Raw genomic sequence first — 72,089 nt, forward strand, 5'->3', positions numbered from 1 at the left:
AAATTTGTCTGTGGAGCCCATGGCTGCGGAGTCCTATCATTAATGTTACTTTTTTTCAAAAGGCAAAGCGAAATGCAAAGTGAGGGCATAAGGCATTTATGGTAATTATGAGCATCTACCATCTTTCATCTATCTTTGTTACTAACAAATAATATATAATATAAATAGATGCAATACCTCCCTCTGTCTTCTATTCAGGACAGTGGTGTGGCAAACATGGCAGGTGGCGGTAACGGAAGGAAACAGGTTTCCAGCCACGAGAGGAAGAATGAGGTCAATTTTAACGTTTATTTCATCATACCCGACCCATGAGTTGGTTTTGCAATTTATAAGTGATAGTAAAAAAAAATGAATTTATAATCTTTCTCATTCTTCTTTCTAATTTTTTGTTGGGTTAAATTAGAGTTTATTATGATGCAATAAAGGTAGGAAAAAGTGGAAGGTACGGGCGCAAAAAATTGGGGGTGAAGAAGATGCTAGCGTGGGCTTGGAGGATTATAATTTTGAAGAACATGAAAGGGGATACAGAAACTCCTGTTACTAAGTAACATATGATGATGTGTCGTGATTTCTTTCTGCTTTGAATTTCGATTGCCATATGTACTCCCTGTGTATATGTATAATATCTTTTTATCATGTAATATCTTCAAAATGTTTTACTTAAACCATTAATAAAATAAATTATGCATAGAAAGTCTCTATTTTTCGGTTAATATAAGTGGATATCGTTTATTTGTCTATGTGATTAATATAAAAATATAATTTTGTTAATAAAAAATAATAATTAATTTTTATTGTTCTTATTAAAAAATATTGATTAATATATGAAAGCTACGTTGGCACGCGGAAGTGGTTAGATTTCTGAGATCAATGCGTATTTGAAAAGTCTTATAAATTAAAGTTTAATATTTGTCAAATGTGTTGGGGTGTGACAGTAAATTTGGGGGAGTATGGGTGTTAAAAGAAATAGGGTTCTGACCCAAAGAAAACGAATACAAAACGGATTGAATTTATTAACAACAAAAACAGGATGTAACAATAAAATCTTCTCATTATTTTTTTTTTTAAAAGCTGGGACAAATATTTTTTTTTTGCATTTTATTTTTATTGTTATTTATTTTTTCACTTAACACAAGTAATTTTCTATATTTTTAATTATTTTATTTTATTTATTTATTTATTTTAAGAAATTTAATTTTTAATTAATAATATTTTTTTTGAAGATTTTTTATTTCAATCCCTATTCACAAAATTACTTAAATATCTATTTTCTAGATTTCTCTTAACGTAATTCACTTCGACGAAATTGAATGTTAACCGTTACAAAGACTAAAAGTGTATTATTACAAAGCCAAATCGGAAAGCAAAATCTATTGAAGAAAATGATGTAATCTAATTTTATTTAGTTATTTAATATATAATAAGGTGAAAAACTTGAAGATACAAGAAAGAAAGCACGAAGAAGCCCCCTAAATCTTTCTCTTTTTTTTTTAGAAGATGGGTCAAACAAAATGTGCCTAGTTTTTTTGTTTATATCTTTTTTTCTTCTTCTTTTTCTTTCATTTTTTTAAATTTATTATTACTATTATTATTATTTATCTAATTATTTAAAAATAATAATTTTCTAAATTGTTTTAATTTAATTTATAATTTTTTAAAAATATATATTTCAATTCTTCTTTTAAAAATTATTTAAACACACCTAGTTTTTAGATTTTTTTTTCTCTAAAACTAAAATTCATTTACCTAGAAGAAATGGGGTATTATTAATTAAAATTTTACAAATGTATTATTATAATGATATTTTTTTTTGTAAAATAAAAAATCACAAGTTACAATTAATTAAATTTTCATTCTGATATGTTTATTTTTAGAAAATCTCTGTAAGGAAAAAACATTGAATTTTTTAACACAATCACTACAACCCAATCGACCATGCAATAGAAATCATTGTTACTGTGAAATTTATCAATGTTGTGGAAACTAAAGATTTATCATTATAAGCAAATTGTTCAATAAAAAAATCTCAAATTGTAATCAATTAAATTTTTATTTCAATATGTTGAAGTTTAAAAACTCCTTCCAGATGAAAAATTATTAAATATGATAAGAATGAATGACATGATTTAACTCAAAAACATTCCAAAATTTTACTCAGCAAATTAAATTAATATTATTTTCAATTAATATTAATTGAATACTTTCTTATTTTATTAAATTGCACTGAATTGTAATATAAATTAAACTGGTACGTGTTTTAATTGATTTCCAAATTACATTAATTTTGATATTTTCTACTTTTTTTTATTGAGTTGTACTAATTTTGAATTAAATTGTATTAATTTTGAATCAAACGGTGATGTAGGTTAAAAAAAACATAAAATTATATAGATAAAAAAAATTGTCTTTACAAGTTCTTTCATAGACAACAAAATAAAAAAAAAATTAATAAATTTTTAAATATAACTTACATTATAAAATACAACTTAATAACACATTTTCAATCATCTTACTTACTTAAAGGTCCTGTTTGATTTCATTTTGAGAAATTATATTTACAAAAATAAAATAAAATATTTCATATATTTTTTAAAACTTAAAATATAAATTAAAAAATATATAAATATTTTATATAAACTCGTTTTGCTCAAATTTATCATGTTGTTATAGAAAAAATGTATTTATTTGAACTAATTTTGTGTGCGAATTAAATTATATAATTTAGTTTTGATAAAAATAGTTTAATTTTTATGGTATAAATAATCAATAATTTCAAGGTTAATTATGTTCATGAACTTGAATTATTAATTGCAACCCGTCAAAATCACACCCTGTTGAATTATTACATGTACGCGTTCAAAAACAAAAGAAGCACTTCTAAATATTTGGTGTTAACATCACGTTGTGACTATTATACTGATGAGTTGTTTTTGCAATGAAAGATAGGAAAAAGTGGAAGAGAGAAGAAATGGGTGGTGAAAAAGATGCTTGCGTGGGTGTGAAGGACTATAACTTTGAACAACACGACGAAGCCCGCACGACGAAGCCCGCACGACGAAGCCCGCACCTATGTTGTAATTCATTTGTTTCTCCTTTTGAATTTGGATTGCCATGTACCTTGTGTGTCTATTATTTTTATAAAATCTCATTCTTTGGATTATCAAATTCAAATCTAGAATATTCAGACCTAAAACTGCTATTTAAATTGCCTTGCACAACACCTATGTTAGAAAACAAATTTACATTTAATTTATAACAGATAAAATTCAATTTCAATGGTCTTTCAATTTCCATTGCAAAACACCATCAATTTTTTAAAATAATATAAAACATACGATAGACTGACAGTAACAAAACCAACCCTTAATAATCTTACTATATTACTATTCGTTTCAATGTATTTAAAATATTTTAATTTGTGGATGCCGGAAATTTTTAAAATAAAGAATCGGTATAATCTTTTATATTATTAACCCGTTATTTTAAGTAATGACTGTACAATTTTAATATTTTTTGTCGACAAACATCATAATTTATAACTAGATAGTAAAAATAATGTAAAATAGATTAATAGTATATTTTAGGTAAATCTTAAAAGTTAATCACTGCATACAATAACAATCTTATATTTGTATATCATTTCATGTTTTATATATTTTTAGAAAAAATGATGGATTTTGGTAATTATGAAAATTAAAAGACCATTGAAATTGAATTTTATCTGTCATCAATTTAATGTAAAAATAACTGTATTTTATTAATTGATGAATGTATCTATCTTAAGTTGACTTTTAAGAACGCTACTGAAAAAGAATGTTAGGGACACCAAGAACACATTGTTTTTGTTACTAAAAGTTCTTTTGATTTCGTTAAACTGTATGAAGACGGTAATCTAAGTAAACTTTTTGCTTATAGTCAATATCAAAGAAGATAATAAGGTTCAAGTTGTAAGAAGCTCTATAAAGTTGATTTGGTAATCGCATACGAGATCCGCACGGTGCAAGTTAATCTCCTCAGTTCAGTTCCTTAAAAGATCACATTCCTATAAAATTAGATATTATAAATTTTATTTAGGTAATCATGGCCATGACAATAAAAATTAAAAGCAGAAACAAATTACAACACACACATCATGAGTTATTATTTGAGTATAGCTGTTAATTACATGTGATGTTGAACCTGGAGTTACTTAGTAGCAGGAGCAGCTGCATCTCTCTTCATGTTCTTCAAAGTTATCTTCTTCCACACCCAGGAAAGCATCTTCTGCGCCACCCATTTATTCCGCCTGCTACTTCCACTCTTTCCTATCTTCATTGAAAAAACAACTCATATCAGTATATAGTAACTCTATAAATTAACCCAACGAATCGCCCATTACTAAAACACAGGTTTAAATGAGAGTATCAGAAACAGTGAAATAGACATTAGAACTCACCTTATTGTTCTTCGTCTCACTGTCGGAAACATGCCTCCGTCGTCCATTATACCCACCTGCCATATGTACCCACGAGGATGGTAGAGAATAGAGAGCTGTTTCAGTTAGGAATTTGAGTTATATATATATATATATATATGTATGCATACATATGTATGTGCATACGTGTATATGTATATGTACATGTAGAGTTGATTATATTTTATTAGTTGATTTATTAAAATAAATAATTAAAAAAAATTTATGAATATATTGTATGAAAGATTAATTATATAGAGACGAAAAATAATATTTTAATTAGATGAAAAGTTAAATAATTAAAAATACTAAAACTTAAGAAAAGTAATTAATAAAAAAAAATACCATAAAAAAACATAAATAAATAAAAGAGTTATTATTCTTATGTACATTGATTCTTTTCTTAATCACGTAAAAAAGACTTAAATGTTCTATAGTTAAAAATCAAATAATTTTAATTTATATTATTTAAATAATTAATTTAGGTATATTTTAGCATATTATTTTGTAGAATATTAGGACTTGATTCTTTAACTAAAGGGTTTAATTATTTTTATCTATAATTGATGTGCTTTAGATAGATAATCTAACAGTTTCGTGCTTCATGGTGGTCCTTATTTAGTGCTACAACAAAGTAAAGGGCGGCCATCTCCAAAGTTGTAACTGTTGTGGATTTACATTTTTGTTTACAAATCACTTATATCACACACCTACATTTTTTTTATATAAAATATTATATTATAAGAAAATATAATTTATTTAATTTTAGAGTAAAAATAGAAAGAAAAAAAAAGTGCCGACTTATTTCTTTCAAATTTTAATCAATTACGTCTGTTTCATCAACTGTCTATAGTAATAAAATATCAAGTTATTTAATTAAAATATTAATTAAATTATTGAATAAACAATTGATAAAAATAATTACAAAAGAGAAGAATAAATTTTGAATAGTATCAACCTATACTTTCTCGTTATTTACTTTTAAAAATGATACTTTAATATTTCATCAATTATTTACCTAGTTTTAAAGATAATAAGTCATTAACAAAAGTTATATTATAAAGAGAAAATTAAAAATTAAAAATAAATTTATAATTATAAAATAAATATAAAAGTTTAACATTCATTTAAAAACTTCCAATACTATTATTTTATTAATTTTTTATGTTATTTAATTACTGCTTTTATTATATATTTCTTTTTAAAACATACGGTTCCACTTTTCACATTGACATGAATTGATTTTCTCTGTCTACAACCTTTCACTCTATGTCTCATAGTGGCAAAAGATAATACTTTACCTAAATTATTAGTATATTAATTATGACGTAAGTGCCGCGTCTATGAAAGCAACATTATCCAGTCGCAATCCGTCCCACAAAACATCATCAGTAGGAATCCTTCCTATAAATCCTTCTTTCTTTCTCTTTTAGTATTTTTTTAATATATTAAACATACCTAAAATATTAGTATATTAATTATCATGTAACTGCAGGGTGTTTATGAAAGCAAAATGATCAGTCTCAATCCTTCCACAAACCACTTTCTCTTTTTTCTCTTTTAGTATTATTGATATATTAATCAATGGTTGAGATTTAGCAGATAAAAAAATATAAAACATGACATTTAGTTATATTTATCTTTATGATTCTTGACATATCTCTATCATTTATACAACCTTGTAGCAACTACATATAATATTATTTATCTGAAAAAAATATATTTATTTTTGTTATTATTGTTTAAATATAACATTTTATTATTATAAAATTGTAAAATAGTTGATTCCTAAATAGACAGTTATCAAAATATATTTTTCATTCTACCAACATAGTTATTATGATAACTATCTTATTCATTTAAGAAAATTATTTAGTGATTACTTAAATACATAGTTTTTAATAAATAGTATTTAATTTATAAAAATATTTTTATTGGCATTTTAAAAAGATTGGATATATGCCTCTTAATTTACATGCTCTCTAAATGATATAGCTTGACTAAAAGCAATGATGAATGTAAAAACTTTAAGGCAATGTGTTTATTAAGGAGGAAGTTATCTGTGGATGAGTTATATAAACATTAATGACATCTGAACCAACTAAAACATAAGTTAATGGATCTTTTATTTTTATATACTGTTCTACTTTCTCATTTCTATTTAATTTGAGACTTAGACTCACACTTGAATTCCCAACAATCTCCATCACACAAACGAGACAAAAAAGGTTTTGATGATAAAATGAGAAAAGAGAGAGAATTAGAAAGTGGTGTGTTGTATATGTTTGATTTGGAGTGTTATTGGTCAAATAATTATGTTCTAAGTGAGATTGAAAATTTATTTTATATTATATTAAACTAAATTTAATTAAAATTAAAATTAATTTATATTTTATATGATTAAATTTAATTAAAATTAAATTTTAATTTAATTTATATTATATTTATTTTTGTAATCTTACTTAATTTTATTTTAATAATTTATATTAATATATTGTTTTAAATATTTATAGATATTAGTTTTTAAATATTTTTTAATTGGATATATGTACAGATAACGAACAAACAGTGGATATGAATTATATTTTTCAAATCTAAGTTACGAACAGGCAAATGCTCGGACCAGTTAGCATCCGTGTCTTCATTCTGTACTTTTTCATTTCCATCTATCACAATTCACCTATCACAATTCACCTATTGTCGGGTTGTCGGGTTTGGCCACCACAAATCCTAAACAAATGAAAACATAAACAATAAACAAAGAAAGAAAATAATAACAAGACCCACAGTCATACAAATATTAAAGCAAATGTCTTAACTTAGGAATTTTAGTCTCTCTGTTAAATTCTTCAATACAAATGTTCAAATTTAGTCTTTTGATCGTTACTGTACACAGTAAACTTAAAAGATTTTACCAAAATATATTATTAGCATATTTTAAGTTATTATATTAATAGAATTGTCATCACTTAAAAAATAAACTTTTAAACGGCTAATAGTATATAAAAACTTTATGCTAGTTCTTCATTCTCAGAATTCCCAGGATTTATAAATTAAAAGATTTTAAATATTTACACAAAAAACCGCTTTGCTGAAGTTGGGAAGAAGAGAGTGGTGAGTAAACGTTAGAAATTAGAAGTGTTTCGGTTGAATTTGTTTCAATGTTGGTCGGTTTTTTTGTTTTGTTTTTTTTTTTTGAGAACGTTGTAGGATTAGTAGAAAATAAAAATAAAATATATTTTTATTTATTTGTTTGTTTATTTTTTTAAGATAAATTATTTTGGTATTGTATTTGTATGTTAAAAGAGCTAAATTGGTAAATAAAAATAAATTATAATTATATTATTTTATCTTCTGATGCATGGAATAGGACGATATTTATGTTTTTGTCAAAGTGAGTTGGTTCAGTGGTGTTGCTTTGATGTGCTATAATGTGCAGTGTGCGACCCACTTGGTGGGAAGAAAGAAAGAAGAAAGAAAAAACTATGAAATTAAATGTGGAGAGATGAATTGCAATGTAAATGGTAAACGGAGTTGTCGTATAGAAAGAGAAAACAAAGATGTGAATTATTGGTTTTGAAAAGTCAAATTAGGAGAGAAAAAGTTTTTATTAATTAAAGTAAATGAGTGCATAGTTTTTAAAGTTGAGTTTGAAGAGAGAGAATTTTCCTTTTGTTGTGAATTTCATGCAGAAAAGAATAAAAAGTTAAATTGCTTAGGTTATTTGGTTCTTTAACGTAACATCCAAAAAATACAATAAACACTATATAGTAGAATTAATTACATTTAATGATAAACAAATCCGTCTTAATTAACGAAAGTAAAGGTTTAGGCCGAACGGCCTTACGAGAAGTTAATTACAAAACCACACTCGACCTAAGCGTACCCAACTAACGGTTTACAAAGCAAAGATACATACCGAACTGTCAAATAATATAAAGGTCGCTCCAAAATCATAACAATGAAATATCTAATCTAAACATATAACCAAACGTCTACTGTTCGGCCTTCACTTCAACATCTACGAGGGTTGCTTCCTCCAAATTTTCTTCTTCCAGCGCTTCCTCAAGCAACGCCTCACCATCTGCTCACATCCACACGGATGATCATTGCATAGACAAGACGGGTGTACAAAGACGATCGACAACGCAAAGAAGAGAACACAGGGTAAGCTTATTGAATTTAATTCAAGTAAAATCATTCATTTCATAATACGTCAAACATGTCAAATATTTCACAACATATAATTAAATCAATCCCTTAACTCAATCAATTCCTGATACTAGACTGACTGTCCGGACTGTATGAATCTGTGTAGCTACAGGCGTCCTTACACCCGAGTGGTGTAGTAAGTGGGATACACTCAACAGCTGCCACTCGAGGTTAGTCCGTTCTTACGTCGCCCATGCTAACTTATGGACTAAGGACCTCCTGCCATTCCCACACATGAACTATACTCTCCTCTACGTGAAGATGAGTATCACGGAATATCAGGATGGATCAAGCCAGCATTAGCATGCCCACAGTCATACTTTACCAAATTCCACATTCAACATATATGACTCGTTCCTCCCTGGAACGCTCGTCCAAAATCCACAACCGTTTATTCATCTCATATAATGTTCATCATTCATAATCTTTCACTTTTATTTTCATTTTTTGCCTTTCAGCCCAAGTACATAAAATCACGAACGTTCAGCCCTCTTTATAACGAGGACAAAAGTGAGGAACGAGACCGAAGAATTTACCCCGTTCCAAAATAAAGTAATACCGACTACCAGATATATGGACGACCTGTATTAACACGGGTGCTCGACACGGTCGGTCGACCCAGATGGATGACTTGTATTAAGAAGGTTGCTCGACACAGATGGACAACCTGTATAAAGAAGGGTGCTTGACACGGTCGGTCGACACAGATGGACGACCTATATTAAGAAGGTTGCTCGACACAGATGGACAACCTGTATTAAGAAGGGTACTCGACACGGTCGGTCGACCCAGATGGACGACCTGTATTAAGAAGGTTGCTCGACACAGATGAACAGCCTGTATTAAGAAGGGTGCTCGACACGGTCGGTCGACACAGATGGATGACCTGTATTAACAAGGGTGCTCGACACGGTCGGTCGACACAGATGGTCGACCTGAGGTTCGGTTCGTGGAATATCAAGGTTGGTCAACTTGCCGGAAGGACCAGTTGGTAGAGTTTACATATAAGAATCCAATGCTAGTAAACGACTGAGCACGGTAGAGAACACTATTGAAGTTAGACCCACACTATTTTTCATCAAGGGATTTTTCAAGAAAAGAGTAAGGGCGCTTGGTGTAAGACCGAGCACTACTCAATACGATTGCTAGGTATAAGATCGACACTGCTCATTATGAGCTCTAAGTAGAAGACCGACACAGCTCATCCTCAACCAGAATTATTCCCAATTGAAAGTATTCCAATTCAAAGAAGTTTACTAGAACACCAAACAGTCAAGAACCGTTTAATGTCGAACGTACGTTATCATAGGGGAGTTTATATTCAAAGTTTCACTTACATTCACTCATTTCTCAGCATATATATATTTCATATTTTCAAATACTCATATCATAGTACATTTCATATTCACCATGTATCAACTCATACTTATGATCATATATCAAAATCAAATATCACAGATCATGCTTCACGCAACTCTCAGAACATCCATACAGCACAAACAAAAGCATAAGAATTAAATTTAATAAGCTTCCCTTACCTGGATCAGAAGTGAACGTCCTAACTCAAGGTGTTTGGTTCGTCCGCTAACAGTTCTCTACCCTCACAGGATCACTTAATTCTTCCAACCCGATCTAACCATAAAAACCAAGAAATACTAAGAACTTAACCCTTCATGCAACCAGGATTTGGCTTTGCATGAGACAGAAAACGTTCGACGAAGAAGAGAGACTTACCAGTATCAGAACGTTGAGGTGATCGGTTCAAAATGAAGCTCACGACACCAGGAATGGTTCTACGATTTCTGAATGTTGAACGAAGAAGAAACGGGTGAGTAGCAGTAGAGAGAAGTTGAAGGCTTTCTAGAGAGAAAGTGGAGACAATGAAAAGTTGAGTTCTGAGGAAGAAGAAGAGTGCGTGCAGAGAGTGGGAAGAAGGTTTTTCAGGAAAATTGGTTTTCTTCACAAGTCAAACGGACGTTCTCTCACACACGGACACTTGTCTTCCACTACAAATTTCAGAACATTCCCTTTGTGGCACTTGGCAGAAGTTGCAGAGTTAAGGTAGTGGGTTTTTAATGAATCAGAGAAGGTTTTCAGTGCATTAAATGTGATTTAATAGGTGGAGGCTGGTTTAATTTTTCCAATGTCTTACATTTAAGAACATAATATTATTTTCTTTTATGCTAAGTTTTTTTTAGATAGAATTAAAAATGGGTTTATAGTCCAATCATCAGGGCTCAATTGTGAGAGTTGTGAGGGGTATTAGGTTATAGCTAAGGGGATACAATCTGTAGTCACGTAAAAGGAAAAAGAAAAATTCTAGAACTCACTTCCACACATGTCTTGAGCGTTTGAGAAGAGAGTGAAGGATCTTTGGAATTGGTTTGACTATTTGTACGTCACAAAAAAGAGGACGTGAGGAAGGAACATCTTGTTAGACATCTTTAAAGTTTGTAACGTTATGTTGAGTCTTAAATCTAATATCCCATAGTGGGAATCTGTTTTGAATAAGTTGTGAAAATGTGCACGTCATATATGTATAGTATAAATGGATGCTTGTGGTATTTTTTTTTCGTAAGGATAAGGAAGAGCTAGATATACATGTGTGTGAGTATGTGTATTTCGTGCATAGTTGTGGGATAGTTGTAAGAGAATGGGAGTGAAGGGAAGGGTTAGAATAGAGTAGGAAAGAAAAACAGGGATGAAGATGAGATATAAGGAAAGGGTTGGGAATCCTGTTTGTACGTTTTTTTATTAGAACAAGGTGGATTTGAAAAAATGAAAATTTGGAAGGTTTGCATGGCATGGAAAATGTAGGAGTGTGCGTGAGAGAGGAGATGAGGAGAGGCTGGTGTGTGGGAACTGCCACACGTTGGAAGAGAAGGAGAAAGAGAATTTTGGTGGCGTAACAACTATGTTTACATGTTTACAGCGAAGTAGTAGGGTGTGGAGACTTAGGATTGGTAAATAATATATTATATAATATATTATACTATATTACATTATATCCTATGTGATTTGTGATTCTATATAATATTATATTATATAAAGTTTAGCTTTGTGATTTTTGTATGTTATATAATATTATATTATACAAAGTTTGTCAAAATCGTTATTTGATTGGTATTCTTAGAATATTATTTGTTAAAATAGGTGACTAATAATATATTTTAAAGATTTAGATAAGTGCAATATATGTTTTTATATATAAATCTTTTGGAATATAATTAAATATTATATCATAGGAAGTTAGGAGAAATTATGATAATATAATAAGAAGTTTTTTTTGGAGAATCTAACTAGAAACTGAATGAACTATAAAAGTATAAAATAAATAAAGTGAATAGTTTTAACGTTGGAAAACTTATTTATTGTTAATTAAATGGTGGTTTAGATTTTATGATGATACAGTGTATGCAACTAAATTAATTTTATCTGTGGGGATGTATTATTTTACAAGAATTTCTAGAGTTTTGTAATGTGATTGAGATAAAATGGCAATATGTGTCTGTTTGAAATAGTTTTTTGAAATAGTTTTCAGATGATGTTATGTTGTTGGGTGTGATTTTAAACTGTTGTTATATAGTTTGAACGTTGAATGACTTTGGAAGAGTGGTGAAAGTAACCCTCGTACTTGTTCGGTGAAGCTTTCTGAGGGTAGAGTGGTGGGGGTGTATACTTGCCCGATGAAGCTTCAAGAGGGTAAAAGTGTATACTCGCCCGGTGAAGTTCTAAGAGAGTGGTGGGAAGTGGTATACTTGCCTGGTGAAGCTCTAAGAGAGTGGTGGGAAGTGGGTTACTTGTCGTGACCGAGGGAGTTTGGGTGTGAATTGATTACTTTGACGAAATCATTTGTGCTTATATGCTGGTGACTTGGAATTCTGATAGTGCGAGTGTTAATGACTTGATGTGTTGACATGTGAAGATGTGTCTAGGAGTACGATGATATGTATTATTCGAAAATCTTATTCCAAGTTGATGTTTAATACTTATGTATGTTATATTATTTGTTTCTGTTAGCTCACTCTTGCATGTGTGGTTGTGGTTTACACCTGTAATGATTGTACTTGTACAGGAGTAGATGTTGTACGAGAGTAGATGTTGTACAGGTGTAGATGTTGTACAGGTGTAGATGTTGTACAGGTGTAACTAAAGCAAAGTTGAGCGGAGAGATACATGGGAGAACTATGAGATTTTAATTTCAATGCGATTGATTTTGTAATGGAATCTTATGAACGCTTTATAATTACATTTGATTTAGGAAGTTTTCTAAATTCTTTTGTAATAAATGGAAGTTTTTATTCAAACTATATTTCACAATGGTATCAGAGTTAAGTTTTAAAAAAAATTTGTACACCCGTGGCACCTCAAAATTAGGGGTGTTACATAATCCACCCTGATGGGTTGTTGACCTGCAGAAGACACTCTGACACTCAAGTCAAATATGTTTCATAAAGAGGTCTCTATTTTATTAGGATATATTCATGTTAGTCAAGCACATCAATCGTATATCTATAGGGCTTGTGGTAGCCAAGCACATTGGTTAACCATTATCGTAGTATTTTTTTAGGCAATCAAACCCAATAATAGCTGCTAATATACCTGTTAACTGTCCATAAATTACCATTAACTCCGATCGATATATTTCATATAGTACGTAAGTCCCCCAAGCCCAAGCAAGCTCTTTATTAAAAGAGGTGCGCAGGGATTATTATGAGCTTAAGAGAGGTCAATCACGTTGTATTTAGGGAGTTTATTTTCGATGCGCTTTAAGTCTTCTTTTCTCTCTAGGAGTTCTCTTTGAAACTTTTTCCTAGGTTAAGCAGTAGACGCTAGGAGTTCTTTTTGGAACTTTTTCTCTAGGGCGAGCGGCGACTGATAGGAGTTATTTTTCTAGAACTTTTTCCTATGTTGAGTAGAGGACGCTGGGAGTTCTCTTTGGAACTTTTTCTTGTGTTGAGTAGTAGACACTAGAAATTCTCTTTGGAACTTTTTCCTATGCAAGATATTTCACTTACAAAAATATATGTTAAACAAAATAAATTAAAAGCTTCAATATTTTATAATTTATTTTTAAAATAAAGAAATAATAGAACCTAACAAGGTTTCCTAGGTTGAGCAGTAGGCGCTAGGAGTTCTTTTTAGAACTTTTTCCAAGTTTGAGCAGTAAACGCTAGGAGTTCTTTTCTGAAATTTTTCCTAGGTTGAGCAGTAGACGCTAGAAGTTCTTTTTTGAACTTTTTACTATGTTTAGCCGTAGACACTAGGAGTTACTTTTTGAACTTTTTCTTAGGTATGCTAGGAGTTTTTTTTTTTGAACTTTTTCCTAGGTTGAGCAGTAGATGCTAGGAGTTCTCTAATAAGGTTGAACGTTGGTGGTCCAACTGACAAGGCAATAAAGGATTGAACCTTCCTGTACAGGATATTTTTACTGACAAAAATATGCGTTAAATTAAATACTCAATATTTTATTTTTATAATGAGAACTCATTAAAACTTGACAAGGTTGAACGTTGGTGGTCCAACTTACCAAGTTGTAAGGGATTGAACCTTCCTATGCAGGAAATGTTTACTCACAAAAATATGTGTTAAATAAAATATTCAATATTTTATTTTTAATAATGAGAAGCCATTAGAACCTGATAAGGTTGAACGTTGGTGGTCCAACTAATCAAGCGTTAAGAGATTGAACCTTTTTGTGTAGGATATTTTTACTCACAAAAATATGCGTTAATAAAATATTCAACATTTCATTTTTATAATGAAATGACATTAGAACATGATAAGGTTGAACGTTGGTAGTCCAATTGACCAAGCAATAAGGGATTGAATCTTCTTGTGCAGGATATTTTTTACTCACAAAAACATGTGTTAAATAAAATATTCAGTATTTTATTTTTATAATAAGAAGCTATTAGAACCGGGCAAGGTTGAACTTTGGTGGTTTAGCGAACCAAGCGATTGAACCTTTCTATGCATGATATTTTTACTCACAAAAATATTCGTTAAATAAAATATTCAACATTTTATTTTTATAATGAGATGACATTAGAACCTGATAAGGTTGAATGTTGGTGGTCTAATCGATCAAGCACGAAGGGATTGAACCTTTTTATACATGATATATTTACTCACAAAAATATGCGTTAATAAAATATTCAACATTTCATTTTTATAATGAGATGACATTAGAACTTAATAAGGTTGAACGTTGGTGGTCCAATTAACCAAGGATAAAGGGATTGAACCTTCTTGTATAGGATATTTTTTACTCACAAAAACATGTGTTAAATAAAATATTTAATATTTTATTTTTATAATAAGAAGCTATTAAAACGTGGTAAGGTTGAACTTTAGTGGTTTAGCCGACCAAGCGACTGAACCTTTCTATGCATAATATTTTTACTCACAAAAATATGCGTTAAATAAAATATTCAACATTCTATTTTTATAATGAGATGACATTAGAACCTGATAAGGATGAATGTTGGTGATCCAATCGACCAAGCACGAAGGGATTGAACCTTCCTATACAAGATATTTTTACTCACAAAAATATGCATTAAATAAAATATTTAACATTTTATTTTTATAATGAGAAACTATTAGAACCTGACAAGGTTGAACTTTGGTGGTCTAGCCGACCAAGCGATTGAACCTTCATGTGCATGATATTTTTCCTCACAAAAATATGCATTAAATAAAATATTCAACATTTTATTTTTATAATGAGATGACATTAGAACCTGATAAGGTTGAACGTTGGTGGTCGAATCGATCAAGTAGTAAGGGATTGAACCTTCCTATGCAGGATATTTTTACTTACAAAAATATGCATTAAATAAAATATTCAACGTTTTATTTTTATGATGAGATGATATTAGAACCTTATAAGGTTGAACGTTGGTGGTCCAATCGATCAAGTGGTAAGGGATTGAACCTTCTTTGCAGGATATTTTTACTCACAAAAATATGCGTTAAATAAAATATTCAATATTTTATTTTTATAATGAGAAGCTATTAGAACTTGACAAGGTTCAACTTTGATGGGCTAACCGACCAAGCGATTGAACCTTCCTGAAAGTTCTCAAAACAAAGACATGTCTTTAGAAATTATTATGGAATTTTTTGCTCTTGTTGCAAAACCTAGTATCCGAAGTAGCGATATCGAGACTGAACGCACGTCTGGTTACTCGTGATTTCATGGGGATGCCGCTCGGTTCCAGGATGGGTGCCAAAATGTTTCGGTTGAATTTGTCCGAGGGTCGGTCGTCCTTCCTTACTCTGCTTTCTTTTGATCGTCCAATCCTCTCAGAGAATGCAATCCACTCCGATGTGTTGTTGACCTGTAGAAGACACTATGACGCTAAGTCAAATATGTTTCATAAAGAGGTCTCTATTTTATTAGGATAAATTCATGTTATTTTACCTACATATCATATTTTTATAGGGCTTGTGGTAGCCAAACACATTAATTAACCATTACTGCAGTATATTTTTGGCAATAAAACCCAATAATACATGCTACTATATCTACTAACTAGGGCTGGGCAAAAATAACTGATCTGTACTGTACTATAGTTAACTATACTATATTATACTTAAAAAAACTGATCCACTTTTACTAAAAGTTCAGTATACTATTTTATGGTTTAGTTTTTAAAAACTGAACTTATAACAGTTTCGGTTCAGTTAACTGTGAGAACTGTATCTACTCTTTTATCTTCTCTAGTTCCCGTTCAATTGCTCCGTCTTGCTAAAAAAATGTTAATATAAATAAAAGAAACTGTTCAAATAAAAAATGAATAATGAATTTCTTAAGACAAAATATTTTTATCACAAATTTTTATATTTTTTTTATCAATAAACATATATTATTTTTTAAATTATATTATTTTAAGTAATAAAAGTAAAATATATTTTTTTTTAATTTAATTTTATTAAATGATTAAGTAATATAAATCATAAAAAAACAGACTATATAAAAAAAATAATACTTTAAATATATTATATTCTTTAACATATTATTAAATATGTAAAAATATGTTAAAAAAACTTTTAATGATATTAAAATGTGTGTAAGCGCACACACTAAAATAACTATTTATTTTAAAAATCAACTTACTTTAAAATAAATATCAATATTATTATTTTTAAGGGTTAAATATGTTTTTAGTCCCTAAACTATTGGCCGTTTCTGGTTTTCGTCCCTCTTTCAAAGTAAGGTACGATTTGGTCCTCAATCTTTAAAAAACGTTCATTTTAGTCCTCAAAATTTTGTTTTTAGTCCTCGTTTTAGTCCTCAAAACGTTCGTTTTTTCGACTAAAACGAACGTTTTTTAAAGATTGAGGACCAAATCGTACCTTACTTTGAAAGAGGGACGAAAACCAGAAACGACCAATAGTTTAGGGACTAAAAACATATTTAACCCTATTTTTAAATGATAGTATTTTACATACTAAAACTAAAATATATTTTTTAACGTTAAATTTTATTAAATAAACATATAATGAAATATCATAAAAAAATAGTAATATAGTAAAAATAATTAATATTATAGAAATATCAAATGACAAAAAAATTAACAAACGTTATTAAGAGTAATTTTTCTAGTACCATATTTTATTATATTATAATAATTAATAAATATTAGTTTAATTTTTACATAATAAAATATAAATAATAAATAATTGATTAATAAAAAAATTTTATGAGGGAACAAAATAAATATAAATAAAAAGTTATTTTAAAATAAAATAAGTAAATAAAAAGATAAAATAAATTATATACACATATAAAACAAAAAAATATAAATAAAAAATTAAAAAAATAAATATGAAAGTAAAATAATATTCATGACAAAATAAAATAAAAACAATAAAATAAAAAAAATAAATAAATAATAAAATAATTTCCATACACATATAATGATAAAAGAAATATAAATAAAATAGAAAATAATAATATCAAATAATTAAAAAGTTAATTTGTAAGACACTTATGAATAAAATAAAATAAATATTAAAATAAATTTCAATTAAAAAGAACATGTATTGTTATACTATTCAGTTTAAAAACTAGTACAATTCAGTTTAAAAACTAGTACAATTCAGTTTAAAATTATTATAATTAGTAGTTCAGTTTAGTTTATATTGTAGTTTAGTACAATTTAGTATAGTTCAGTTCAGTCCAGTTTGATAAAACAAAGGGTGTTGCTCCCTCCACCACCCCAAGTGCTCCTGCATCTCCCCACTATTTTCATTTATTCCAAAAATACTCTACACCTCCCCACTATTTTCTTTTATTCCAAAAATATTCTACACCTCCCCATTATCCTCAACAATCTTTCTCTTTCTCTCTCTGCATTATGGAACATTTATATTCTCAATAATCTTTCTCTTTCTCTCTCTGCATTAATGGAGCATTTACATGGCTCAGATTTGAACTTGTGATATATATTGCAAAATGTAAAATAACTTGAATATTATTTACATGACTCAAATAACTTGAATAAAGTATTTAATTTATTAGATAAATAATATAAAAATATTATTAAATACTTAAAATATAAAAGAAAAGTTATTTGTTAAAGATTTGTAATTTATTTAGTTATTTCGTTATTATAAAGTTAGTATATAATAATAATAATATATTATTATTTACTATTAATATTATTATGTTTATTATTTTGTATTTGCATCTAACTTTTAAGTTTATAAAGTGGAAGTGGTAGAAGCACTAATATTGAAGTTTCTCTGAATTTTATATTTTGCAATATATCACAAGTTCAAATGTGAGTCATATGAATGTTCCATTAATGTAGATAGAGAAAAATTATTGAGGATAGTGGGGAGGTGTAGGGTATTTTTGGAATAAAAGAAAATAGTGAGGATGTGTAGAATATTTTTGGAATAAAAGAAAATAGTGGGGAGGTGCAGGAGCACTTCGGGTGGTGGAGGGAGCAACACCCTAAAACAAAAAACAGTTCAGTTCAGTTTGTCTGAACTGTTTTATAGTTCAGTTCAGTTTAGACAAATTAGTTTTTAGTTCAGTACAGATTTTAGTAGTACAGTGCAGTTCAGTTCTATTTGCCCACCCCTACTACTAACTGTCCATAAATAACCATTAAGTTCGATTGGTATATTTCATATAGTACAAGAAGAGAGAGGGAGAGAGATGGAGGTTGGATTCTTAGGTTTGGGGATAATGAGCAAGGCTATGGCAACCAACTTGCTACACCATGGCTTCAAAGTCACTGTTTGGAACAGAACCCTTTCCAAGGTCTCAATACACATTCCACTAACTGTTTCAAGTTTCAGTTTTTTCTTTACTGTTACGTTTGTGTGTGTCCTTATAATGATTTGTTTCAATAATACTTGTTCATTATTATGGTTAATATGAGTTTCTGCATTTTTTTTTGTGTATTTTTAATTTGGGGTTCCGTAGCATAGTTTCCTCTCCTATGTCATTAACCATACTTCAAGTTGAACAGACAGTTATGAGCTGAGGTATTGCTCCTGGCATTTTGGAATAGAACTTAGCAAATTTATCTGTTTTCTTATAGATGATGTCAGACAAGTGACTTCAGAAAATTGCGTATTCTGATGGATTTGGCTCTTTAAAATAAGGGTTAAGTAAGTAATCTCATCTGTTGTTGAGAAAATCAACTGTTGATATTAAGGCACATCCATTTTTTGTTGTGATGGTTTGCGTAATATCAATTTTTAATTCTTTTATTGGATTCCTTAGTTTACCTTCAGACATGAGTTTCAGTTTAGATATACTTTGTAGTGAGCAAATTACAGTGTTGATTAACTATGGAGCTCTTAATATATGTGTTGACTTAGCAACTTTTGACTGTAGTGTGAAGAGCTTGTGCAACATGGTGCTTCTGTTGGAGAAGCGCCAGCTACTGTATTCAAGAAATGCAAGTATACAATTCCAAAATTTTTCTACAGACTCTTGTTGCTAAACAGAAACTTGTAAATTAAAGAGAGGTTGCATGACTTCATTTTTCATATTGCCCAGGGTATTTTGTGTGAAAATTTGTATCATTTTTGTTCTGTTTTCTATTTCATCTTCGAGGCCCCATTTTTTTAAGTATTTTATAGCCGAGAAACATTGCTCTAATCCTCCCTCTTCTCTCTCTTCCCCTGGTTTGAAATCAGAATAATGTAATTTAGTTTGCAGTTTAGTTTGTAGGGATGTCGTGCATGGCAATTTTTTATCTAATGATAAGTTTGTGATGATAGTAATTATCTGGTATTTGGCCATTCAAAATTGCCGTGTAAAGGAAGTTCTACAACAAGACATTAAAGATCTTACATGAAAAGCTTCAGATACTCTATGTTTGCAATATCCAGTTCATGAACTATGAGATTTTGATGCACGCATTCAATGCCTTGCCTTTTGCTGCTTTTATTAAGAAGGCAGAAACAAGATAATGAAGAAGGTTTAACACCATAATTAACTATTTCAAAAACAATCTCAAATTGACCATTAGGGTAACTTGTAGGATCTAGTAAAAGATAAACAGGAGAAGGAGATGAACACACAAGTCAATTGTCATGAGGAAGCACCTCTAGAAGAAAACGAGCTCTTCGGTAGTAGCCCAAACCTGCCCACATCTCATTTACTTCCTGCACAAAAATGGCAATAATCACATGGTGAGTATACAATAACGGCTTTTAGTTTTTAAATAAGTTCACACAAAGAAAACAAAATTTCAGAAAAAGAAAAAAAAAACAGAGAGAACAAAGAAATCAGAAGCAAAAATATGGTACTGCTATCTACAGTAGTCCAAAACACATAGGGTTTCAGAGGCTCCTAAATGTACGGAGTGGGTGCCTGCAGCTCATTCTGCCTTCAGAAACCTTCAACAGCCTTGCTTGCAAAACTGTAATGTAAAACTCCCTTTCTTCTCTTACGAAGCCCTAAAACATTGGCTCCAATAATAATATACAACCGAGCAACAGTAAACAAAATAAAGATCAACCATCTTGAAGCAGAGGCAACTCCACTACCATCAACTTATTTTGTCAAATTTTGGTAAAACAGATATTAACTACATCCATCACCAGCCAAGGATAATCCATCACCTAATTAACACAGACAACACCACAATCACTTTCTTCACCATCGTTCCCACCACTTTTCATAGAGCATTTTCAACCTCAAACTCCATCCTTGTACTCCACTATGTATCTATCAATCAAAACCACAACGCAACAACAAAAACCACTCATCAGCTTCCTTCACTCGCTTAAATTATAGAAAGACTCACCAATTTTCGCCACTCTGCCATTTTTCCTTTTTAATATCAAGGTTTCTGCACCTTGCCAAGGTTTCCGCACCTTATTTTTTTCTTTTTCAAGTTGAGGTTTTACAACTCACCAAGGTTTTCACACCTTATTTTTCCAGTTTCAAATCGGGTTTCTACACCACGCCAAGGTTTGCACATCTTGTTTTACCTCTTTTGAGTCGAGGTTTCTACACCTTATCAAGGTTCCACACCTTATTTTTCCTGTTTCAAGTCAGGGGTTCTAAACCTCACCAGGTTTCCAATACCTTGTTTTTCCCATTTTAAGTTCAGGTTTCTCCACCTCACAAAAGTTTCCATACCTTGTTTTTCCGGTTTTAAGTTGGGGTTTATATATATATATATATATATATATATATATATATATATATATATATATATATATATATATATATATATATAATTTTCAAACATTTGGTATAAGAATACAAGAGTTTTATGTATATCTTTCCATTTTCTTTCCTCTTCAGATCCTTTATCGCTAAAAAAATATTTTGAAATATTAGTTTTTAGATAAAGTTATGTTTTTATTAATATGATAATAATTTTAATTAATATTTTGTCAATAATTATAAATAATATTATTAATGACAATTATAAATAATATTATTAATGATAATTAGAAATAATATTATGATATTATACTGTAATTTGTCAGTTTATTTCTAAAAGAAAAAGATATGATTCTAAAAGTTAATAAAATTTCTATCCATAATTATAATCAATATCTTAAATATTATTATTTAAAACTTTTTAAAATATATTATAAAAAAAATAATTTATTTTCTTATTTTATTTATTGTTAATTAATTCATAATTAAAATAATAATAATAATATTATTATGATATTAAAATATGTGTATATAAGTCCCACGTAAAAGAAGAGAAAGAAAAAAATACAAACAAACACATAAAAATAGTAAAAGACTTAAAAACATAGAAAGAGAGGAGATGCGAATAAGTTCTCACCTAAAAAAGCTCTTTCAACAGGAAATAGTTGGAGTACCAAAATGCGACTTGATAGATAGGGAAAGGCACTCTTCTTCCTCTTGTTTATGGTGCTTTTCTGGTTGAAGGGAAGGGGAGTGCGAAAGAGGCGACAACCATCTTCGCGACCAATGGGCGTCAAAGCAGTGGCTTCTCTACGGCACTTTTTTCGCGACACTCAGTGCTTTAGCGTCTTTGCGGCGAGCTTCCGGTGGTTCAAGTGTAGCGATCTCTTTGTGGCAGTGGGTGCCATAGCGTCGATGTCTTCGTGGCGAAAGGGTTTCCTCTCCAGCGTTTTCACGACAAAGGGAGAACGCGTTTTGGCTCGAGATTTGGGGTGGTCACTTTTGATTTCTTTTCCGTATATGGGAAGCGCGAATTGGAGTTATGTTTTCGCGAATTGGGATTTAGGGTTCTCTGAAATTGAGAATCTGGGGATTTTGGGAATTTCATTCTTGTAATTTTGGGGCTGAGGACAGTGTTTACCCGTTATCCAATCCTTCATCCGTATAAAAAATTTGTGGATATTTTTTACCTCGCATATATCCGAAAATGTGCAAATATTTAAAAAAAATTATTTTATAAGTTTTTAAATGAAATATAAATTAAATTAAAAATAAATATAAATAATTAGAAAAAAAATTAAAATAAGGTTAAATATATTTTTAATCTCTAAAAGAAAAAATAATTAAAAAACGAAGTGTTGATCCAAATTTAATAAAAGCTAGCTTTGCAACTTAAGAATAAAAATTAGGATTAAATGTTTTTAATTCCTAAATTATTAAGCGAATTTGTTTTTAGTCATTCTTTTACATTTTAGTCCTCCTTCTTAGAGAAACCTTAATTTTTGGTCCTTAAAAACTAACACAGTTAAAAACCAGCTGAGCTAGCTGACGGTGTAATGCCACATAATTTTTTTTTCTGACATCACTCCTGCCATAAGCCATCTCGAACCCGTGATTAATCACTTGCTTCAATTTTTATTCTATGTTACTTTTAAACATTTTTTCTTAAAGCAAAAATATACATAATTCATCACAACCACACATTTTATGCACCTGGAAAAACCCAAACGATTTGCACGCTTCGCCGATTTCCTGCACAATCTAAGCTCTCTTTTCACAACCCAAATTGATTTTCCTTTTCACTACAAATCTCGTATCAAACTGAGATTCTAACTTTAGTCATCGAAATTGAGATTGAAATTTAGAAACCGTGAAATAGAGAGAAATTGAAGTAAACAAAGACAGTGAACACACCAGATGCGTCCTTTATTCTCTAATCTATCTTCAAATTTCAAACGGGTAAGTAAAACACCAAAATCTCTACCATTTCCCAAATTTGTATCTTTATAGAATTAAGGATCAAGTATATATGGAATTTCCAATTAAAAATTAAAACACCCTTTTGATATTTTATTCAATTTTCCTCAAAGCAGTGAGGAACATCTCACAGTAAAATAAATAAATGGGAAAAAACACAAGTACAAAATTTGCCAAAACATACATGATTAACTAACCCGAATGAGATCAACAGCTGAATAGCAATAATTGCCCATGACCAAAAGCGTGTAAGTTAAAAACTCTGATTTTTTCCAAGCCTTTTTCCGGTTTCTCCTCTACAACCAGGTAGAACAGAAAACTTGGTAAACGAAAGTTTAGAGAGAGAAAGAGAGAGAGTAAAGCAGGAAAGGGAGGGCGTGGGGTTGACGACAAGGATTCTGATGCCCTTGGGTTTGACGCGGGTGTTGGCGAAGAGGTTGTCAAGGGCGCTGAACATGACCTGCTCGGCCTCTCCCCTGGCGTGGTGTGGTGGGAGGAAGTTGCCGGTAAGGGTGGAGTGGTGGATGAACTTTTGGAAGTGGACGGTGAGGTGATTTGGGGGACGGTAGCAGGAGAAGTCGAGGAGAAGTCGAGGAGGTAGATGGAGGTAGACGACCTCTTCTCTGTCATTTCCCTCACTGCTTCTACACCCATGAACACACGTGGCACACCGTCAGCCAGCTCAGCTGGTCTTTAACGGTGTTAGTTTTTGAGGACCAAAAATTAAGGTTTTCTTAAGGAGGAGGACTAAAATTTACCTTACTTTGAAAGAAGGACTAAAATCAAATTCTCTTGATAGTTTAGGGACTAAAAACATATTTAACCCTAAAAACTATTACGCTTTATGAGATAAATTTTTATGTGGTCTTTTTTAATTGCTATACATAGCAAGATGATTCCATTTATCAGGAACATCAAAAATGGGTTGGAAAACAAAGTGTCAAGCCAAATTTAATAAAAGCCAGCTTTGCAACTTAAGAATCAAAAGCTATTGCACTTTACGAAATAAGTTTTTATGTGGTCTTTTTTAATTGTTGTACATAGCAAGACGATTTCAATTATCAGGACAAGAAAAAAGGGGTTGGAAAAGGAAGTGTCAGGCCAAATTTAATAAAAGTCAGCTTTGCAACTTAAGAATAAAAAACTATTACGCTTTACGAGATAAGTTTTTATATGGTCTTTTTTAATTGCTGCACATATCAAGATGATTCCAATTATCACCATGAGTGCATTTTTATAGGATTCAATTACTTAAAAGTTTATAAATGTTGCTTCACATTCGTAATAATATAAAAGAATAAAACTTAATTTAAATCTAAAAATAAAAATGTAATTTTAATTTTTTTAGCAGGTAAAGGTACCGTGTGTCGGGTAGTATAGTATCCATACGCGTGGGGGATTTTTTTGTCATCCCCTACTTGCAATTGGGGTTTTTCCTTGTATATTTGAGTTTACAATGAAGGATTTTTGGTTTATTGAATCTTTTGGTGTCGCGATAAGGAAGTTAGAGTTTGGATTTGGGAATTATTGGGGTTCTTGGTTTTGGAGCGTGTTGGGGTTTTACTTTGCGTTTTGATTCGCGTTTGGGATGCAGTTTGTGATTTCTTCATTGTTGATTGGTGGCACGATTTTGGCGGTTAGTGTTGAATTGGGATTTTTTATTTTGAATTCTGGTTTGTTGATGCAAATTTGTTATTTTTCAAGACTTGGTGGTTCTTAAGAGTTTGAGTTCTCCTTTAGTTGGGGAAGTGGGTCTAAGTTGGTTTGGCAAAGGGTTGTTCCTTTCCCTTGCTGCAGTGAGAGGTCACAGTGGTGACTGACGACGTGACCAGTGGACCTTGGGTTGGAGCAGTTGGGACCTAATTGGGCTTGTAGGCCAAAGTTTAGACTTTGAATGATCAATGAGCATGATAGTGGAGGATGAGTCTCATTGTTATACCTAGTAAATCCTAAAACTATCTGTCGTGCAATACGAGATAACGATTTTCTTTGGCCTTGAGTGGGAAAAGAGAGTGGTGTTCGAGTACTGAACCCTCTTTGTAGGGGGGAATGATGTTTTTCCTAGTCCTTGTGTGGTAGAAAACCAGGTCCTTTAGCCGGGATGACGGATGACTCAAGTGAACCTATAGGGAAGGCTATAAGAGCCTTGTAGGGGAGGCTATAGGTGGGTGAGGTAGGGTACACAAATGTGACTGATTCCTTCATGATGGAGTTCATGGATTTGTGATGCACATGATGTTGTTCATGATGGAGATATTTCTGATGAAGGGTTCATGATGGGGATAGTCCCGATGGAGGTACATGTGTTGATGATTCGTAGTGATGATGTGTTTGGAGACGATGCTGATAAAAATAACGTTGATGGTATAATCATGATATAGTTAATGAGGATGTTAATGATGATCATTGTGTAGAAATGATTATGTGAGTAAGGATAACATTGTAGATGATTGATTGTTATTAAGTTGTGTTTACTTGTTATGTACACATTATATTGTTATTGGTTATGATGTGGTAGCTTACCTATATTTGCTTGAACTTGTGGTTGTGTGTGCGTCTTGTAATGATCGTGTGACCCTTGGTTATACGCGAGCAGAGGATGTTACAGATGCTTCAGATACATGATAGAGATATGAGAATGAGGAACAATCTCGGTTTATTTAAAGTTTTTGAAATATAAATTTTAGAAACAAAAATAAATGGATTGCTTTTATTTTTGGTTTATTTTATTAGTTTCGGAATTTTGTAATTGAATTATATTTTCGATAAAATTAGAGCTTTGTTTTAATTATACATGTTTGAAATGTAAAAATTTTGAATTAGCATAATTTTTTTATGGTAAATTTTTTTTGAAATATCTTACTCTAAATATGATTCTTGACCTCCTAAATTAGAGCGTTACCATTTGTGTTGCGAGAGTTGCATATAACACAAAATTATCGAAATATTATTTAGACTATATTAATTATTAACTATAAATATGTTAAGAAAGAATACTCTGTGTTACCAATTATTACTCTTCGGACTTGATGTACTTGACAAGGAGTCAACAATAGTCTAATAATGAGTATTATAAAATACTATATTTTTCAATTAAGTTTCTTGTGTTTAATTTTTGAATTAAAGTGATATGATTCTTAATTGAATGATATGGTTGTGATTTTACACATGGTCCTATTTACTTTTAAAATTTTATAAGCTTATAATTTTATAACTTTATATCTATAATTTTAAAATTTTATAATTAAATTAAATAGGTTTATAGTCTCTTTGATAATTTTGGTCTTAAAACTTTAAAATAATTGGTATACAGTCATGTTAATCCAATAAATTAATATTTTTGACTTGTTGAATGTATTTTTTTACTAACGTTTATGTGAGAACATGTTTAATAGTATAAACAAGTCAAATTTGAGTATAAAACACATTTAACACATTAAACAAATTAACATAATTAATATTAAAATGATAACATTTATTTATTTTTAAAATCTTAAAATAAAAATATAATAAAATTTTGGGACAGAGCACAAATTTTAATTTTTTGTAAAAGTTTAAAAAGTAAAAATATATTAAACCTCTTATAATTTTATAATTTTGTATGTCACCAACCACGTCAATGCAGAAAACAGTCAGAGTTGTTAGATGTATTTTATTTACTGATAGGAAATTGCCTGGCATCTGAGGTCGAATACCATAAGTAATCTTTCTTTTTTTCCAATAGCATGTTAGTCACCAAATTGATATTACGAAACATATAAGAGTAACATATGTTATCGGTGAATCTTAAGTCTTCGTATTTGTGATAGGAGGTTTCTCCTCCTTTAAAATTTTTAAATTATAACATTATAAAATCATAACATTATACAAAATTAAAATACAGTTACATCACCGGTTATTAGTTATATTAACTTATTAATAAGAAAATTAAATAATAAATACTCAATTGTTTTTTTAATATTTAATAATAATTACTTAATTGAAAAGTATTAAATTTATCACAATTTTTATGTAACATCCCAAAATATAAGTATTCACAAAATAATATGATAGAACAATTATAGATTAATAAATAAAGTATTAACTTTATAGTCATCCAAAATAACCATAAAATTTAAACCTTTATATGTAAGAAGTTATCAAAATTATACACCAGAAATAAACATTCTAACTACACTAAGTGGCTGCATCCTCGCCCTCCAGAGCCTGCTCCAAAGACACCTCATCTCCCTCTACTTATACCCATAGGATGATCATTGCAAAGGAAAAACACCAAACATACAAAACACAATCACAAACAGAAGGGTAAGCTAGATATAAAAGAATTCATACAATTATACAACATAACATACTCAAGATTAAACAAGCAAGATAAACCAGTTCAAACATCCTAACATGTTATAACCTAGACTTGACCGTCCGGACTTAGAATGATTGTCGAGCTATGGCGGGTTGTGCACTTGTGGTGGCCTCAACTGCTTTGCAAAGCCATTGCTAATGGGTTTCACCCTACCACACTCACGAGGTTAGTTTGTACCATGCCTTGAGACATACTGGAAGCCCCCAAGACTAAGACCTCCTGCTACTCCTCACAACATGGTTCAATCCTCTCTTGCATTGGAGTTTCAGGATAACCCCCAAGACTGAGCTCTTGCATTCATTCTAAACAAACTTGAATCTCACCAAGAGATTCCACATTGAAACTTACTTCCATCACTTTAAAATTCACACAACTTCTCTTAGAAACATACTCATGATAGTAATCAATCATATACTGTAACATGCACTCAACATACTTCATTTAGATTAAATTAACACAAAGAAGAAAAGAGTGAATTAAACTTGAACCTTTCGCATAGCGAATCTAGAGGTTTCTCGCACAACGACCCAAACTTGTGCGAATAAACTTTCAGTGTCACCAAACCTCAACCCCCTCGCATAACGCCCCAAATCGCTATGCGAAAGTCTAGACAATGGCCCAGCCCCCCAAACACTCGCTATGCGCCACCTTTTGCTATTCGAATTAATTTGGCAGTTACCCCAGACCACCTACAGATGCTCAGTGCACTGATTCGTTGTGTGGATCATCAAACAGAGAGCAAACCCCAATAACCATTCGCACAACGCACCATCTCGCTGTGCGAATCGCTCAAACAAAGAGCAACTCGCCAAGACCACTCATTGTGCGAATCCATTCGCTCAGCGAGTCTGCATAATTCTATTGCACGAATTCTGCATAATTATGCAACCCATCTCAAGTTTACCAATTCTAACTATTTTTTCCAACTTTTAATACTCCTAAATTGTGTTATATACCCAATTAGACTTGATTAAACGTTCCTAAACCTTCCTAACATCAATATAAAGTGTTTATGGATCAATTCCTACTTCAAAACCTCTAAAATCACAACTTATGAACTCAAAATCCATTTACCACTTTTTGACACATTTTTGTCCACTTTAAGGGCTTAAGCAAGTCACATTTGACTTGCTAAAGCTGCTCCAACTAACCAATTGAGCATCTAACCACTACTTTTCATTTTCAGTACCCCACTTCCTCACCAATAACCTAAAACAATTATAGATCACTTCAATTTCAACTAAACACCTTTCTAACAGATTTTAAACCTTTCATACCCCCACTTACATATCATACAACATCCAATCATGCTTAATTACACATATCATAAATTTGCATATTACCACATTCAAGTTACACATCACATATAATTTCAGTTCAACCAACTCAATATTCACAAATTCATCATGCATATACTACAAATTTCTAATTCAAAACAAATCTAGCTTTCCTTACCTCCGAGATATACTCCCAGCTCTAGAAAAACTCCAATCGATGCTTGCACCGCAAGGTAACTCTAGGAAACCCTACAAATCACCAATCGGTGATAGAAAACGACTCTTAGAACCTAAATTGAACTAGTAAAGAAAGAGAGACCAAAATCTCATGCAAAGACAAATTTTCTTTGCATGTTACATATTCAAGAAAAACCTAGAAAAGGGAATCTTACTAGCTCAAAACGAGAAATTGATCGGTAGGAATTGTAATTCTTGACGTCATGATTGTCTAGACAGTTTCTGATCGTCAAACAAAGGATCCAAGCGTGAGAAAATCTAGAGAGAAGTCAGAGAAACGGAAGATAATAGTGTTTTAGAGAGATAGAGGTGATTTAGATAATGAACCGACTTTAGAAATTTCTATTTATATTATAAGATTATTTTAAAATATAAATGTTCGTCTCATTATTTTAATACATATATACTCTAATATTGTATTTTCTAGATCTTATACTTAAAACTTAATTAAACTCAAATAAAATTATAATCCTTTTTATACATTTATGAATCCGTGTTTTGAGATAATTCTATTGTTATTGGGATTGCGCAAAATGTTAACTTTAACCTTCGATTTTGAAGGAATAGCAAGCAGTGGGTGACCCCGCTATCACAATGTTAGAGCAGAAACGATAGGGTGATTATATATAATGGTTAGTCAGCTATTTATTTTCCTTCCTAACAAATAGATCGTAAGTTCCTCTATTTTGTATTTTCGACAGTGGTCGCACCTGGCAGGAGGCAGTCATGGACGGAAGCATGTTTCCAGCCACGAGACGAAGAATCAGGTGAATTGTAACGTTTATTTCAACACTTATATTCTCATGTAAACCTCTGATGGTAGTTCATTGGTTACCTGTGAACATCACCATTATTATCATCCTTTTTATCAACAAATAGTGAATATTTTTGTTAATGGGAGAGATAAATTCATAATTTCATCCCTCTCTTTTAAATTTTTTAAATCAATTTTTATATATTTCAAATGATACCAAAAAGAATTTAACTCATAATTTTTTTTTTACTTTTATTACTAAATAACTTTATAACTCCTATTAATGGGTTTATAGAGTTACTATATACTGATGAGTTGTTTTTGCAATGAAGATAGGAAAAGTGGAAGGCGCAAGAAATGGGCGGTGAAGAAGATGCTTGCGTGGGTGTGGAGGAAGATAACTTTGAACAATACCACGAAACACGTATATGATTATTTTTTTATATGTTAACAATTTTTTTAGTAATTTTTATAATAAATTACGTGTCAATGTGATTTATATATTTAAAACGGACTAATATTAAATTATTAATATAAAAAATTGTGAAAATAATTATTAAAAAAATATTTTTCTTTTATTTTATAATTAATTGCGATGGAATCATGCATACGACGTTGGCATGAAAAAAGTTTGACCAGAGTGAAAAGTATACAGTTTGAGATTCTTACAAAATAAAAATAACACCCATAAAATCCAAATCAAAAGTAACAAAGTCTAACATAAAAAATAAACAAATCAAAAGTAACCACATTGAGCTAATAACAAAAAGTTTAATGTGTCTTTAGGTTTTATTTTCACTCATAATCTCAAATAGGTCTTCTTTTTTTATGGCGTCTAAATTGGATTCTTAATTTTGTAAAATTGAATCAAATAAAAGTTTTCCGTCAAATTAGACAAACGACCATTTAAGTTTGGATTACGTGGCATGGTCAATGTATTCATTAATCACACGTGACATTGAAAACGAGTTTTTGCATGCTGACGTGGCATGCTGACACCCTGGTGGTCGGCCTGGTGGTTGACCACTCGGTCTGGTGGTCGGCCACTCAGTCTGGTGGTCGGTCACTCAGTCTTATGGTCGGCCTGGTGGTCGACCACTCAACCTAGTGGTATTGGGACTAACCAAACAGAAATCAAATGATCTTTAACACAAGCCGAACGGTCATCAATGTCATCAATGTCTTGCTAAGGAACAAACTGAAAGGTCTTTTAACACAAGCCGAACGATTATCAATGTCATCAATGTCTTGCTAAGGAACAAATCGAACGACCTTTTAAAACAAGCCGAACGATCATCAATGTCTGGTTAAGGAAAAAACCACCAGGCCAACCACCAGACCGAGTGGCCGACCACCAGTGTCAGCATGCCAAATTCTCTTACACATATATATTGTCAGCATGTCACGTAACACCCTCCTTAACGGTGTTTGATCAATTTGACAGAAAGTCTTTATTTGATTTAATTTTACAAAAATAAGGATTCAATTGAGACGTAAAAAAAAAGATGATCTATTTGAGATTGTGGGCGAAAATAGGAACTTAAAGTGACATTAAATCTAGAAAAACAGCTCCTAATCCAAATTGAGGTGGTTAGTAGGAGGAGTGCTTGGTGTTGTTCAAAGTTATCGTATCTTCGTTGCAAAAACAACTCATCAAGATAATAGTCACAACGTGATGTTGGAAAGCATAGGTATCCATGAACTAACACCATAACTATACTAGTACTACTTTTGCAGAAAGGGATCCAGAGTTTGATTAAAAGGGAAATAACAAGATAGAGGAAAACTTGCATTTTAGATACAAGAGAGAGAGAGAGAATTGGTTGATGAGTCGGTTTGGAGAGGGACATTGAGAAAGATGGTTTCTTTTTGTCTTTGACTTCATGGCCTTGTCTTTTTTTCTTTTCTAATTTTTTCTTCACTCAGAAGGGAGTCATCATACGTGAACCATAGGATGCCACGCACAGACGCACCAAAACATAAATGAATAAACAAAAAAATGTTGATACAAGAAAGTTTGTTTTATAACCAAGCCAAGATATTTGCTTCAACATAATCTCTTCCTCTCTACCCCACACGTGTTGTTGAGGATATTATAAAACTAAGGTTTATATATGACGGCACATCCTTGGAATCTAAGTTATATTTTTAATTACTTTTTCTGCATAACATCCACGTGCCTAAGTTTATTATTACATAAAAAATAAGTAAAACACACACAATACATATGAGATAAGATAAATACTAATATGATTGAGGAAGTATTCGGAAATATAAATACATTATATATTTTGAAGACAACATCAAATAAATGACGAGAATTTAAACTGTCATTTATACTTACAAACTTTTGTAGTAAAATTATCTGTCCAAACATAAATGCACTCTTTAATTTGTAAATATTTATAATTTAAATAATACAAAGTGATAATAACACAAACAACTCAAACTATGCATTAAATAATATAATTTTTAGGAATGAAATTGTACTGTACCTGGTGACCCATCGGCTAAGGAAAATCCGAAGCCAAAACAGGCAACTGGGCTGTCAGACACACCAATTAAGAAAGGTAAATATCATGAATGAGCAATTAATATGTTTAATGACCATATTAAATGCAAATATACGTTGTTTATGACTGATTGATAGGTCATATTGTACAAGAATATGATATTAATGGACAGTTAGCAAGTACATTAGCAAATATTATTGGATTTATTGTCATATCAAATATGAATTAATGAGCTTAATTGCTATAAGTCCTATAAATATAGGGTTAATGCCCAGGTAAAGACACCTTGATCTATTACAATAAAATATACACCTATCTGACGCTGACTTGAGCGTCAGAGTATCTTTTGCAGGTCAACAACTCATCAAAGTAGATGACATTCTCGGAGAGGATTGAAGATCAAAAGATAGCAGAACGAGCAAGGAAGGACGACCGACCCTCAGACCAATTCAACCGAAACAAAAATATTTTAATATAATAACATCACTATTATAAGGCTTCTAATAAATTATATATAAAAGATTTTCTTTGTATGACTTTCATGTTTCCATAAAAATAGTTACGAAAGTCTACGTTCAAAATAGTTTATGTCAATAAAGTGCATATTTTCATTCGAGTAATATCCAAAATTCATATATAACTGTTATTTATTGAAATGTCTAAGACAAATTTACGAGGAAACATGAACTATAATGTATCAACAACACCTTCTTTTTCTGTTCTCAAACTTTTTAGTGTTTATAAATTAACATATTTTGGAACACACTAGTGCATAAAGGACTTTAGACGTCCGTTCTTTTGGCTTTTTGACGTCCGACCTTCCCCCAACGTCTATGTGGGTGACGTTACTCAGACGTCGGGGGGTCCACATCACACGTGTGTATAGACGTCCGATGTGTCAGGCCCGAAGCCTTTCCAGACGTCCGGTGTACACCCCTCGGACGTCCATATAGACGTCCAATGTGCAACACCGGACGTCCATATAGACGTCCGTCTCCTCCTCCCCCCGACGTCTATGCAGACGTCCGAGGTGTGTCACCCGACGACCACATGCCTGAATTGTCTTGTGCTAGGGGTGGGGTTGGACGTCGGTGTGCACACTGCCAGACGTCTATAGACGTCCGACAGTGCACTAACCGACGTCTACTAGGCGTTTTTTTTAAAAAAATTAACTTATTTTTGCAATAAAACCACACCTGAAAAACAGAAAATTGTCCCAGAACAATTTTGCAATAATATATATATGCGTTTCATATAAACAAAGTTCTACTTAATGTAAAATATAATCCACTACCAAAACTATCAAGTTAAAACTTAAACTAAAACTAAGCAATGTTCAACAACAAATAAAACTATTCCTAACTCCATCTTTGTAAAAGATAAGCGGTCCACTCCTGCCTTATCTGTCTAATTGTGTCCTCTAGTATAGGCGATGTACTCTTGAAGCGCTGCAAAATTCAAGAAAGATTCATTATGGTTTCATATATGTTTGAAGATGAATTTGATTTGTAATGTATTCAAGGTATACGTCATTACCTCATTCCAGTCATCTGTAATGACAGCTCGAATGATGGTCTTAATTCAACACATCACATAGAAGCCACATTCCCATGAATCTAGCTGTTGGTTACACTAAAATAACAAACTAAATAGTTAAGAATTTAGATCATTCAATAACATAGAAAATAATGAATTAGAACTATAAATGACTTAAAACCTTTGGATACAAAGTTTGAACCAGTTGACCACGTGATTTACCAATAACTTTGTACAGATGGAAAACACAAAGTATAATTAATATGACTATATTTATCATAAAAGTTAAAGGTGAACATCAAATTCAAAGTCATTTTTGGAGAAACACTTACCCTTGAAGCATTGTTCTCAAGTCATTTTTCATCTTCCTATGCAACGAACAAAACCATATAATTTTACATGCTTTGGGAATGATGACCATCAGCTGCCAGTGCATGCTATCATAAAGGATAAATAATTATTTAACTAATTAAGGAAACTATAATAATGAACTGGCCACATATAACATCACCTACCCATCAATGTATGGCACAAGGTATACGTCTATTTTTGACTCATCCATCCATGTTTGCAAATAATGTTGTCTATTTTGAACTGTGTTACCAGACAGTTGAATGGTCTGAGGTTCAACAAATCCATACATGGAAGACCGACCTTGTTCTACAACGATTGTGTCCATGTACCTAAAACAACAAAGTTAAGTTGTTAGAAACTATAAGAATCTAAATAAAAGTAATTTGAAAGACCAAATTGACTATCTTACATGCACCACAGCTGAATGATGGAAATATTCAACATCCAATCTCCCCCAATCATCTCCAATGCATCAGATAATGTGATATAAACTAGCACATATGGGGGAAGACCAAATACTCTCAAATCCCAATATAGTTCTAATGATGCTTTCTTCAACCTGGGTAATTTTGTCATTAGCTTTGATAGAGGATCACCCTCTGCTTCAGCCATGTCATCATCTTCTTGTATGACTGTATCATGAATTGGCTGCTTCTGAGGACGTGTGAACTGAAGATAAGAGTTTACGTCAAAGAAACATCAACAAATATTTAAAGAATAAACATAGAAATACTAAGGAAAAAGACATTATACCTGTGGAGTAGCGATGTGTGACATGATCAATGCTCTAGGCCAGGCAATAAATGATCCTATGGCCTCCCCCACAAAGTTAATTTCTGGAGTGGGTACATGCACCTGAGCCTAGGGATTCCGAACCTCGTCAATCGTCACCGCACGTGCTAGGGTAATATGGGAACACCATGAATAGTCTGCTCTCCCTCAAGCACTTGTCCGACAACCACAATGCGTGGGGGATCCCCATCAACCAACAGCTCATACTGACCGCTATACTGAGTGGGTTCTACAGCAGAGCATGATCCTCTAGTGCTGACCCGAGGTGGTGTGGGAGTTTCAGCGGCCCCCATGTTGCCTTGCATCATGGAATGCAGCTTTTCTTCAAGCGCTCTTTGTATTTCTTTTTGTTCTTGTAGCTGCTCCATGAATCGTTGCTCCATTGATCTCATGCTTTGGTTGAGTCTTTCCTCCCACTGAAGATCCATCTGCCTCAGTGTCTCCTGACTCATTGATGGGGGGGTTTTCTGTGTAGGGCCAAAGTAGTCACGAAGACCAATCGCCCCAGGAACTCAACGTACATGTCGTGGGTGCTCGGGCCTTCCAATGATCGTTGTTAGAATGTCGTCCCTACCTTGGCCAACAAATGTTCCCTGAGTCTACTGCTCAACCAACTCATCCTGCACATAAAAAAAAACAATCGTTACTTAGAAGACATGTTGTGATAGATACACAATCAAACAACTGCTTATAATTTGAACTTACAATTCTCTGTGAGATCAAGGCAGCTCAGGAAGACGTCATGTTCCTCGGCTAAATTCTTTGACGTAAATTCTTGATAACTCTTTGACGTAAATTCTTATCTTCAGTTCACACGTCCTTAGAAGCAGCCAATTCATGATACAGTCATACATGAAGATGATGACATGGCTGAAGCGGAGGATGATCCTCTATCAAAGCTAATGACAAAATTACCCAGGTTGAAGAAAACACCATTAGAACTATATTGAGATTTGAGAGTATTTGGTCTTCCCCTACATGTGCCAGTTTATATCACATTATCTGATGCATTGGAGATGATTGGGGGAAACCAGGTGTTGAATATTTCCATCATTCAGCTGTGGTGCATGTAAGATAGTCAATTTGGTCTTTCATATTACTTTTATTTAGATTCTTATAGTTTCTAACAACTTAACTTTGTCGTTTTAGGTACATGGACACAATCGTTGTAGAACAAGGTCGGTCTTCCATGTACGGATTTGTTGAACCTCAAACCATTCAATCGTCTGGTAACACAGTTCAAAACAGACAACATTATTTGCAAACATGGATGGATGAGTCAAAAAGAGACGTATACCTTGTGCCATACATTGATGGATAGGTGTTGTTATATGTGGCCAGTTCATTATTATAGTTTCCTTAATTAGTTAAATAATTATTATAGTTTCCTTAATTCGTACATGGAAGACAGACCTCGTGCTGCAAAATGGGAGTAATCAAGGCAGGGTTCCACCCTCTTAGAGGTCAGGGTACACTTGGATGGGCTTACATATGATTTAGTCATCTAGTACCCTTATAAGGCACATCGGGAGAGTCGTCCTTTTTACGGCGTTTGTATGTTCTCGGGATGGATCAGGATTGGTGAGATATTGTGTCGACATTTGTCTGAGCATGTTTTGAGGCAATTTGGATTTCAACAGTCCATCCCTCGAGACCCACACGTTGTTGCAGATGCGGACATACTGGCGATCGATGATGTGTGGTTGCACTATCGTGATCATGTTGTTAGGGGTGTGTCCGTCAGCAGATTCCCATCTGATTGTGTTGATGGTTACCTTTCTTGGTTTAGGATCATATCTCATCCTTACATTATTCGTGCTGCTGATGACAACCGACCGAGTCTTGCTCCCAGACTCCGACGTGACATTCGTGATGAAGTGCCGCAGCGTCGTAGATCGGCTTCACAGTCTCGTTTACTGGTATGTTTACCTACATTATTTATATTATATAATTTTGTTGTGATTATTTATATAATTATGTGTCATCGTTATAATGCAGGGTGTAGTGAGGACATTTGGTAAAAGGTTACAACAAATGCTCTCTTGTAGGGAAATTCCCGAGGGGACGATAGGATAAACTCATGCACGGGAGCTACTAGATTTAGCTGACACAGTCGTTGAAGAGTACTCACCGACCAGGATAGCTGCCAGGAATGTTCGTGACAGGCATGTTCGTGGAAGACGATCTACTTCAAATTGAATTAGCTTTTATAGTTTTATTGTATCCCATTAAATAATTATTTTGGACTCATTTTTTATGTTATTTTTTCGTGTAAAATAACATTAAATTTTATATATGCATTATATTTAATGTTTCTTTTCATTATATTTTTTAACTAAAACAACATGTTACCAATGAGGAGCATTGGTATCTTGAAGCTACTGTGAAATTTTGATAATGATAAAAGCTGAAGAATTGAAGACTCTAAATGCATCTTTGTTAAACACATTTTGTAGAAACAAATGTATAGGATAAAATGTAATGATGTAAAAACTCTTAGAAGTTTTCGTATTTAGTGAGTCATTGCACAAATAATCGATTATCAAGAGGAATAATCGATTATCACGAGCCAGTTTAGAAGAGAGTTGCTTGCGCAAATAATCGATTATTACACAGAATAATCGATTATCATTGTTTCATTTAATTCTGTCCAAGTCTTTGGAATAATCGATTATTGCTCAGGATAATCGATTATCACTTTTTTTGAAAACCCCATAACGGACACAAATAATCGATTATCACTTTTGATAATCGATTATCAGTGGCAGTTGGGAGATGTCTTTTCAGTTTTTGACCCTGCACGAAACTAGGCTTATAAATAGAGGTCTTCACAACTCTTAGAAAAAAACTTTTCAATTGAGAGTATTAGAGCTTTGTGCCTAAGGGAAGCTCTCTGTGAGTGAAAAGGATCTATGCCATTTTGAGAATACAGTTTGTCTGAGGAAGTTCTCAAAGTGATAGAGTGCTCTTGTCTGGTCTTGTGAATAGGAGAAGCTCGCGCTTTGTGTGTCAAAGGTCGGAGCAGTTCTCTTCAAGTTGGCAGAGTTGTTGCTTCCAGTTCGTGCGTCGAAGGAAGCTCTTCCGGTTCGTTTGTCGAAGGAAGTTACTTGTTGCACTCTTCTGGTTCGTTTGTCGAAGGAAGGTGTTTTCTATTCTTTGATCATTTCATTATCTTGTAATCTGTACAACTATATTTTTAGTGAAAAAGGTTAATCACTATTTATAGTGATTAACGACTAGACGTAGAATCTTTTGATTCGAACCAGGATAAAAATTCTGTGTTGATTTTCTTGATCCCTAAACTCTTAGCACATCAACTGTTCGATAAAAGTTCGCTAAAAATCAATTTTTGAAACCGACTATTTTAACTTGTGTTGTGATCGTTACACGCTTTCCGTTATCTATATTTTATTCCGCTGCGCGACTCTATAACGGTACCGATTGTTCCTACACAACATTACATCATGAATCCACTAAGTCAATATAGGAGGTAGTAACACCCATCAATTCTGAAAATGCTTGCATCCTATTTGTATACGAATATGACCACATTCGCGCCTCTGGATAACAATTAGTTGAGCATATCACCTTTGTCATGGGCAAAGGACAACCATCTTGTAGTTGAACCTGTAAATTCCCTATTAGTAAAAAAATCTTATCATGTTGCAATTAAACATAATAATAATAATGTTACATGTACGAAATGATTGTCGTTAACATGTCCTATACATACTAAGTGATGTTGTCTTACATCAGAAGGCGGTCTGGTACGTAGTGGGAATATCGTATAGTTTTGACTATGTGAAAGACAAACTAGGATGACGTTATAGCAATTAACAATTGCATACCCAATGTCTGGTATAGTTATCCACTTCATTGCATTAGCCTATAAGGAATAAAACAAATTGTTATGATAAAACTAATAAAACAAATAATAAATACATTGTCAAGTATATGAACGTGTACCGCTGACTCTGGGTCCAACATCAAAGACCTCCTGAGCTGTTCTAGTCTATCATAGCCTCCCACTAGTGTCGCATATTCATCACGCCACTGACTCAGTTCTTTATAAAGATCATTTCGTATAATGGGCCAAGAATCTTCCTCGAGCCCTAATGACGCATCAATGCATCTATAGCCAGAATGACCATCAGCAACAACATCAACAACATTGAGAATGTATGATTGACAAATAGGATGAAATTGGTTTATCATAGGTACTTTCCTTCGTTGCCTAGGTTTATCCTTTAGTTGAAATTTGTTTTTTGCAGATGAAGATTCAATTGTTGACTGAAATGTGTCTACATGCTCAAAATATGAGGGATCACGCTTCGTAGACCTCTCTGTTCTCTGAAGTTTTTTCTTCTGTGCACCCTTCGTCTTAACTTTATGCAATGGAGGTATCATAGATGTCATTGCAGGACAAACAATGTCAAGTAAATTTTGTTTAATTGTCACTTTCCCTCCAATCTCAACCTCCTTAAATTTTTCTTCAACCATAGTCAGCTCATGTTGTATGGATAACTTTAGCTGATTCATTCGATACAATATCTGAAATAGACAATCTTGTCCACATCACATGAAATTCACTCAAAGGAATCATACCAGGGGCATAACATGCTAATTCACAGGCATAGGGAACACCGTACGTCCGTCTAAGTATGCATCCACATATTCCCGTATCAAGACTATAAGATTTACTCGTTCTAATTCTTTAGTATTAGTCCTAAAGCATATCTAGATACTCGTCCAACAAGTTTTTTGTATTTTATGCCTTTATAAGCTTCACTCATAAGATTCAGACTAATTTTGAACGACACTTTGATCTTATTATGTTGCAACACAATTACATTATGAATGACATCCCAACAAGAACAAAGATCTCCCATACTGTTTCCCAATACTTTCTTTTGTTAGCAAAATGATGAAGATGAAGTTTTGATGATGTCCAAATCAAGTCAAGACCAATCAAGAATCAAAATGAAATGAAGACTTGTATTGTTATGGAAAGCTTTTGTAATAATTGTAGTTTAGTGTCTAGGACTTAGATTTTTAGTGGTTTTGATTCCATGTAATTTTATAGTATATAATTAATGTCTAGAGTCAAAATCGCATTGTTTTAATCGATATAAAACAAGTATTAATCGATTAAAACGAGTAAAAGCTGAAAACTCAACTTTTGTTGTTTTAATAGATTAAAACTTTTTTTAATCTATTAGCTAATCGATTAGCAGAGGCTGTTAATCGATTAGCAAAGTGACCGTTTGAAAAACTAGTCGTTTTTGAGCCGTTGGACTATCCGTTGTTTTGTCATTTAGTGACTAATCGATTAACAACTTAAGTTAATCGATTAATACAGTGAGAAAGGCTGAAAACGAAAAATGGAAGAGCCTTTGGATGAGTCTATAAATAGACTCTCATTTCCTCTCAACATAACAACAAAAAAAAACTCTTCCCTTGTGCTCTAGTACTCAGAAATCATTGAGACTTGTGTACTCTTGTTCGGCTTGTGAAACTCTTGTCTATGGAGCTGGTGAAGTGCTGCTACGGTGACAGAGGAAATAGTCGGTTCATCCTTGGTGTGTCTAAGGAGGTGTTTGGAAGAGAATATCCTTCGTGAAGTATTCGGAGGAGGTGTTCATCCTTCGTGAAGTATTCGGAGGAGGTGTTCATCCTTTGTGAAGACTCAAAGGAGGTATAGTTTCATCTCTTGTGGTATCAAGAGAGGTGGTTTCTAAACTCTTACAAATTGTATCTTTGTGATTGTAGTTTGTAATTGTTTTGTGATTAGTGAATTGTTTATCTTGTTTTGAGATAAGCGACTAGACGTAGGATTGGTAAGATCCGAACCAGGATAAAATCATCTGTGCAAATTTCTCTCAACCTTACTCTCGCTTTATTTGTCTTTATTAATTGCTAAGTAAGTTTAATTGAGTAGAAATTAAAAGGCACACGTTCGTATTAAAAACCCTCTTGGTTTGTTATTCCACGCTAACCATTCCGCTGCAGCCGCTCTGACATCTTTAAGTTCCAATGAGCAGACTCAACCCTAACAAAAATAAATCAACAATATTATCAAATGTTCAAATACAGTGTAAACTAATATAACATGAAAACATACCTGTTCGTTGTTGTATTCCCTAAATGCATAACTTTGTTTGTCCATGCCTTCACAAAGTAAGTATTGTATGAAATAATCCAAGTATTATTCACATATTCAAATATTAAAGGGCATGAGCGACAGGTGTATTCAAAGTGATTCACACAGTCCCCAAACATAGATTCATCTTCACAATCCATGACGTTCTCCCATTCTTCCATTATGACATCCCATGCTTCCTTACAATCAAGTAACATTTTGCACTTCGCTTTGATATTTTTTGAAATATGGAAGCGACATAACAATTGATATGACTGGGGAAAGACATTGCCGATGGAATTCATCAAAGACAAGTCTCTATCGCTGACAATGACTTGTGGACCGGTATCAGATGTCAAAAATAAACCTCTAAGCTTTTGAAGAGCCCAAGTGAAATTATTTTGACGCTCACTTGATAAGAATGCAAATGCGACTGAGTAGGTTAACCTAGTAGATGTCATACCAACAATCTCTAACAATGACAACCGATATTTATTTGTTTTGTAAGTTGAATCCATTAACAAAACAACATTAAATGCATTCAATAACTTGATTGCATCAGGATGTGTCCAAAAGAGGTCACGAACAACCTCAGAATCATCTGCACATCTATTCCAATGTATGTAATTATCCCGATCCAACATCATCATCAATTATTGCAGCTCAGTTCTCGACCCTCTCAATGAGCATTTATATGTATACCTTGCTGTGTAAACTTGTTTTATTGTAGTTATATTATGCTCATTATTTTGTTTCAGAGTCAACAAAATATTTGATGGTGTTACTTGGGTTTTAGTCATATCAACAAGTACTGCTTGTTTAGTAGGATTTAACCTACCAGCATAAGGATGCCCCACTAAAGTTTTTGCTAAATCGTGGCTATGGTATCCACATATCACTTGTAATACCCACCCATCGCCATTACCAGATGGTTTGCCCCTTAACTGGAAAGGACACTCACATTTTCGGGTGTCATATGCACTAGGTTGGTCGGGTTTGTATTTTCTATATTTTCCGCCTCTTTCACATCCTAGCAACACAAACGTCTTCCTCTCAGGTTGACCGGTAGCTTTATCGGATTTTATAGTCACCACAACAAATTCTATATCATATGCAATCCCTTTTACCCATTCAATTAAGTTTTCACGAGAAGCAAAAATTTCATTTGTTGTGAAATTATTCGTCAAATCTTCCTCAGCAACTTCATTTATAAATGATGAAAATTCTGATAGTGTGATACAATTTATTTCAGAATCCATCCTATAATAATATTTGTCCATTTAAATTATAATCACCTATAAAAAATAAAAAAATAATACAATAAATTTAAAATTTATAATTATATTATAAAATCAAAAACTAATACAATAATTATACAATTATAAATTTATGAACAATATAAATAACTTAAATCAAACACCAAGTTAAATAAACTTAAAACTATATAAAAAATTATTAAAAAATTTCATAACAATTTTTATATCTAAAACTTATAAAAATTAAATATTTAAAATGCATTTTTTATATTAACAACAAATAATAATTATAAAAATAAAGTTAACTAGTTTTATTCAATTTTTATATAAAACAAACGTACTTAAATAATATTCATAAAACAACATGCAAAATTATGAAAAATTCGTAACATATTATCTAATTATATTATAAATTCATAAAAATTATACATATACTTAAATATAATTATAAAATAATAAAATAGTATATAAAATAACTAAAAGTTATATAAATAAATGAATGGCTGTCAAATATCTTATGAAAATCTAATATATTATATATTGTTCCATCTTCAATTTTTTAAATAAATGTTAATCCTTGCTTGTAATAATTGAGTATTCAAATAGGTAACTCAGTTTTTTCCCATGAAAAATGTATGTCAGCTGAATAACAAGCATTGTTACTAAATAAAATAGTTACTAAATAAGATAGGCGAAAAATTTTCATGCTCGAATATGAAAATCCGATATATATATATATATATATATTAACGCGCGTACGCCTGTTTTTTAGTTGGTACGTTTTAACAATGTGTACCGGGTTTTAGTAGACAAAAATATCCTTATATATCATGGATTCTAAGTTTTAAGGTTAAGGGTATTTTAATAATTTTCATTCTCAAAATCTCTTTCATCTTTCTCACTCCAATCTTTTCTCTGTCATCCCTACTGTAGCCCCAATTGAAAAAATCAAAAATTTATCTCAACCCTTTCTCTTTCATCTTTCTCACTCCAATCTTTTCTCTGTCATCTCTACTGTAGCCCCAATTGAAAAAATAAAAAACACTTGCCGTTAAACAATCTTACAAAAAAAATGATTTTATAATGAGTTTTCATCTTATAATTTTTGTCTTATCTAATTTTATCCAATTTTCACAAGCATAAAGGAATTGGTAATTGACCTGGAAAAAATCAGAAATACTTGTTGCTAAACAATTTCTTACAAAAAATGATTTTATAATGAGTTTTTATTTTATAATTTTTGTCTTATCTAATTTTATCTAATTTTCACAAGCATAATGACATCAAAGGAATTGGTAATTGGCCTGGAAAAAATCAGAAACACTCATTGTTAAACAATTTCTTACATAAAATGACTTTATAATGAGTTTTCATTTTATAATTTTTGTCGTATATAATTTTATCTAATTTTCACAAGCATAATGACATCCAAAAGAATTGGTAATTGGCCTGGAGGGTTTTTTTAGAGATGATGATTCAACATATGTAGATGATGAGGGTTAGTGAAGATGGTGAAATTGAAGAGATCTTGAATGAACCTTTGCCTGAAGGTGAATATGTCAATGACTCAACTCTTTACAAAGGCAAATTGTTTAAAGGCAAATTGTTTAAAGGCAAATGTTTCTGATTTTTTCAATTGAAACTACAGTAGGGATGACAGAGAAAAGGTTGGAGTGAGAGAGATGAAAGAGAAAGGATTGAGAGGAATGAGAGAGGTGAGTAAGGGTTTGGGTTTTTTTTTTTTTTTTAAGTTTTGAGAATGAAAATTATTAAAATACCCTTAACCTTAAATCTTAGAATCCATGATATATAAGGGTATTTTTGTCTACTAAAATCCGGTACACATTGCTAAAATGTACCAACTTAAAAACAGGCGTACGCGCGTTAACAAACCCCTATATATATATATATATATATATATATATATATATATATATATATATATATATATATATATATATATATATATATATATATATATATATATATATATATATATAATCGAATTTCCATATGCGATAGGTAACTGAGTTTTTTATTCTAAATTACTTTTATTAATTTTAATAAATTTAGAAAACAAAATTATATCAATTAAAAGATATCTAATTTCATTATAGACTAATACAAAATCATAAATAATTTTAAAATTAATAAAATAATTAAAACAATAACATAATTAAAGTTTTATGTATAACATTAAACATGTATCGAATATTGATATCTGAATTCTCACTATCGGATCTCCACGTCCAATTCCTATGCATTTGGTTATTCTCAATTTGTTTCAAAATCATATGTAAGATAAAAAATTAATTTAAATATTAAAAATAAATAAACTAAATAAGGTAAACAACATACATAATATTTAATATAATCTAAGTTGAGTATCGGATATGTATATCAGAAATTTCATATCATCGGATGTCCACATCCGATGCGCATCAATCGGATCTCCACATCCGATCAGCATCATCGGCTATTCGCAGTTGATGAGTTCATATCGTTTTTTCATTTTTACACGTTTATAACTTCATTTTCGGTAGCATGCAAACATATTAACAAACTAAATTACATTTCCATCAATAACAATCCAACCATGAAATCTATCTATGCACACAGATTAAAAACAAATACTAACCTCTTTCTATAGCAAAAACACAAAGAAGAATGAGGTAATCCAAAACTGCACCAACACAAAGAGTCAAGCTGCCAATACACCACTCCAAACTGCACACTCAAACAATACTTCTCTTTAGATAATACTCAATCACTCTCAAGAAAAAAAATATTATCAAAGTCCTGTGAAGAGTTGTGAAAGAGCGTATGGTTTCTTTATAAAAAAAAATGGGATGCAAGAGGTGTAGGGGTGAGGGGGTGCACGAATGAAGGGTCCAAGGAGTGCAGGGGTGAAGGGGTACAAAGGAGCAGAATGCATGTTTCTTAATTGGTGGAAAATGGAAAATAGAGATGGAGTCAATGGTGGCATGGAAATTTTCAATAATCAAAAGATTAAACTTTTAAATCATTTATTAATTAAGGATATTTTAGGAAATTGGAGGTGCAGGATGAAACACTCATGTTCGCGTTGGCCTAATTACAGCCCAACACGCACATGCCTAATTTAAGGAATAAACCGAATGACCTTAACCATATAATATGTAAATCGTTCGGTTAATATATCATGTTTGTCGTCAACAATGATTCATTACACAACTTACCGTTCGGATCATACATACCATATACAAATATATATATATATATATATATATATATATATATATATATATATATTACACATAACAAATTTATTAAAATAATTAATTAAAATAAATATATGACTACAATTATATATTGCATGAAAAATTAATTATATAAAGATTATAAATAATATTTTAATTTGATAAAAAGTCAAATAAAAAATACTGAAACCTACAAAAATAATCGACCGAAAAAATCAACCATAAAAAAATAAACAGATTTTTCTTTATACTTGTCGGAAAAGAAAAACTTAAGATGAATTTATGTTATTCCAGTAATTCAGATACACAGATACTATTATATAAAATATTAGAAATTATTCCTTTAATTAAAGGGTTTAATTGTTTTTATTTATAATTGATGTGGCTTTGGATATATAATCTGTGCTCCTTTATTTATTGCTTGTGACTCTCAAGGTTCACTGTTGTGGATCTATACCATATTAGTTTCTATTCAACCACTACTGTTTACAAATAACCTATATCATACACCTACATTTTTTTAAAATAAGATATTATATTATAATAAAATTAAATTATTGAAAAAAAACTGATAAAGTTAATTGCAAAAGAGAAGAATAAATTTTGAATAGTATCAATCTCTACTTTCTCGTTATTTACTTTTAAAATGATATTTTTGTATTTCATCAATTACTTACCTAGTTTTAAAGATAATAAAGTCATTAACAAAAATTATATTTATAAAGAGAAAATAAAAAATAAAATTTATAAATATAAAATGAATATAAAAGCTTAACATTTATTTTAAAACTCCCAATACTTTTATTTTATTAATCTTTTAAGTTTTTTTAAATACAATTTTTTATTATATGTTTCTTTTTAAGGTTAAATATGTTTTTAGTCTCTAATATAGCGATTTTGTTTTTAGTATCTCTTTCAAACTAACAGCGTTAAAAAGAAGTTGAGCCGGATGAAGTGTCACGTCATTCTTTTTGGCAGAGTCAATATGTCCCTTAGTGTTCAGTCACCATCATCATTCAGTCATCATCATCGTTCGATCATCATCATCATTCAGTCGTCATAACTGTTCGGCCTTACCAATATCGTTCGGTCACCATCATCATTCAGTCATCAAAACCGTTCGACCATTAACAATATCGTTTAGTCAATACCGTACGGTGAGAGACAGATTGATTCAGTGTCAGAAAAAAATGACATGACACTCTACTATTAACCACCTCAGCTTTTTTTTTTACACCGTTAGTTTTTGAGGACGAAAAAGTATGGTTCTTAAAGAAAAAAGACCAAAAATTACCTTAATTTGAAAGAAAGATTAAAAACAAAATCGCTTAATAATTTATGAACTAAAAATATATTTAATTTTTTTTTTAAAACAAGAGCGGTTGTATACAGTCCCTACATTTTTAAGATATACTTTTTCAAAAGTTTATCCACGTGATTTTCGTTGTTTTTTCCTTGCCTCTTTTCAGCACATGAATATGATTTTCCTTAGTCCTTTCACTCTATGCACTGCATGCGCCACGTGGCAAAAAGATAATAGTGTCAGATTCTTGAAATATAAAATAATTACTTTACAACTTAATCTAATAATATAATATTAAAAATACTTAAAATACTAGTAAATTAATTATCATGTAACTGCCTGCCGTGTGGTTCATGATCAAAAGCAACTTTGGCATTTTCAGTGCTCGTCTATCATATTATTTTATGTTTTATAGGGTTACTTTTGAATTTTATTTGTTATCACATTTAAATGTTTTGTGTTGTGATTGTTTTTCTTCTCATAGATGAATCATAGTTATCAGGTAGGGACAACCTCTTGAATTTGTCACATTTTGAACATTATAAACTCGTGTGTATCTATTTTGCTCTCTTAGGGTGTGTTTAGTTGGAGGTAATTGGGGGAGAGTGATTGGGGGAGAGTGATTGAGTGGATTTGAGGGTGATTTTTTTGTGTGTTTATTTGAGTGGATTTGAAGGTAATTGAGAGTGAATTTTGAGTTGAAATTTGTGAGAATTAGTGTAGGATTTGATTGATGGGACGATTTTAAAAAATTAATTTAATTGGTAGAAATTAAAGATTACCAAAATGTCCCTAGGTATTAAAGTAATATAAAATTATATTTGTTAATGTTATATTTAATTGTAAAAATGTTTATTAAAAGTTAAAAATTTGGAATAATTATTAAAAATAATTTAAAAAATATAATTAAATTATACTTGATTGAAATTAATTTTTTTAATATAATATTAATATAAATAGTGATCTAACACATGCTATCAATATTATATAAAACATGTTCTGGAAAAATGCCTTACAGATTTCACTGGACGATGCCAAAATGCTTTGCAATGTCCATTTTTTATTATGAAAATGTTAAAAATATAAATTATACTAAATTTAAAAAAATTACTTTATTTACTAATTGATTTATATATATTAATTTAATAAATTTCATCATCACTGGTTATACAATGCTACGTACTATTGAAATATATGCACTATTGAAATATATATAGTTCAATGCTTCCGTGGTTGAACAGTACATATTTATGGTTATACAATTAATAAATTTCATCACTGGTTATAAAAATACAGAGGGTACATCTGACTTTTGCATTGCAATCCCTCCAAATCGCGTCTGACCAGCGGGTGACCAAAAAGCGGTGAATCCCGCAATTCACTTTAATTCCTTCCGCGCAATTGTTTCCAAGCGAACACGAGTTTTTCTTGTAATCATCACTCGCTATTATGCGTGAACAGGGAATCACTTCCAAGTAAACACAGCCTTAATGTTCCGATAAAAAAGCTCACTTCTAAGAACGTTACTGAAAAAACTAAAAAGGTTAAAATATGTTTTTACGGTAAAATTTTCAAAATATTAAATATGTCTCCAGGAAACAAAATTATTAATATTTAGTCTCACTAGTACAGAGGAGGATATAACACCAGTTAAAATTAGTTATAAGCACCGGTTCTGCAACTGGTACATAACCAGACGAGGTAAAAAAAATGTAGGTTTTATGCCTCCGTCATGAACCGAGACAAAAGTGGTAAGATTATGTCCCGAATTTTAGATAACCGAGGCCGTAACACTTTTTTTTTTTAAAAAAAATTTAGGTAACCCAGTTCAGTTCAAGCAGGAGGATTTGGTGACCGAGATTCACAAAAATGCAACTGCAAGAAGAAAAAATCAAAGCAACAAAAACGTGGTTTTGGCACTTCTTTTTCTTCACCAAATATTTCTAGCATGAGAGTAAGTAACCCAGAACCCAGAAGCGCAACCCATAACCCAGAACAACAACCTGCAACCCAAAACAACAACCCAGAACCACCATAACAGCAACCCAAAATCCAAATCGTGCCTCCATGATTCAATCTTCTCCACCCCAACCTGCACACAGAACCCAGAAACTCAAAAATCGGATAAACGAAACTCAAATTGCAGCAACCAAACTCAAATCGCATAAGCCAAACTCAAATCGAAGAAACCAAACTCAAATCACAGAAACTCAAACGGTAGGAGAGAAAACAGAGATGGTGAGGGAGATCGAGGAATTGTTGCTGCCGCCGCGTCCACCATCGTTTCTCTCTCGCCGGAAACCACCGATCTCGCGGCTGTGCTGGCTGTGTGGGTGTCGTAACCGTCATCGTCGCGGGGGGATCTAGACTCAAGGACGTTGGGGTCGTTGTCGCCCGTCGGAGATATCGTCCATGGAGTGGGACTCGAGGACGAGGCCGCACTCGGAGCAGAGGATGTCGCCGGTGGAGTGGTCTGGGACGAGGCCGCACTCGGAGAAGGCGATGTCGTCGGTGGAGCGGTCGGGGACGAGGCCGCAGTCGGAGTAGATGATGCCGCCGTTGGAATGGTCGAGAACGAGACTGGACGACGCGAGAAAGCGATGGAGGGAGAGGGAGGGAGGGAGTCAGATCTGAAGGAAGAAGGAAAGGAGGGAGAGCGAGGGAGCGAGGGTGGGAGTCAGATCTGGAGGAAGAAGGAAATGAAAGGTTACATTTCTTTGGTTAAGATACGTGCACATATGACTCGGTTCTCTGCTCGCTCGAAACAATACATGCATATAGGTCTCGGTTCTACACCTGACTGAGGCATATAGTCCTCAGAATAAAATGAAAAAAAAATATAAAATGACTATATACCTCGGTTTCCGTTTAAACCGAGGTATAAACATTATTTCGTACTGGTTTTGAACGAACCGAAGCCATAGGCTCTGCACAGAATTCAAAGGTGGGCTTTTAGGCTTCGGTCGTTGCTTTAACCGAGGTAATATGACTTATATGCTTTGGTTGATTTTGAACCGAGACGTATAAGTTCGCTTAAACTACAAAAATGTCACCGCATTTTAATAGGCTTCGGTTTCACCTAAACCGGTGCCTATAACGCAAGTTTAAAAACAGTTTTTTTACTAGTGTCTTCTAAATTTTAAATATATCTTTTAATTGTTACTGATAATAATTTCTTACAGTAGGTGAATAAACAATCTTATATCACATTTTTTTATTATTAAAAGTGATTTTGATTTTCTTAAACTTTTTAACGGATCGGGTCGAGTACGGATAGTATTTATTCGTAACTTGATTTGCAAAACGAAAATCCAACTCGCGCTCTGTCTACTACTTATGTAGATATGTGGTTAAATAATACTTGTAAATATTTAAAAATCTGCGGATATTTGCGGATACCCGTAAAAATTTTAAAAAATATATTTTATACATTTTAAAAATAAAATTTAAATAGAATTACAATATATATAAAATATAAATTAAATTAAATATAAATTAAAATTTAATTTTTTAATTAAATTTAACCTAATCTCCAATTTGCAAGCACAAAACTCATATCAGAATCCATAGAAAACTCCAAAAACTGTAGGACTAAGAATCCCAAAAATTCTCAAACCAGAAAAGAAGTTCATAAATTCCAAACTCGCTACAAGGTCAGGAAAAACCCCAATCGTAGAAATCCTAACTAGGGATGATAACGGGTCGGGTCGGGCACAGATAGAGTGATACCCGAACCCGACCCTTATATAAAAATTGTACCTGTTACCCGCCCCGCTACCCACATCAAAACAAACCTGTGGATTTTTCACTACCCACGGATACCCGTTGGATACACGTATTTTAATAGTTTGTGCATTATTATCCAAGCTAAGGTGCAGGAAGCAAAAATAGAAAATAATAAAAATAATAAGCACATAAGAACATATGAAAAAAAATTGATGGGCTGGCCTATTTACTCTCTTTTAGATCAGAAACCACTAGGGTTTCTTCTTCTCAAACAAAGGGAAGCAGTCTAATGGCCACCACCACCTCCTCCGACAACCCACTCTCTATGACCTACCACCACCACTCATTTTATTCGCCACTATCTCATATTTCCCACCACCACCACCACCTTCTTCATCCTCTTCATGTTTTCCGGCCACATGATCAGCGGCACCACCGTGCTTTCCAGCTTCACAGTCGTCGCCATGCCCTCTACCTTGCTCTTCTACCTGTACAGCACGTCCATCTGCTGGAAATAAGGGCAAGTTTTCGAATCTTCCAGTCTCCGTTTGTTGCTTTCCTTCACTTCCTTGAAGTACTTGTTGATGTTCTCCCACTTCTCTTTGGACCTTTTCGCATTTCGGTTGTACCCGAGCTTCCTCATCAAGGATGAGATCTCCATAGAGGACCCTTTGTTCCGTTCTCTTGATACTCTGCATCCAGGTTCGTTCGGAGCGACAGAAGGCGGCCAAATCAGTGAGGAATGAGGGCCAGCTTTCATTATTATGATTTGAAGAAGAAACCCTAAGAAGGGATCCTTATTCTGATTTGAAAAAAAAAAAACCTAAAAGGGATTTGGACTAGGCTCAACAGATTGAATAGAAAAGAAAACCTAATTGAAAAGTTAGAAAAACAAAATTAAAGTATAAAATTGTAATTTCATTTTTCTAACGGGTAGCGGATACCCACGGATATGGATAGTGTGATACCCGAACCCGACCCGTTAACAAGCGGGTATTAAAATACCCGCTACCCGCGGGTACCTCTTACCTGGGGTAATAAATACCCGTAGCGGATTTTATCCGCGGATACCCGCGGGTACATGTTTTTTTGTCATCCCTAATCCTAACCCTAAATCGTGAGAAACAACAACCATAAATTCCCAATTTCAAAACTCTCAATCCCGAATAAGAACCCCCAATATTTCGCTATCACATATAGAGGAAAAACAAAGAAAACTCAATCCAAAATCGTGAAGGGAGAGGAAACCTCCCTCCTTGCGCAAGCACGAAGGGAAGGAGGTAGAGAACATAGAAGAAGCTTGAAGATTTTGGGTTTGCTCACGAGAAATGTATAAGAGAAGAGATTGAAAAGAAAAACTACGAGGCAATTGGGATTTTTTTGTTAAGGTTACTAATTTTTAATTGAAAAGTTTTCCCTTTTTTTAAGAGTAATAAAAAGAAAATTTAATTTTAAAAAATATAAATTAAAATTTTATTATTATTTTTCGTGAATAATGTATTTGCGAGTTAGATAATATAATATCCGCATCCAACCCGTTTAGAAGCGGGTATTAAAATACTCACTATTCATTTCCCGTAGATAATAAATATCCGTAGATAGTAACTGTTCAAATTTTATCCTCGAGTATCCGGAAAGATTTTTTCTGGTATCCCTAATTATAAGATGGTAATCTAACTAAGTAAACTTTGTGTATAGTGATTATTAAGAAAGAATTCAATGTGTATAAATTTTAAGAAATGAAAATTATATAATGTTGAAAAGAAATACATATTTAAATGTTAAAAGTTTGACATGTACTTATAATAATAATTTTGCAAAAATGCATTAAAAGATCGAACGCTTATAATAAAGTTGACTTGGTAGAGGGATATGAGATCTGAATAGTGTAAGTCCTTAACTCAATTTGTTTAAGGTTTCAAAAGAATCATATTCTTAAAAATAACCATCACAAATTTAATTTTGGTAATTATGGCCATGGCAATGAAGATTGAAAGCAGAAGCAATAATTACAACACATCATCACAGATTATTGAAGTCTAGCTTATAATTAATTACATGTGATGTTTGAAGCTTGAGTTACTTAGTAGCAGAAGCAGCTGCATCCCTCTTCATGTTGTTCAAAGTTATCTTCCTCCACACCCACGCAAGCATCTTCTTCGCCACCCATTTCTTGCACCTGCTACTTCCACTCTTTCCTATCTTCATTGCAAAAGCAGCTCATATCAGTATATAGTAACTCTATAAATTACTAAAACACAGGCTTATATGTAATAGTCTCTTCCCCACACCCACCCTCTCCTTGAAGAGGCTTCAAAACTGATGAAATACGAAAAGATTAATTGACAGCTCCATTCATATCCATGCAAACCCTTCACTTTGTACACAACGTACGTGATGTTCCAAAGCATAGGTATCCATTGACTACTTCCACAGGTTTAAATGAGAGTATCAGAAACAGTAAGATAAACATTAGAACTCACCTCATTATTCTTCGTCGTCGCGTCGCCGAAAACATGCCTCCGTCGTCCATTATCACCACCTGCCATCGGTGCCACAGAGAGAGGGGTTGCATGTATTGTTACGATCTCCTATTTATTACCTAAGACCGTGGTTATCACCGTGGTTAAAACTGCGATCCGCATTGTGGTTAAGTTAAGACCCTGGTTAACAAAGGGATACAAAAGTCAATAATATTAACTTTATCGAAAAAGTTAAGAACCACGAAATTTTCCCAGTTCTTTTCACAATGAGGAATGGGAACAGGGTTTTACAATTATTTATTATCTCTCTTTTTTAATTTAAAATAATTAAATGAAATTAGTTACTAGATATAAAAAAGTATTTATGTATTCTAATTTTAAATTACAATGAATTGTTAATAAAATAAACGGTATTTTATTTTTATGAACAAATTTTCATATTTTTAATTTTTCTATCAATCATTACTGAAATTAAGTATTTGTTTTAGGAATTCATTTTTCTAAAAACTATTACAGTTCAAACTTAAATTTAAGGTTTTTATTCTTAAGTTTATTCAATTTAGTTTTAATATATATTTTTTTATCAATTTGATCTAAATTTTTGATAATTTAATTTAATTTTGTCTTTTTTTAATATCAGTAATTAAACTGTGTTAGTTAATGATCTTTTAGCTTTTTTTAGTTTTTTTTTTTAAAATGTTATATTTAATTTATTTTTGTTTAATTTAGTTTTATTTTTTTTAATGAAATAATTTTGTTTTTTATTGACATCAAATTTAATTTTTATATAAATATTATAATAATATTTTTATTAAAATTTAAATTTTTATTAAATATTTTTAATTAAGGTTAACATTGATTTAAAATTAAAATACTTTTAATTCATTGTGTTATTCCTTTTGTTATAATTTTAAATCAACTGTAACTTAAAAAAAAATAATAAAAATATTATTATAACATTTATACAAAAGTTAAATTTAATTTTAATTAAAAAAGATAAAACTATTTTATTTTAAAATAAACGAAAATTAAATTGAAGAAAAAAAAATATGAAGATCAAATTAAATATTAAACATTCATCTTGATATATATTGATCCTAGCATGATACTGTATTAACATGTGAACAATTTTTTAAGTTAAAAAACTTAAGAAAAATTAAAAAATAAAAAAATCCAAAAAAAAAATCATGAAATAATGTGAAAAATATAATTAACTGTTTGTTAATTATTTGTACAATTTTAAAAAAACCAAACTCAACAAAATTCACAAAAATTAAAAGAAAATTAAAAAGAAAATTAAACTAAATTAAATAAAATCAAAAAATAAATGAAGTGGTTTTCTTACCACGAAAGTGGTTTTCCCCTCCCGACGTCCTCTCCGCGTGATGTAGTGTTTTATCTACGTGGCGAAAAAAATATATAGTTTGAGATTCTTATCCAATAAAAATAATTACTTTATAACTTAGTTTAATAATATATTAATAAATAATACAAAACTATTAATATATTAATGGTTAAGTCATTGTCGTTTGTGACCGTGTTAAATATGCTGCTAGTCTTAATTCTTTTTTTATATTCTCAAAATGCATGGTAGATAATAATTTTGATGTTTTTAAAATATATTAAGTTATTTTAATATATTATATGTTTTTATAAAGCTAAGTTGAATGTGTACTTCACAAAACCTTCAATAATTTCATAAATATTTTTAACTTTTAATTTCTAAATTTCTAAAATACTCATGTTCCTCCCTAGTATTTGACATTGATAAAATAAATGATATTATATATACAGAAGATACTTTGGTGTTTAAGTGAATCAATTACATCAGTATAATATTAAATATGTAATTAATAAAAATGTAAACAAAAAGTCTTAATACAAAAATACGAAAAGAGTGTCTTGTATTTTTGTTGTCTTTGTGTCTAGTTGAGTTATGAATTGCAAGAGTTGTCGAATATTGCACAAGTTTTTAAGGAGAGAATGATATTTATTACTTTCTACATTGCGACCGATGTACTTATCGTTGGTTTTGCAACCAACATAGTGTTGGTAGTCAAGTATCAATGTTGTCGGACACATCTTTGTCCTATGGTATGGGGTGAGATGGATGTAATCAAAGAGAATAAGGAGGACCCTGCAGAGGAGCATGTTGAGTTTGGATTACCTAAGAGGTGAGGGTACGAGTCGGTAAACCCCTTAGTTAAAAGTTATTTCTCCAAGTTCAGGTAGTCTAGTATTTTAAATTCTTGGTTAAACAACATCTATGTTTTTTATAGGGGAGTGTCTGTTGATTGCAAAACCAACGACAAATGCACTACTAGTTATAGCGTAAAAAGTGATAAATATCATTCTCTCCTATGAGACCTGTGTAACACTTAACAATTCTCGCAATTCACAACTCACTTAGACACAAAGATAACAAAAACACAAGAAACTCTTTTTTGTATTTTTATCAAACAGTTGGTATGCACGAAAATATAACATATAGTATTCACAACTTGTTAAGAATAGAGTTCATGCACTTCGTTCTCATTCATTAACAAACACCTCAATTCTATGCATGTCAAAATCAACTCACCAATATACTCAAATCCTATCCCTAGTGACTTTGAGCCTATGATAACAATCCCTCAAATCCTCAACCAACAATCAAGCATTAAGTTAAGAGTCTTAAAATTACTAATGAATCGTTTTCTATCTCTAGATACAAACTCTATTAGGTATTAAATTTCAGTTATAGGTTCAAGTCATACTTTTAAATACATAAAGAACCGCAAATCAAGCAAAGGATGATCAAGCCATAACAAGCATTAAGCATATAAATCAAATACTAACTTTGAAATAAAAAGGCGTATGCATTAACATCACAAAATACATAAGATTCAGTTTATTATATCTAATCTCAACAAATAAGAATAGTCTTCCATGGTGGACAAATTAGGGTTCTATAAATTGAAGAGATAAGAAAAAAATTGAAACCAAAGATAAACGCACGCCCTTTCCCAATGTTTTTGGCAACTACTTTAGGCTCTAATTGTGCCTCTTCTTTGCATCAACACCTCTAATTTGTGACCTATCTTTCTAGTTCTCCACACAACCTCTAAGATTCTTTTCCCAACACCCTAAGTGATTTTATTAGTGTAATATTGAGGAATTATAAAAACTTGCAAAAACATGATTAAATGCCCACTTTCGTGTATCAGAACTAACAGACTCGCCCATCAACTTCATTATCGCTAAACAAAGCCTAAAAATTGATGCTATTTGACTTGTAACTCGTTGTACGAGCCATTTTTTGCCTAGCGACTCAAATACTACAAGTTTGGGCTATCATTTTGGTCCAGTGAGCAACCAACTCGCCCATCGAGTTAGCCTAACACATAATGATGATCTTTTTGTCGTCCATGGGTGGTATGTGGCAACATAACCCTATAAGTGAGTCTTTTCTTCATGCTTACAACCTTGGGTGCGATTCTAGAGTCTTTAAGTGGGTATTTGTTTAAAAATAATTCTTTCTTGTCCAATCATGCTTTCTTGAATTCCAACTTATTTTTCTTCACCAGAATTGATTTTTATTTCCTTATTTTACACACTCAAAGAGAGATTAAAGGTAAAACAAACATATACTAACTAAAACACAAAAACACACTAAACTTGGGAAAAAGTAAGGTAAAAGTTGTAAAAGAGTTGATTTATTCATGAAAGTATACACACAAAAACACGTAAACTCAATACTTATTAGTGTCTGAAGACATTGTGTCTCTTAAGAGGGTAAATGTAATTGATAATGTCTATCATGGCCGAGAGGAGTATGGGGAGGAGTTCTATTTTTGTTTATATGGAATTTTTTGTTTAGTTAACGTTCGTCTACCCTTTGACGAGTTTACAATGGGTGTACTCAGACTTCTGAACGTAGCTCCAATGCTATTACATTTGAATAGTTGGTATTGCCTTTAAGCCTTTAGGTTAATATGTAAATCTTTATATCTATCTCCTTCTCTTGATTGTTTTTTTGTACTTTTACCTTACATGGTAATTGGATCCGAATACCTGGTTTTCCTTGGGAAGCAAGTCAGGTACCTACCTCTTAGGTGCATACTCTCAATCTTTCAAGAAATTAAAGAATGATTTTTTCAGGGTAATGATTAACCCTGCTGGTCGCTCATACTTTTATGATGATAAAAGTAATAAGAAGTTTTCTTTCTATTGGACCACAACTCTTTAGGTACAAGGAAGGATTGAAGGACATCTTGTCTGAGGAGAACCGAAGAATAGTGGGGATATTGGAACAAATCCTAAAGAAGTTATCGATTAAGAATATTGTTAGGGTTTACTTATCCACTAAGCTTCGAGTTGAATGGTAAGTGTAGAATATATATTGTAACTTGAATATTTTTTTGAACAAGTCTAAAGATTTTGTGGTGCTTGCAAGTTACATGGCTCAACATTATGCCAAGGTAGAAACGAGCAAGGACATATTTCACCGCCTAAAGAACCAATTGGCCAATGAGGCCAAGAAGAGTGGGAACATTGTTGTTCCCAACTTGCAAGGATCAGTGGTGGATACCCATCGGCCAACAAGTGGCAATAAAAGGCTCGTTCCTTTGAAGCAGAGAGGGTGTTAGAAAAGATAGAAAGAAACTAAGGGTTGAGTTGTTTGGCGATGTTGGAGGTTCGACTATAAGGAACAAATAATTCGACTTAGGTAGTTTAGAAGGTCCTTTAGTTGTGATGAGGAAAGAATTGTTGACCAGCTTAAAGAACAGTGTGTTAAAGCTAGTGGAGGAGACTAATTTGACTATTTTTGTCTTAATCATGTTCTGATTCCAAAAACAATACCTTATTATAGATCAATCACAATTCACCTATCGTAGAGTTTGGCTAAGACAAATCTTAAACAAATAAAAATATAAACAATAAATAAATAAAAGAAAACAATAACAAGACCTACAGTCATACAAATATTGAAACAAATGCCTTAACTTAGGAAATTTAGTCCCTTTGTTAAATTCTTCAATACAAATGTCTAAATTTAGTTTTTTAAAATTGTTACTATACACAATAAACTTAAAAGATTTTACCAAAATATATTATTAGCATATTTTAAGTTATTATATTAATAGAATTATCATCACTTAAAAATTAAAAGTTTAAGCGGCTAATAATACATAAAAAATTTAGGCTAGTTCTTCATTCTCAAAATTCCCAGGATTTATAAATTAAAAGATTTTAAATATTTACAAAAACGTGTTGTTTATAAACGATACTACCGATATTTGTTATGGTAAAGGAAGCGGCTTTCCTGAGAAGTTGGGAAGAAGAGAGTGGTGAGTGAGAGTGAGAAATCAGAAGAGAGAGAGAGAGATGGAGGTTGGATTCTTAGGTTTGGGGATAATGGGCAAGGCTATGGCAACCAACTTGCTACGCCATGGCTTCAAAGTCACTGTTTGGAACAGAACCCTCTCCAAGGTCTCAATACACATTCCTCCAACTTTTTCAAGTTTCACTTTTTTCTTTACTGTTACGTTTGTGTGTGTCCATACAATGATTTCTTTCAATAATACTGGTTCATTATTATGGTTAATATGAGTTTCTGCATTTTTTTTTTTGTGTAATTTTAATTTGGGGTTCCGTAGAATAGTTTCTTCTCATATGTCATTAACCATACTTCAAGTTGCACAGAAACTTATGAGCTGAGGTATTGCTCCTGGCGTTTTGGAATGCAGCTTAGCAAATTTATCTGTTTTCTTATAGATGATGTCAGACAAGTGACTTCAGAAAATTGTGATACAGATTTAGCTCTCTAAAATAAGGGTTAAGTAAGTAATCTCATCTGTTGTTGAGAAAATCAACTGTTGATATTGTCGTAAAAAAGCTGACAGAAGATAATAAAAGTAACAAACAAAGATTTCCCTAGATCACTGTCAACATTGTTACAACAATTTTAAGGACGCGATGTGTTATACAAGTTTTTTCATATACAACAGGAACTTCTTGATAATTTCGAGGATACAAAACTAGCAATTAATAACGAAACCTAGGATATAAAGAAGATAAGAGAAGAAAGATGAACCGAGAATAAAGTTCGTGGAATAATATTTCTTTTTGAGAGGGAAGAAAGAGCTTGTTTTTGGTTATCCTCTTGGAATGAGGTGCTCTATTTATAGAGCTATAATCAGAAGGGTAACGACCCAATGGTCAAGACTTGCGGACTACTCTTTGCATAACGGTTTTGACTAACATTCATCCGCACAAAAGGAGCAGTGTTTTGCAATACTTATCCAATGCGTATAACAGATATTACAGCACATCCATTTTTTGTTGTGATGTTTTGTGTAACATCTATTTTTAATTCTTTTATTGGATTCCTTAGTTTACCTTCAGACATGAGTTTTAGTTTAGATATACTTTGTAGTCAGCAAATTAGAGTGTTTATTAACTATGGAGCTCTCAATATATGTGTTGGCTTAGCAACTTTCTGATTGTAGTGTGAAGAACTTGTGCAACATGGTGCTTCTATTGGAGAAACGCCAGCTACTGTAGTCAAGAAATGCAAGTATACAATTGCAATGCTATCTGATCCTTCCGCTGCTTTATCGGTCAGTTGTTGTGAATATTGTTTTGACTAACTTCTTTTTTAGCTCTTATATTAATTCTGTTTGTGGTGACTTTCTAGGTTGTGCTTGATAAAGATGGTGTTCTTGATCATATTAATGGAAAAGGTTACATTGACATGTCAACAGTGGATGCTGATACATCCTCCAAGATATCTGAGGTTGGTATATTTGTGTAAAATGTAGTCTGTCTACTTTTCCAAAATTTTTCTACAGACTCTTGTTGCTAAACAGAAACTTGTAAATTAAAGAGAGGTTGCATCTAGTAATGTTGCATGACTTCATTTTCCATATTGCCCAGGGTATTTTGTGTGAAAATTTGTATCATTTTTGTTCTGTATTCTATTTCATCTTCGAGGACCCCATTTTATTAAGTATTTTATAGCCGAGAAACATTGCTCTAATCCTCCCTCTTCTCTCTCTTCCCCTGGTTTGAAATCAGAATAATGTAATTTAGTTTGCAGTTTAGCTTGTGGGGATGTCGTGCATTGCAAGTTTTTATCTAATGATAAGTTTGTGATGATGTCATTATCTAGTATTTGGCCATTCAAAATTCCCGTATAAAGGAAGTTAAATTAGCTGGGGAGTCAACAGTACTGGGGATTTGTTTTTGAATGAGGAATAGTTGATATGAAGTTAAGCTTTCCCAACCGTTTAAATGTGAATGGGAATGCTATATATTACATTATTTGCAGATTCTTGCTGTAGAACGTTTGAACATCTGCAACCCCTAAATAAATATATGCTTCGTTATATTTGTCCTTTTGTGATATATGCATTGCTTAGGTTATTGTAGTATACTCTCTTTGCCAGTTCATACTATATGCATAAGATGGTACTTCACATTTTACCTACTCAACCTTTCAAATGGAAAGAAATCCATATGCAAGTTGCCATTTACAGACCTGATTTCAACAGGCTATCAAAGCAAAAGGTGGTTACTTCCTTGAAGCTCCTGTTTCGGGTAGCAAGAAGCCTGCAGAAGATGGCCAGCTGGTTATACTTGCCGCTGGGGACAAGGTATTTCTAAATGTTATTCTGTAAATTGTTGATAAATATTCTTTGCGAGCTTCTTTTTTTCCTTTAACTATGCGAGGGCGATGAAATATTCAGATGTCTCTTCTCTCCATCAAATGACCTGTTTGCATGACTGGATGTTTTCAGAGTATAAGATGCATAAGATATATCAGCAACCCGATAATGCCCTCAAAACCTTTTAATGAATGTATATTGATGATCAGTGTTCTCCTGGAGTATTCTGTTGATATCCCAAAAGAAAATTTGATGTATATTTGAGCTATTTAAGCAATATCTAGTGTTGTAAAATGCAATCCAATGACAATAATGTGAAGGTAACATCTTCAAATTATGGAAACATCTTTTGCTTATTGTTATTCATGTTGGGTACAAACAAAGTTCCATATCGCATAAAATATGAAATACACATTGGTTTATATACACATAAGATACATCTCTTAGTAAGAGGTCTTTTGGAGTGGTACCAAAAGCAAATCTATGAGGGCTTAGCCCAAAACGGACAATATCTTACTAATGTGGAGATCTATGGATATGCGTGTATATTGAACCTACCACTCAATTTTAAAATGCATAAGCAAAGGAAATTGTTGTGAACCAACTATTCCTTAAATTTCAGTTGCAAAGGAGTTATTATAAATGGGTAAAACATCCTTTTTTTCACGAAGGTTAGTCATGAGCTTAACTTAAAATAAAGTTATTATAGAGAGAGAGAAATGGAGAAGTAAGCAAGGTTGCAAGACAGATGTGTCTGGTGCCCTCAATTTATGTAACATATAAAGGGTGGCCAATGCAGTTTTACCCCACCAAGGAGACTGTTTCTAGGTTTTGAATCCACTGACTTCCTATTCCAGATCACAAGGTAGTGCCTATGCTCCTCATCTTGTGTAACATGTGTACAATTAAAATAAGAATATTGTTTTTGATGGGTTGGAACCCCTTGCAATTATTGCAGCCATTTAGAAGGAGAGATAAAAATAAAGTTGTCTCACAATTTAATATTAGTAGGACACTGGTGCTCTTTTTATCTTTTGGGCCTTTTCTCTCCCATTGGTATTTTAAGTGTTGTGCGGGCCATTGGAAATAGTCATCTATTGGTAGAAATGTGTATGTTCTATAGTATTGATGCTAGTTCAGTGAAGGAGCAACCATAGTTAACCTTTTCTAAATTTAGTATGAAGGTTAGGCCATGTATTTGCTGTCTGGGAATGTCCTGATAGAATTTTGTAAATTAAATGTTTCATGCCTTCTTCGTTATATGAGTCCTTAATAGAACGTGTGAATAACCTGCAAATCACACTTCAAGCCCGTTGAGTCAAGCCATAAACTAAAAGAGAAAGGGAAAAATTCTCGCCAAGAAAGCATTACTATGTTGTCAGATATCTATTGAAGTTGGGTATGTAATTTTGACGTTAGGCTTTGTTGATGTCGTGTGTTGGGAGTTGTGACCTGTGTGAAATATGCAGTTTGAGTTATTTGTTTTTGTTCTGGTTCAATTAGATTTATTCTTTGATTAGGATTGATTGGTCAAGCTTGTAGTATTCGTGTTGATGTCTGATAAACTATAATTCGCCTCAAGTTTATGCATATAATGGTTTTCCCATTTAATGTAGTATTGGGTCAACCAAGAATCAATCCAAGGATAGAGCAATCAATTAACTAGCTATAGTGTGTGTGATGTTATTTTAGTGGGGAACTAATCTATCTAAACTTATTTACTACACACACTAAATGATATGCTAAAATTGCTAAAACAGAATGCAACCTAAATCTGATCCTAAGCTAGTGCTAGCATGCAAGATGAACTATAATTATTTATTTTAGCTTTTAAATGCAAATGCAACGTCTAGGATGATTATATGCATGTATGAAATACCTAAACTAACTAATCCTAAAAAAACCTGAACTCTAACAGTACCTAAAATGATGTAGAAAAGGTTATACACAAACTGTTTGATGAAATTCCTGAGAGAAACCTAAATGCACTCTAAGTGTTTGATGAAATGTTGGTGTGAATGGAAGGGGAATTATGCCGTGCTAAGCTACAGAAATGTTATCAACACTGAATAAAACTAAAACCTATGATGAACAAAACAACTAAAGTCTACCTAAAATACCTAATTCGAACTGAAATGTGATAAAACTCGAAAATGAACTATGGAATGGCTGTGAATATATGCGAAAACAATTCTGTTGCAAATTGAAGCAATTATATGAAATGGATGATACAGAACACTCATACACGAATATAATCACTAAAAGGAACTGAAAATTTAGCCAAGAATCAAGTAATTCGAAAATCCATAATATGAACCCTAGATAACGAAAATAAGTCTCAGTGAAATTCACTAAATTCTACTTCTAATGTGATGCGAATTGAATCTTGGAGGTTGTGGAAACATGTACAGCACAGAGAACAACACAATTCAACAGCAAGAATGCATGGAAATGCAATACCGACGTACGAATGGAACTGTACACAAAAAATGGAATTATCAGTCAAACCAGGTATTTGCTCCTAATCAATTTCAACTGGATTGAATTTCTGATGTTCAAGAGCCGCTATGTGCTTCTTGAATGAAAGAAAGGCCTCTATGTGCTCGTTGTATTACAGCAAAGACTATGCATTTGCTATAATGCCATTATACAGAAATTTGATCAAGTTAATCTTGAATACTAGCGAAAATGGGATTTGCCATGCAAGAAACTGAAAACATGTTTAACACTACAATTGAGTAAAGCAATCAGTTTGAGTAGTCCAGGATTGTTTATATCTTCAAGAGTAAATCTCTTTACAATGAAAGAAATTGAAGAAATGCTGTTAAATGGCATGTCTCTAGCTTTCTATGTTCAGCAATTTTGAATCTTTTCTTCTCTGCCCAAGCTTCGTCCACAAATCTCCAGAACTCCACCCCCTTTATTCTATTACAAATTTCCTATTTATATCTAGCTACCTCTAAATTGGTTTTACCTACAATTACAAGTCAAAGAGACTTTCTACAGCAGGTAAACATTGGTGCAGCAGCTCCTTTCAAGTACATTTGATAATCCTGGTTCAGCAGGTCGCTGGTTTCCAGGTTAAGGTTACTTCAGCCTTCAAAAATGACTATTAGAATTCTTCATTTGCTGCAGCTCACGGTCCAGCCCTTCTCCAGTCATATAACAGCAGGTCCAGCAGCTGATGGAGTTCAAAACTAGTGCAGGTTGTCCTGGTTTTATTCTAGCTTAAGTGCTTTGATCACCTTCAATTGTAGGTCAGCGTTCCTTAACTATTGCATCTGGAACCTATCAAAGGTTGGAATAGTTTCGTAAAAAGGAAGCTCTATGTACTGCTGCAATTATTCATTAATAAACTGAAAGAAAACATTAACTATTTAAGCTACAAAAATATATTATACGATACTATAATGTTAACAGTCTAACCTGCCAAGAAATAAAAGATATTAAAAACTTGGTTAGCAGCAACTACTACCTAAGCTGGAATTAACCTTCAACAAAGTAAAGCTAGATACAATTTTAAACCGAAAACAGCAAATGTGATTAACTATCCTTGTGGAAAATAAGACTGATTTATTATTCTAAAGATATTATCTCAAATTACAACAATCCTATTTTCAGAAACAGCAACTAAAATGTAATTAGGTCTACAGTAATACTAGACAACTACAAGAGTTTACTACCAACACTACTTAACTACTACAGGCAAACTAGAACCAACCTAGGACTTAAACTAATAATACAAAGTAAACAAAACCAAAATGAGAGTGAGAATGTAATGGAACAATCCTATGCTATCAACTGAAGTCTAAACTAGAACAAATGAAACTTAAGAAAATCTAAGACAACACTACTATAATTGTAGATAGTCACTAAACTAAGCTAAAAACTACTAATTAAAAGAAAATACAAGTTAAAGCCTAATTAACTAATATACACTAAAAACGTCCTAATAGGCTAAGAATCACACAAACTTGGCCCTAAAAGAGTGATTTTAAGCTTAAAAAATTCTAGCACTTGGGAACTCATCAATATCCATAATTCTAGTGTAGTTCAAAGATGTACAAATAGTGTTGCTTGTTATACTCTAATTATCTGAAAACAATATTCACATTTCCTCATATTTAAGTCTGTGTGAGAGTGCCTCTCATTCAGATTCCTTGTTGTGAACTGCTCCATACTGAGGAAAATACAAGAGAATTAATATGCATTGCGCATATTTCTATACATTACAGTTGTTGATTCTTTTGACATGCAGGCATTGTATGATGAAGCACTTCCAGCATTTGACATACTGGGGAAGAAGTCTTTCTTTTTGGGTGACGTTGGAAATGGTGCAAAAATGAAACTTGTTGTGAACATGATAATGGGCAGGTAATGTTTTCTTCCCCCTTTTCCTGGCTCCATCATTTTTAATTTGGAGTGGATAGAGGGGATTGCAGTATTTTATGAATCAGCTAACAAGAAATAATCATCCACATTATACTAGTAGTATTCCTTCTTTGGCTGCAAGCCAAATGCATGTCCATATTTTCTGTCTTGTTCTGTAAATTAGTTTTTCTCCGTTACAGTATGATGAATGCTTTCTCTGAGGGACTCACACTAGCTGAAAGAAGTGGTTTGGACCCTGCAACCCTTCTTGATGTGCTGGTAATTGATTTCAACCACGGAGATTCTTATTGGTACCTTTCGTTAGTACCATTTTAAACAATAATTGGGGAATTTTTGTGTGCAGGATCTTGGTGCCATAAGTAACGGCATGTTTAAATTGAAAGGACCTACAATGCTTCAAAACAGTTACTCCCCAGCATTTCCACTGAAACATCAGCAGAAGGACATGAGGTTAGCTCTTGCTCTTGGAGATGAAAATGCTGTATCAATGCCAATAGCAGCTGCAGCAAATGAGGTAAAACTATTTTTCAAATATTTTCTTTTAATGGCAAAAAACGAGAGGATCTGTTGCTACTTCTTTAGTTCACATGACTGCAAGTCCAGTGAATATAACGACTGGTGCTCAAATTACTGAATTGGCTTCATTTGTTTCTTTAGAGATGGAACCCTTTTATTTTCTATATTATGCTTTTATGTTTAGTGACTATCATGGAAGTTTCATGAGGTACTAAAAAACCCTGTTTTTGTAGGCTTTCAAGAAGGCCAGAAGTATGGGGTTGGGAGACCTTGATTTTTCGGCAGTTCATGAAACTTACAAAGCACCTGATCGTTCATCTTGACTGGATGACTTTCTGAAGTGATTAAGCCACCATCTGGTCAACAGTGTGACGTGAACCTTTTAAAATATCTGTTTGAGCATTGGTCATGATTGTAGAATCTTATTGAGATGAATGATCCTTTTAAAATTTTGACACCATTGCAAAAGTAAGCCTTAATGTGTGAAAACGAGTTTATTAGTTCAATTCGTTGCAACTGTTCACTTACATTAATGTTTCAGTTTAAGTGAGAGTGGTTTGGAATAGGTTTAAGACGAATCTGACATCTGTGATAAACTCTCTTCCATCGCATTCGTCTTATTTTGTTTCACACAATCTTTTACATGTTTCACGTATCACCAAGAACCTTTTAAGTGTTTTTCAATTCGCTAAAGATAATTGTGTGTTTTTCGAATTCTTTCTTCATTTTTGCAACGTTCAACACCAGGAAACAAAGGTGATTTATATAGATATATGGGGTCCATCGCATGTATGTTCTATAAATGGTGATCAACATTATAATTCATTTTAAATCTCATGCATGCTTGTTTCTTGGTTCTTCTGTTAACAAGAAAGGACATCTCTTTTAATGTCTCACATCTTAACACAATACCGTTCATACTTGAACCCTTTACAATTATATATATATATATATATATATATATATATATATATATATATATATATATATATATATCGAATGTTAGAGTTGTCAAAATGGGTTCAAATTCCTGAATCAACTTGATTTATTATGAATTCAAGCCAAGTTGGATTAAAAAAAATTATAAATTTCAACACGAGTAAAAAATGAGTATGGTTTACTAAGAACCCGAAATGTTTTTCTATCTCTAAATGTGTTTGGATTGTTTTGTATTTTTGGATTGTATTTGGATTTGGACTTCAATTAGAAAAAAATTGTAAGTTTTTTAGGATTGAAAAAGAAATTGTAATTAAGTGAATCAATATGTTTAACATGTGGAACAGAGTCAGATTCAACTTTTTTGAACTGGTTAATAAGTGAATAGATTGAATTGACTCATTAAATGATCAACATATTATGGGTTGGGCTAAGTGAGGTCGGATGACCTTGATAACTTTATGAAATGTTAAGTTTTTTAAATATGAATATGATGAAAGATTTAAAATGTTAAAATAATTTTGTTACAAAATCTGAATATTGATAAATAATTATGATGTAAATTTTTATTAAAAATGAAAATAATATAAACAATATAATTATCCAAATTAAGAAAAATAATTACAAGACTTTACACTAAAAAGTGCAAGAATAAAGTATCGTCATTTGTAAATATATATCTAGTGATAACGTTACAAAAACATTTTTTTTATAAAGGTTCTAATACCTACTTAGTTTCGCTGAATTTCTTTCGAGGATTAAATGATGTTGAAGAATAAAGTCCACAAATAACATGTGAGTCTCCACCATAACCATAACCAATATGAATTCCACATTTACGACAAAACAATGCATTATCTAAACAAGTAAACCACGATACCTGAAACCAAATAATATTAAAGGTTAATTGAAACAACAAAAAATTAATTAATTACAAACTTTTGATATTCGTGCATAATATCATATATGATGACATCAATTAAAAAATATTCACAAAAATCATATAAACATTCAATCCAAAATTTCAAAGCAATAAATCGAACTATGACACAAAGTATTTAAGATTGTTAAGTTGTTAACATTATAATTATGAAATATAAAAACATTATATTTCTTTAACTAATAAGAAACCAATACACTTATTGTGGTAGACTTTCACCTATGTATAAATTAGATAAATAGTAGGTTGTCATGTCTTCAAAATTAGCACATTGGTGTATTCTTTTCTAATTATAATTTAAAGCTTCTTACAGTTAAGAAAGTCTATCCATGTATTGATTCAACATAAAAAAAATCAGTGTTATGAAATTGAATAATGTGAAGTGATTTAGTTGTTCTTTCAACTTCTTCATCATTCAATATTTATAAAAAATTGCAACCCTAAAAAAACTCACCTGAGAAAGTTTAAAGCTGAGGACACCACCATTAAAAAAACAGTTTCTAACTTCATATGTTATATAGAGATGTTAGATCATTATGCACCCATTATTGTTGTGATTGGAAATATAAATGAAAAGAAAACATCACAATTTGACTACAATAATTTTCTAATTTATTATTGGTTGTCCTTATTTTTTGTCTATGATTATGAAACTTCACTTCTCACTCATAAATGATCAAATGTTATCCTATGCCATACTTTTTTTTAGGAAGACTAAGTCCTCATCAAACCTTTAAATTACTACAATTTTGTCTTTGAAACCCAATATTTTCATATTCCAATGATTTTTTCATTCCATAATTGGCAAGATTTTGATTTTGAAAGCTTATGGATAACATTAAATAATATGTACTAGAAGTATAAATTTTCACTCAAGAAAACGATAAAGACCAACTAGATAAGTTACATATCTCATTTATGCTTAGATAAACAAGACCGAAGCATTAATCATACAAAATATAATATTCTCTTCAATTGCATCGGTGATACCCATCATTTCTATTTTTATATCAATATAAATTAACATCATGTTGTATACAATAGTATCACAAATCACCTAACTTTTACTTATTATTAAGTGCCACATCTAATAAAACATGGGAACTTAGAACACTTGAAAAACCATACATATCAAAAACAAGACGGAACAAAACAAGACGGAACACTTATTCTTCTTTTTTTTATCTTAAATAATTTGATTTTATTTTAATAACTTTTTCATAGAAATTTTGTAACATCACATCTTAACATAAAAAATTACTAAATAAAATATTGCATAATTAATATTCACAAAACAGAAAAAAATTACAGAATAAAATATATTAATACAAGCTAAAATTATAATAAGATAGCATTTACACATCACAACTACTAGACCAACTAAATGTATTTCAAAACGATACAATTCATGTTCTCATATAATTCAACAACTCATACAATTGGCTCCTCCTTCGTCACAGGAGTTTCTTACTTTCATTTTCATTTTCATGTGTTCACACCAATAAAGTGATAATTACAAAAGAATAAACAACATAATAGAATCAACAAAACAAAGAAAAGCAAGTTAGCTAAAAAAGATATACATGTAATCATAATATACTAAGTCATTTAATTTATACATGTAACTGTTAAATTGTAAGCCGAGTCAGTTAGTTTGTTAAACTAGACAGCTGTTGCTTAACTGTCTTGGCAGTTATATTTTTTCTAATATAACCCAACTCCTATACATTTTGAACAATTAGAGAGTAAGTGTCTTAGTGTGAATAATACAAAGTTTTTTGGTGCATCTTTTGGGTGCAACGGTACTTGATCGTTCGGTGTTCGTACTCGGTTGATTCGTTCTCAGGTGTCAGGTGCAGACGATCATTTTCGTTCTCAGACGTCAGGTACAGATGATCATTAACAGTCGGTGCAAACGTTTCTTAGTGTTCGATTCAGGCATCCACAAAAAGTTCGTCACACTAGGATAAATCCTCGTTTTCTACCATTCTAACAATAACCACAATAATATAATATTTTATCTTACTCATATTTAATATATTACATAGATTTCTTTATATTCTAGTTATTTTAGTATTTATAATTTATAAATGAAGAAAATACAAAAGGGAAAATTTACCATATGTCAAAAAAAATAAAAAAGTAAAAGTAAAAGTAACTTTGCTAAAAGAGAAAAAAAAAAACAAAATATGTGTCTCATTTTAAATAACCTGTCTTGTCCTGCGTGTTTCTTTCTGATTTTGTGGCATACTTTTTGTATTGTATTACACATGCACATACTCTTTTCTCATTAAACAATCTATTCACTTTCTTTTCTCTCTCATTTTCTCACTCTCCTCGTTCTCTAATGCTAAAAAATCTTATTTGTTTTATACAAATAAATCTCATTATATACTAATTCCTTGCTATTTCATATATTAATCTCATTTTCTATTTATTTTAAATTTCATATATTAATCTCATTTCCTTTTATGGCATTAAAGTTAGTGTTTTTGACAATTATGGTTTGAAGTTTTATAACTTAATTTCTTTTTACATGTAACATTTAAACCTCACTTTCCTTCATTTGTCAAATTGTCTATTCTTTTCACCAAAGTTTTCCTGTTGTTATTATTTTCTTTTGTTTGTCAAAAACAGAAACTTGATACTTATTATGGTTTCCAGTATTCCTTCGGTCGTCTAACAAATAATTGGTAAGATCTTAATTTACTTTTTATGTATTTGAAATTTCATCATCTTTTCACAAAATCATTAATACAAAAATCACTTTTTATGATGACTTATTGTGATAGTTATCATTCACTTATTATAAATGTGATGAAAATTTCATTATAATAAATATTATTTATTTTTAAAAAATAAAATACTTATAATATATGTTAATTATATTTTATTTTATGCGATAAATATACTATTTTATTTGGACAAGTAAAAGTGCCAGTATTATAAATATTAATTGTAAAAATTCAAATTTATATATTGTTATATTTTTAAAGATAAAGTCTCTGTTTATAATATATTGTTATATTTTTAAAGATAAAGTCTCTGTTTATAATATACTTGCATAAATTCAGTATCATTGATGTTTGCATTTTTAAATTTTTTTATTGTATTATAAGTTAATGATATATGTAAATTGATTAAGTTAATATATAAGAGAAAAATAATGAAAATAATAAGAAGTATTTGAATGTTAGCCACAGAAATTATCAATATAATAAAGAAAAAAATAGAAAAGAAAAGATAAACTCGTACAGTTTTATACAAAATATTTTAAAATAGCGATTACTTCTAAAAAAAGTTTAATTAACAATTATATTTTTAAAACTATTAGTTAACAATTATATTATGAAGGATAAAATATGAATAGAAAAGATATACATAAAAAGATGTATCATCTTTATATATATAGGTATATTTTATATACAGGTTAGATTAATAAATTATTTGATTGTAAGTAAAGAATAATTACTTTTAATAAAAGTCTAATTGTAAAATACGTTATTGAGTGCAATAATACTTACATTCAAAATAATTTAAATTATAATATGCACTGAAAGAATAAAATCAACTCAATTTAATTTTTTTTGTTTACTTCAATTTTATTAATTAATAATTTGCTGTTTTACAAGAATAAGGAGAAAAAGAACACTTAAAGAAATCTTAGACTTAAAATATTTACATATTATTTTCAAAAACCAAATATATATCTACTGACTAAATACGCACTTAATAGTAAATTTAAAATTATTTATAAGAAAATGTTTTTTAATTATAAATATATTTTGTTTTATAACTTGAACTTTGAAAGTTATATTTAAAACTTACAAACTATCTTGTATATGATTGTCCTGTCAAATAACACAAGAGTAATCATGATTACCAATCCCGAAATCGAAACATATTGAATGACCATTTAAAAGAATAATTAAAATTAATAATTATAATTTATGGCAAAATATAATTAGAATTAATTTGATGAGTAATTTGAAATAAAATCTATAAATACAAGTTTTTTAAGATAAATAACATGAAATTCATCTAAAATCTGTACTCATTTTGGTATTAGAATATTTCTGCTTCCTAATTTGACCAAACAGAATTTCAAAGAGAAAAACAAAAATCCGAACACCCAATACCCCCATACAGAAAAAATGGAATAAAAATAAATTTAAAAGCATGATATTTAGCACGAAATATCACCTGATATTAAAACTATATTTCCTTAGTGATTGACAACGTAATTAAACATCTCAAAATTATGTAAACTTTTTTCCTAAAATTTACATCCCTTACTATCAATATTTATTATAGAATGATTTTTCGATTCATTGTAAAATAAACTTTGAAAAAAATGAATGCACAGACCTTAGGTCTAAATGTAAACAGCTGA

The 72,089-nt window shown here is 31.5% G+C and overlaps 2 protein-coding genes and 1 long non-coding RNA gene across 4 annotated transcripts; 1 reads left to right on the top strand and 2 right to left on the bottom strand.

Annotated features, from left to right (window-relative positions):
• Positions 1-15,683: 15,683 nt before the first annotated feature.
• Positions 15,684-22,595, bottom strand: LOC108322601 (uncharacterized). 2 transcript variants are annotated; one of them, XR_001831615.2, is made up of 3 exons: positions 21,955-22,480; positions 19,992-20,305; positions 15,684-16,011 (listed from the first exon to the last, which is right to left on the bottom strand). It is a non-coding gene; the product is annotated as an uncharacterized LOC108322601 (long non-coding RNA). The 2 variants fall into 2 exon arrangements; XR_008245455.1 differs by lacking the exon at positions 15,684-16,011 and having other exon boundaries at positions 20,133-20,305; positions 21,955-22,595.
• A 15,984-nt stretch (positions 22,596-38,579) lies between these two features.
• LOC108322590 (uncharacterized) lies at positions 38,580-42,515 on the bottom strand. The gene is made up of 6 exons (XM_052868047.1): positions 41,959-42,515; positions 41,384-41,865; positions 41,239-41,285; positions 39,084-39,668; positions 38,932-39,003; positions 38,580-38,744 (listed from the first exon to the last, which is right to left on the bottom strand). The coding sequence occupies exons 1-6, from the start codon at positions 42,513-42,515 to the stop codon at positions 38,580-38,582; spliced, it is 1,908 nt and encodes a 635-aa protein (XP_052724007.1).
• A 16,018-nt stretch (positions 42,516-58,533) lies between these two features.
• On the top strand, positions 58,534-66,326 carry LOC108322579 (glyoxylate/succinic semialdehyde reductase 1). Its single transcript, XM_017554717.2, has 8 exons — positions 58,534-58,735; positions 59,755-59,865; positions 59,943-60,041; positions 60,799-60,900; positions 65,171-65,286; positions 65,484-65,562; positions 65,648-65,818; positions 66,054-66,326. Exons 1-8 carry the CDS (start codon positions 58,631-58,633, stop codon positions 66,141-66,143), a joined length of 873 nt encoding a protein of 290 aa, XP_017410206.1. The 5' UTR covers positions 58,534-58,630; the 3' UTR covers positions 66,144-66,326.
• The last annotated feature ends 5,763 nt before the right edge of the window (positions 66,327-72,089 follow it).

Source organism: Vigna angularis, chromosome 9 (assembly GCF_016808095.1).
Source record: "Vigna angularis cultivar LongXiaoDou No.4 chromosome 9, ASM1680809v1, whole genome shotgun sequence".
NCBI lineage: Eukaryota > Viridiplantae > Streptophyta > Magnoliopsida > Fabales > Fabaceae > Vigna > Vigna angularis.

What these genes read in the sequence shown, in the direction of transcription:
- LOC108322590 (XM_052868047.1), bottom strand. Translation starts at nt 42,515, where the DNA reads ATGGATTCTGAAATAAATTGTATCACACTATCAGAATTTTCATCATTT. An exon ending in AAACAAGTTTACACAGCAAG is followed by an intron (nt 41,866 to 41,958) that starts GTATACATATAA and finishes ACATTGGAATAG; the next exon opens with ATGTGCAGATGATTCTGAGG. An exon ending in TGTTGGACCCAGAGTCAGCG is followed by an intron (nt 39,004 to 39,083) that starts GTACACGTTCAT and finishes TATTCCTTATAG; the next exon opens with GCTAATGCAATGAAGTGGAT.
- LOC108322579 (XM_017554717.2), top strand. Translation starts at nt 58,631, where the DNA reads ATGGAGGTTGGATTCTTAGGTTTGGGGATAATGGGCAAGGCTATGGCA. An exon ending in CAACCCTTCTTGATGTGCTG is followed by an intron (nt 65,563 to 65,647) that starts GTAATTGATTTC and finishes TTTTGTGTGCAG; the next exon opens with GATCTTGGTGCCATAAGTAA. An exon ending in TAGCAGCTGCAGCAAATGAG is followed by an intron (nt 65,819 to 66,053) that starts GTAAAACTATTT and finishes CTGTTTTTGTAG; the next exon opens with GCTTTCAAGAAGGCCAGAAG.